We start from the raw sequence: 72,089 nt of genomic DNA on the forward strand, positions 1-72,089 counted from the left end.
GAATTTAATTGATATGTTCAAAATCAGTTAAATGCCAATAAATTCAATATGTGCATACAGACAGCTTACACGAATATAAAGCAAACCGTATTACAGTAGCAGCATTAGTATCAGCATACAAATAGTATATGCATAGAAGTAGGTTACATGTGCAAAAGGCAGGGCATATTTCAATAACAAGGTCAACAAAATTCCTATGTAGGTAAAGATGTAAAGTGCTTGTGCCTAACAATAGTACTAAATAGCAATGAAAAAATTCCTATGTAGGTAGAGATGTAAAGTGCTTGTGCCTAATAGTACTAAATATCAATTAAAAAAATAATCACATGTACATAATCACATGTGATTAATGTTTTCATTGATATTTAGTACTATTGTTAGGCACAAGCACTTTACATCTCTACCTACATAGGAATTTTGTTGACCTTGTTATTGAAATATGCCCTGCCTTTTGCACATGTAACCTACTTCTAAGCAGCAGTTGTTGCCCAATCCTTCTACTGTCCAGAGCCTTTTCTTGGAGATGTTTGAAGACCATATTTACTTATAACCATCAGAATATGACTTTTGAACTTTTGGTTACTCTTGAGACAATACTGTCAATTACAGGCACCGGCACTTTAAAAAACATAGGAAATTTGTTGCTAGCACAGATGTATGCTTTGCCTTATGTACATGTGATTAATTTTTTCATTGCTATTTAGTACTATTGTTAGGCACATGCACTTTACATCTCTACCTACATAGGAATTTTGTTGACCTTGTTATTGAAATATGCCCTGCCTTTTGCACATGTAACCTACTTCTAAGCAGCAGTTGTTGCCCAATCCTTCTACTGTCCAGAGCCTTTTCTTGGAGATGTTTGAAGACCATATTTACTTATAACCATCAGAATATGACTTTTGAACTTTTGGTTACTCTTGAGACAATACTGTCAATTACAGGCACTGGCACTTTAAAAAACATAGGAAATTTGTTGCTAGCACTGATGTATGCTTTGCCTTATGTACATGTGATTAATTTTTTCGTTGCTATTTAGTACTATTGTTAGGCACAAGCGCTTTACATCTTTACCTACATAGGAATTTTGTTGACCTTGTTATTCAAATATGCCCTGCCTTTTGCACATGTAACCTACTTCTATGCATATACTATTTGTATGCTGATACTAATGCTGCTACTGTAATACGGTTTGCTTTATATTCATGTAAGCTGTCTGTATGCACATATTGAATTTATTGGCATCTAACTGATTTTGAACATATCAAGTAAATTCGATTTGACTCCTTTGGTGCTAGTTAGTTTATCGCGGCGTGTTTGTTAGTTTTCCTGCATTTTACTGTGGTACTCTCTTGTTTTCCAGTCCATGAAAGAAGCAGCTGTGTATACTACCCTTTATGCATAGTTAGTTATCTTTCTGCACAAGTGAATAAGGAAGCCAACCATGGGCCATTTTCAGGCATTACATTTCTAGCATTCCTTCCTTGTGTACCAGACCTGTGTATTATGCACAATCCTCTTGGAACACATGATTGCCTTGTTGTGTGATACACATTGGTGTCTTCCTAAGCTGCTTGGTATTTTCTTTGCCCTTTTCACATAAAATAGCTATCACACACTCTGCTGGAACATGAAATGAAAATGAAATCCTGCCCTTAAGTCATAGTTGACTTATGGCAACCCCTGTTGGGGTTTTCATGGCAAGAGATTAACAGAGGTGGTTTGCCATTGCCTACCTCTGCAACCTGGGTCTTCATCAGAGGTCTCCCATCCAATTACTAACCAAGGCCAACCCTGCTTTGCTTTTGAGCTCTGATGAGATCAGGGTCTCCTGAGCTATCCTAGGAGCCTAGAAACATAACATCTGAAAAGGGCGAAAGAAGTTTAGGTATATAGAGGAGAGTCAAGCTTCTGCATAACTACAAAAAATCCAATAAAACACATTATCTGACTATTTCCCCCCCTCATTCAAGAATTAGTATGGGCTAATATGGACTACAATTCAGCGGTTTTGATTTATGGTATAGACAGTGCAATTCTGCTGGTATCCAGATCTAATTTTCTGTTTGATTCCTTCTGATGCATTACCTTTTAGGAAAAATTATTGACATCTGGACTCACAAACTCCTGTGCAAGCTAACAGCGGTGGGAGTAAGAGTGGAGATGTGCATTGCAATGAAAACAAAGGACAGTGTCCACATTCTGATGCACATTCAATTCAACACAGTTTCAAAAGGCAAGGTGTCAGAGATTGTGGGATTTCTGTAGACTGCTAAATCCATGAGACAGAAGAGAAGAAAACTGCATGGAAATAAAGGGGGATATTTCTCTAATCTCTCACATCCATAGCTTAATTCCATTATTGTGGCATGCAAACAGTTAACTATAATGTAAACAATATACATATGTGAAATTTACAGATTCACAAACAAATGCCATGCCTGTGTGATCTTTGATAAAAAAAAATACTAAGGGCAGGGCTTTTTTTCAGGGGGAACGCGGGGGAACGGAGTTCCGGGACCTCTTGAAAATGGTCACATGGCTGGTGGCCCTGCCCCCTGATCTCCAGACAGAGGGGAGTGTAGATTGACCTCCGCACCACCGAGTGGCGCAGAGGGCAATCTAAACTCCCCTCTGTCTGGAGATCAGGGGGCGGGGCCACCAGCCATGTGACCATTTTCTCTGAGGGCAACCCACTGAGTTCCACCACCTCTTTTCCCAGAAAAAAGCCCTGACTAAGGGTCAATTTATTCTACCTACAGCAACCCTGTTGTGTATAGAATGTGAGAAGTCTGTACCTATATGCCATGACTGGAATAAATCTGCTATAGAAATGGGTGACTTGGTCAGATGGGAACACACATAAGGCTGTACAGGCATGTGCCTCAATCAAATATTGAAGATAAACAAACTTCCCCCATTTTGTTATTTTATTTTTTTTCAGAAAGACCCATTCGATAGATGGTTTCACTTCTCCTTCAACCTGGTTTTACGAAAATGTGTAAAATTTAATCCAAAGCTGTTGCTTGTGAACTTTGCCTCAGCTTTCAGTTCACTTACACCTTTTACCCCTCTAACGCATATGTGTGCATTGATATAACACTGGGGAGGGGGGGGACCTTGATGAGGTGCTTCTTATGCCAAGATTTATTTATTTATTTATTGGACTTTTAGTCTACTCTCCCCACAAAGCAGGCTCAGAGCAGAGTACAACATGGTTATGTACATAAAGATAAAACACTGGTAGCAGTTAAATTATATTAAAACATCATCATAATGCAGGACATATCTTGCATCCCCATTCTCCAAATATCAGGGCCTGGGGGGCAAGGTGGCCTGTTGGCAACCTAAAACAGGAGAGCACATATCCCACCCTCCACTGACGGGAGGTTGGTTGGAGATCCCGCCCACCTCAACCCCCATAAGCTTGGCAGAAGATCTCTGTCTTACAAGCCCAATGGAATGGTACTAGGTACTGCTGGGTTCAGATCTCCAAAGACAGAGAGTTCCACCAGATGGATACCAGGCCGAAATGCCCTGGCTCTGGTCGAGGTGAGACAAATCGCCTAGGGGCCAGGGATCACCAGCCACTGTTTTTCTGCTGACTAGATTATTCTCCAGGGAACATAGGGTGAGAGAAGGTCCCAGTTGTTGGTCCTAGTCCACTTTGTATGTGCTAACACCAAAACCAGGCAGGAGCTTTGTGTAATTTGCAATCTAATACATTTTTCTTCTAGCATAAACTTCCATGGACCTACTTCCTCGTATGAAATTATGTGATGTTTTACGGATGCACACAGAATTTGCTAAATCATCACACACCATTTTGAGCCTATGGACACCCTAGCAAATCTGATACAGGGTTGTGGTAAAACCACAAAATGGTTGCTGCAGGAGGCAGATCCAACCACAAAGTGTTAGAGAGTGAGGTCATGAATAAATCTAATAGTTACTCTTCCTTTTAAAAGGCATCCTGTTAAAGACAGCTTCTGCCTGGTTGTTGAATATATTGTTTTAAAATATTTTCTTGTGCACATACCGGTTAACTTCAATAATATAGTGAAGCTTCTTGTGCTGTTGCCGAAGCAAGTTTTTAAAAATCCGCACAGGCGATCAGATCTCCAATGGCCAATCATAAACTCTGCTGGGCAAAAGCCCCACCCGATCACACCCACTTTCTAAAAACACTCGGTGGACACCAGAGAAGATGTTGATGAGTCCCATGTCACTCAAGGATGCCATGTTGGGGACCTTTCACACATACAAACGAATACACTCAGGATTGCTTTTTTGACAGTGTTTTCTCAATGCACCTATGCACATGTTTTCTCAATGCACATGTACATTGATGGGGGGAAGAATGCAAAGATACTGAAAGTTGCAGTGAAACATACTCATAGACTCAGTACCAAGTTTGGAAATTTTAAAAAAATGAAAAAAGAAGGCAGGGAATAGGGCATTCAGAAACAGGACAAATAAAGTGAAATTCCAAAATTGGATGGGAGGGGATTCAGATGAGAACTATGGAAACATCCCAAATGGTTATTCTCAGAGGAATATCAAAAAGGATATCAAAACGCCAAAGGAAATGCTGAAAAGGGCAACCCACTACTCTATCAGGCAGGTCTAAAGCATCTAGAGCCATTTAGTTTAGGAAAAAAGGTGACACAATAGATAACTACAAAATTATGAAGAGCGTAAAGAAAGTGGGTAGAGTTAAAATTTTCATCCACCTGTGCCACAGTAGAACTTGGGTCACCTTATGAAACCAAATAGCAGTAGGTTCAGGACAGACAGAAGGAAGTAGTACTTTACCCACCGGATAGTTAACATACTGCTTCAAGATATGGTGACAGGCACTGGCTTAGATGAATTTAAAGGGGGGTTGGGCAAATTCATGGAGATTAATTCTATCATTGGTTATTATCCATGATGGACAAATGAGGCTTCTAGATTCTGAGGTTGAACACTTAGATTGTCATATCCTGGGGAACAGTCAGCAGATCAGGTCTGCTGTCTCCAGGCCCTGTGTATGGCCTTTCCCGTGGCATCTGCCACTGCTGGAAATAGGTTGTAAGACTTGATGGGCCAATGTTCTGAAGCAAGACTGCTACTTTTATGTTTGTACATAACCATACTGAAGCACTGGGGAGGGTCTTTACAGGCAGATAGTCTTAGGTTAGATAACAGGCGATGTGAGTGTCACGGGCTAGGCCAGCCCAAGCATGGTGGTGCAAGTCCAAGCACCAACACAAAGCCCAAGGGGAGTTCAAGGGACGAAAACCAAGTCCAGGCTGTGGTCAATGCAAGAAGTAAATGCCAGGAGTGAGACCAGAGTCCAAGAGCCAGATCAGGTAGAGTCCAAGGTCAGTTGCCAATAGTTTCAGATCCAAAAAGCAGGCACGAGCAAGATGCACAGCACACGAAGTGATTGAGGGTAGTTTGACACTTTGCTTCCATGCCTGACAGTTCCCTCAGCTCAGCTTTTATAGCAAGGCATGGATTGCAGCCAGCTGCTGGGGCTCCATCCTACTGCTACTCATCATCACTCTCCAGCAGCTGGCGTCAGTTCAGGAGACAAGCACTGCACCGTCTCTCCTGCAGCTCCAGCCTCAGCATTTGTCTGCGGCATTCTTTAGGCATGGGCGAACCTGGGGGGGGGGTAGAAGCCCCTGGCTGGGCTTCCCCTGTGGTGTTGGCAGTCCCTGACTGAGTGTCCCCTGTGGAAGTCCCTGGCTGAGCTTCCCCTGTGGTGCTGGGGTTGGAGAGTCCTGGCGGCTCTGCCTCAGCTGCTGGCTGTAAACTCCAATTAGCCAGCAGCTGTGGCACCTGATTACCGGCCTTTACTGAGTCGGGGACAGCTACACAAAGCCCCTCTCCTCCTTAGGAGTCCTTGTTCTCACTGAGCCCAGACTGGGCCATGACAGTGAGAGACCTCTACCTGAGACTATGCCAATCAGATTAGACAACACGGGCCTTGATGTAATAATAATATTTGATTTATATACTACCGTTCAGGACAACTTAACAGCCACTCAGAGTGGTTTACAAAGTATGTTATTATTATTCCCACAACAATCACCCTGAGAGGTGGATGGGGCTGAGGGAGCTCTAAGAACCAAGCTACACATGACGAATGACACTTGAACAGCAAGTGTATTTCTCCCTGTTCACTTGCCCTCCACTCAATCCACTTGCTGTTCAAGTGTCATTCGTCATGTGTAGCTTGGCCCTAAGAGAGCTGTGCCTGACCCAAGGTCACCCAGATGGCTTCAAGTGGAGGAGTGAAGAATCAAACCTGATTCTCCAGATTAGAGTCCTGCTGCTCTTAACCTCTACAGTCTACACCAACAGTCTGATTTAGGAGAAGGCAGCTTCACATGCTTACTACAGCCAAAGAGCAACATTATTATTTTGCTTGATTGTAATGTAGACACTTTTCTGCACTCCTTTGCATGTAGAGTTTATATACTGGAAACATTATGTGAACCAGCCTTGAGGTAACAAAGTATGTCAAAAATGCTTTCCTTCACCTGTTGCTAACTCAGCTCTTTAAACCCTTCTGTATGTTTCTTATCTCCCATCACTGTCATTTCTTTTGCTTTTTCATAACCTTCCTCTGAATTTTCTCCAATATCCTCCTTGAACCCTCAAGGCCACAGCAGCTTGTAAAATGAGATGCGCTCAAGTAAGGGCAATGCAGAATAACACTATCAGCGCCATCATATTAAATGAAGCTCCACCCTACAAACCTGAAGGAAGAGCATTAGTTTCATTCTCAACAGGGCAGCTAAGCAATTTCATACTGAACCTTTTTTCTAATGTTACTTCAAACAAGAGCTTTTCTGTTTAGAGAGTTTCCCCATCAAATTGCATCTGGTGGCTTCTTATTCTCAAAATGAAAGGCTTTTGTAAACATGGGGTAGGTAAAGGTAAAGGTAGTCCCCTGTGCAAGCACCGAGTCATTACTGACCCATGGGGGGACGTCACATCACAACGTTTTCTTGGCAGACTTTTTACGGGGTGGTTTGCCATTACCTTCTCCAGTCATCTACACTTTACCCCCAGGAAACTGAGTACTCATTTTACCAACCTCGGAACGATGGAAGGCTGAGTCAGTCTTGAGCCAGCTACCTGGTACAGTACCATAAATCATAGAATCATAGAATCATAGAGCTGGAAGGGGCCATACAGACCATCTAGTCCAACCCCCAATAAGACAGAGGGAATGGAGGCATTCACTCACTCTGAGAGTCATTTTCATAGAGCCTATGGTGACCCCAAGACCATCTTCATGTCATCTGTTATTGCCAGGCAGAAAGGAGAATTCTACTAACAGGAATACAGTGCCATGTTAAACAAAATTGATTCCACCATAAGTTTTAATGGGTCCAAACTCACTTCATTAGATATATAAAGTGGGCAGATATATCGATATTCAAAACATAGTATAAATGCAATTGCGTAATGGTTGAACACTTGATGCATCTAACAATGTGAACTCTGATAGATGAAAACTTATACATGCTGTTAGTCTGTAAGGTCCCATTGGACTCTTATTTTATTTTGCTGTGCAGACTAACATGGCAACCTAACTGGAATCAATGTCAGTGATCAAAAAGCCAAGATAGGTTGTTTTAGAGATTTGGGAAATCAGGAAGCTCACCGAGGCAAGATATTTTCAAATACAAATCTTGTTTTAATAAAAGCAGCAAAAGACAGTGTAACTATATAGTGGTGTCATATGGCTCTTCTGTTGCTGGGAGCTCCTGTCCTGACACCAATAAATGCACCACAGGGCCTTATCCTACATCACTCTGTGACCTGTCCTATGAAAAAGCTCTCTGAGCCTTCTTCCACCCACCTTTTATGCTAACTTTCCCTTCTTAGTCTTGCTTGTCAGCACTGGTACTCATACTTCACTCCATTAGCAGCAGCTCATGCTCATACACCTGCCCCTTAGGAGGCTTATAACAACTAAAAGACAACCCTGCTAACAGCTGCCAGCAGTAGGCTGAATCAAACAAAGACAATCCCAAGGGTTAGAACAAGCCACCTGACAATACCATTTCTAGGCCTCCTCAAGATTCTTGTACATTTGCACTGCATGCCACCATTTTTAAAAAGGTAAAAGGGAGAAAAATCTATTTGATATTTTTGAGTTGAGACCTACGACTTACATTTTCTGCATGCCTTCAGTGTCTGTTCATAAAGCTAGCTAATCATAACTATAAACTATGATTGTGCAGTTTTTAAAAAGTAGGCAACACCATTGCCAGGGCTTTTTTTTAGCTGGAACGTGGTGGAAAGGAGTTCCAGCACCTCTTGAAAATGGTTACATGGCTGGTGGGCCCGCCCCTGATCACCAGACAGAGGGGAGTTTAGATCACCCTCCATGACGTGCCACGGAGGGCAATCTAAAATCCCCTCTGTCGAGATCAGGAGGCGGGGTCACCGACCATGTGACCATTTTCACCAAGGGCGATTTAAACTTTTAAAAACTCCCCCCTTGTTCCAGCTGACCCAAAGTGATGTCATTGTGCAGTCCTGAGTTCCAGCACTGAGGGCCAAGCTACACATGACGAATGACACTTGAACAGCAAGTGGATTGAGTGGAGGGCAAGTGAACAGGGAGAAATACACTTGCTGTTCAAGTGTCATTCGTCATGTGTAGCTTGGCCCTGAGTTCCATCACCTCTTTTCCCAGAAAAAAGCCCTGGCCATTGCTATAGTGTTATTTAAAGGGTGCATCCAACTGGACAGGTTCAAAGAGGGCACAAACTACAAGTGATCCTATGCTTGACAAGTAGCTCACTTTCATGGCCTGACCACCAAACACGGGAAGTGCCTCTTCTCTGGCAGCCAAGAAGATTTAGTTTGTGACTGTGAAGCAGAAAAGCGGATTCAAGCTGCATCTTATTTACATTTTACCAAAGTATGATCTGCCCTATAATGTAATTTGCTTTGTGCAGCTACAAAGCTGCTGGGCAAAGTGATTAAGATTAATTTTGTCAGAAAACATCAAGGGAATTTGACCAGAAACTCACTTCACATGTAAGCAAGGAAGCTGGGTTAAAGTAAGTTCACCTGGGAATTGCATTCATGTTGAACTTCTCAGCATCCCTGCCAATGAGTCAATCATGGTAGATTTGATTGATGGACAACTCCAATAAAAACACAATTTCATTTGGAGTATTGGTGGGAAAATCCCTGGGACATAATCGTATGGGGTGGTGGGGACAGGGGGGAGGTCATGGCAGGGATGCTGTTGCTCTCTACCTGAAAGACAAATTAAAATGCCTAGAAGGAGCAAACAACATGGAATTTGTGTGGATTTACAGCGAAATCCTAAACTGAGTTACTCCAGTCTAAGCCCATTGATTTCAATGGACGTACACTGGAGTAACTCTGCTTAGGATTTCACTGTTAGTGATTGAGATGCACTTTGATAGTGCTCCTCCTCTCTAAGGAGGATCTAACTTCTTTAATGTGTCAGGTTGAAATATGTATATGCTTGGTTTTGAGCTCTGTTTTGAGACAACTTCCTGTCATCAAATTTCTGCTATCTAAACTCTACTGCATTGTTCAATGGATATCCCAGCTGCTGATCATAATTGTCTTATGCTGCATAATCCACCTTGAGTCTCAGTGAGAAATACAAGCTATAAATAACATTATTAATAATAAATAATAATAAGAGCAGAAGAAGAAATTAGAGAGGTTGCTACATGAGATAATATTATAATAATGAGGGACTGCAATTATCCTAATTTTTTCTGGGCAACTGCCTAGTCAAATCACAAAAAAGAAAGGCAGTTTTGAGACATGGCTGTGTTCTTGAAGCATGAGAAAAGCAAAAGAGAAAAGAGCAGGTCCTCAATACCTAAAAATGGCTAAGAATTGTCAAATCCACAGGAAGAGTTGACCAAGGGCTATCAAATTCAATATACTTGTGAGCAGTAAATTGCCTGCAAAGTCCAAAACAGCCATGTTTAGCTTCAAAAGAGGCAACTTCTCAAAGATGAAAAGATTATTTAAAAGGAAATCAAAAGAAAGAGTCCAGAGGCTTAAATCTCTTTAGGATTATTTAAAACCACAATAACAGAAGCACAGCTAGACTGTATACTACAGACTAGAAAGGGTAGAAACAAAAGGTCAGTTTGGTTAACGAGTATAGTTAAGGATCTTACAAAATGGCAACACAACCTTCTTTAGAAGGGGAAGTCTAGCCCAAACTGGGAAAATTTGAGAAAGCATAAACAGTGGAAAAATAAATGCAAGATACAAGTCCAATCTCGCCAGATTTCAGGAGATAAGCAGGGTCAGCCTTGGTTAGTAATTGGATGGGAGACCTCCAAGGAAGACCAGGATTGCAGAGGCAGGCAATGGCAAACCACCTCTGTTAGTCTCTTGCCATGAAAACCCCACCAGGGGCCTCCATAAGTCAGCTATGACTTGAAGGCACTCTCCACCACCACACTGGTAAGATAAACAAAAAAGGGAATTTGAGAAAAACTTTGCTAACAGCATCAAGACAAACCACCATAAAACATTTGCAAGCGAGTGCTAAGTGGGGGAACGAGCGGGGAAGGAGCACGGTGACAAAAACACACAGAAACAGTGCTGAAGGTAAAGAAGGCCATCACTTTATTAAGATTACAGCTCAGGGAGCAAAGGCGCACATAGGGCACGGATCCACGCATCGGCTGATCCGCCTGGCAAGCTGATGACCCCACATGCCTCCTACGACCATTGCAGTGTGGGGAAACAATGGGATGACAGTCAGTGGGATGCCACATGGGTATACACCCCTGTGTGAAACATCCCCTGCCACCTGGGAGTGAGGCAGACTGACAGCCCCCAACTGGGCATGCACTGGCCATTCCTCACTCCCCAGACCCCTTATGGGGATCCCCATAATAGGGAATCTGAGCCTGAGGGCCCTGTTTTCACCCAAATGGATCGGTGCCCAATGCCAACAGGCTTGCTAACTCAAAGTTGTGATGAAAAGGAGGGCTGGACAGGATGCCACCATGAGCCAAGTGCTATGGGCCAGGGGCAAGCCTACAGACCAGGAGCCCTTGCTGGATGTGCCTGGGCGTGCACTCCTGGTAATTTCCTACCCTCCACAACATGGCAACCATCATGAATTGGGCGGGCAGACCAGATCAATGGCAAGGACAAGCACTCTAAGGAGGGGGGCTCCCCGGTGACCCCTACTCCATGCCCAGAGGAAGGTGAAAACCTCCAGGACCCCAGTGCCAATGGGGCCTGTAGGGAAAATTCCTTCCTGATCCCAAATTGGTGATCGGTGTTACCCTGGGAACTTGAGAAAGGGCCACCTGACCTAACCCAACATGGCTTGCCCACCAGCTGGTGAAAAAGGCCATGGAGGCCGGTCATTCCTGCCCAGGAATTGCCTCATCTGCACAATGTGATGGCCGGGGGGTGAATACGAACTCTGCCCCTCCCGGGACATGCACACAGGAGTGATTCATGGTTCTGCCCAACAAGAGGGGGCAGAACTTCCTGCCATTCCATGCCCAGGGCCCCCAAGGGGGAACCACCCAAGTGATACCTCTGGCATTAGTGGGGGGGGGGCAAGACCTTTTGTACCCTTGGACCTGAATACACCTGGCAGCGGCCGCTTATGCCTGCAGGCCTGCTGGCCAAGGTTCAGAACCAGAACTCTTTGAGCTCTTGCCTAAGGAATCCCATTGTGACCCTGGGGGTGAGGGGGCCTCCCCCATATCTGATACATACTCCCTCCCAACCAGCCCAAAGGGTGCTCCCTGGCCAGCCAAACCGGGAGGGGATGAGTCCCCCCAATCCCCCTCCCCAGATATGCCCATGAGAGAGGTCTGATCTGGATGGGGATCCCCGGCCATTGGGCCTGGTCCCTCACCCTTCCTGCTGTGCATGGGAGGCCACACCCCCAGAAGACTCTAATATGAACACTTGGCCATGGACGTCGGCCAGTAGGCTGGCCCGCTGCGGTTAACCAACAAGGCCCTGAGCCAGGCCAAGGCCAGGAGAGCCCAATGGGGAGGGGGAAAACAGCCCACCAAGAACCCCCTGATCCCACATAGAATCATGTCTCCCCCGGTCACTGGCAACAGTCCAATCTGAAACTCCATCCGTGGTGGGGAGACTCCTAGAGAACTCCTCTGGGCATGCCACAGGTTCCACATCCAGCTGCATACGGACTAAGAAAACCACGAGTTAATAGACATAATAATATGGACGCGTATACGATGCCTGAACCAAACCCACCAGGCCAAGAAATGGTTCCCCATCCTGTCACATCCTGGCCTGTAACAAAGCCAGTATGGGCTTTGTTAGACCTTGATCCCACCGCAGTGGGGCACTGGGTGCCCTCGAAGAGACTACAAGACTGAAGAGGGCCCTAGGACCCCGGATGTTCCGAACCCAAGATATGCATCTCAAAAAACAATCCTGAAGAGATGGCAAAAGTGCAGAAAAAGTTCACAAAGTTGGCATCTCTGCCCTATGAGGCAAGGCTAATTCATCTGGGGCTTTTAAATTTAGAAAGAGATGGTTTGGAGGGGGTTGAATCTGACATTAAAAAGATCTACAAAATTATGTGTTTTGTAGAGAAAGTGGAGAGAGAAATTTTCTACCTCTCCCATAATGCTAGAAGTCAGGGTCATCCTTTGAAACTGTTATGATTATTTAATTGATCAGCAGCAGATTCAAGACAGATAAAAGGAAGTACTCCTTCACAAGCAGTTTTCTTGTGGACCTGTCTGCCATACGATGTGATGATGACTACCTGGTCTGATGGAGCTTAAAAGAAATTGGACAGATGTATGGAGGACAAGTCCATCGCTGGCCATTAGTCATAATAGCTGGATGGGACTCTTCCAAGTTCAGAGGCATTCTGTTTGTCAGATGATGTGGAGCTCTCAGAAGGAGAGGGCTGTTGGAAGTGTAAGCAGTCAGCCCGGCCTCCGCCAGTTGTACAGCAGATTTCATATAGTTGCATGTAATATTAAAAGTGTACAAGCCTCTGGAGTTTAAAATGGCTACGGTTTAGCCAGCCAGAGAGCCCCTGCCATTGCTACATCCCTTCCGGGAGAACCAGGCATGCAAGGAATGCTGCCCTGGAATGCGGAGTGATTGTGGCTTGATTGGATTTACTGCCATCGCCAGCCCCACCGGTGCCCAGAGCAATAAAGGACTCGCAGCATCACCCCCAATTAGCACATTCCACTCCCTCCTTCCATGATGAGATCTCCTGTCCATGATTGAGGAGCTAATCAAATGACATTCATAAGCATGTACAGTCATTCCTGGCACAATGTATCCCCTCCCTAAAAACACTTAACCTAGCTCCGGTGTACTTCATCAGGAAAACTGTCCTTTTTTGTGCAGCGCTAGAACTAGTTTTGCATCTGCAATCACACACCCTGGCAGCTATCAATCAAAGTACACAAGCCTTTTGTTTAACCCAGGAACTACCCATTGGAGTCTTTGTCCTAACTGCTAGGAGGACTCTCCTCCACCTCAGGGCCCATTTTACCTATAAAGGTAGAGCTCTGGCCCCATTCAAATTGTATATATTAAAGAGTATTTATTATAGATGTGCACCAATATAGATTAAAAACAAGTTTAAAACATAGGGCCTGAATGGCAGGCTACATATATATACTAAAACTTGCTAAAACATCTCAAAATACAGATGATGGTACAGTGCAATGACCAACACAAATAGACCAAGGTACAGTAAAAACTGACCAGACGCGATTCTGCCCTAAGGCCTTACTCAGTGGTCAATTGTAAACAATTTATTATCAAGCACACCCACACATATAGAAACCAATCATGCAATGCTTCTGGCATTTTATCTATTTTTAGGTTGTTACTTAACCCCTCTTTTTTGCTCCCCTACTTGTTTGGGTTGAGTTTGTGGGGATTTCCCCCCTCCACACCCCTTTCCCCCCTCCTTCCCATTCAAACCGTGCAAGCTTTCTGGCTTCTCCCTCAGGCTCACTTCCCTAAGCCTCTTGCTCTCTTGGCTGAGGATGCTGACGTTCGAAGCTACTCTCTTCCGCCATTGACTGGACCCCTTCTCCAGGATAGGTAGATATAATTACTCCCTCTCTCTATCCCCAATTTCTGGCTACATTTCCTAGGACTCTCTATGTGCGTGTAATTATTTTCCCCAGTAATTGGTGTGTATGTGCATGAAGTTCTTGTGTTCATTAAAAGTTATTGTTTGATATTAAGCACCAGACTCGCTTGTTCTATTGGGGAGGGGACTCGGTTAAAGCTGGTGATACGGTCCATGCGGTTACCGCCTCTTGTATAGCTGTCTTCCTTGCTTGCTAATTCCCCCCACAAATTATATTTATTGCAAGGAGACCACTTCAGGTAACAGAAGTGGGTCTTACTTGTGGGCTTTCCTGTGGCATCTGATGGCCACTGTTAGATTTTGGGCCCTTGTTTTGATCCACCACGGCTATTCTTTTGCCATGATGTGGAAAACTTATGGCCTGACTACAATCTCTAAGATCCCAGAAGTACATATAAAAGTTCAAAATGAAGTTTTTGAGGTGACCCACAGAAAATAAAGCTATATAAATGCTTGGCGCGATCTATTTTCCTATTGCATTTCGATCATTCCTAACAATATGAAATTTCATATTTAATCCACATTCTTTTCTCTTTTTCTCTCTGTAATGGGACTTTATTAATGGTAAGTTGTAATATAGAATACTGACAGCAAATACATACTTCTAACCTTTTAAGAGCACTTTAAATTCCATGCCATAAAGACTGGAATCGGTATGTTAATTGCCAAGTCATATGGAAACTGGGTTACCTTCTGGCCTCTGGCATATTCCAAGTTCATTAATCTCCTTTCCATGTCTTCCTCTTCTGCCTTCTTTTTTATTGAGAATCTCTAAATATATCAAAGATTATAAAAATCCTGGCAGAGGAGGTAGCTATTGTGACAAATTAAAGACTGCCTTAAAAAAAATGGACTGCTCATTTTATAAGCTATCCCAATTATATGAAATGAAAGTCATAAATAAGGCAGCCAAGAAATAGATGCTATTTCTTTTGGGGAGCAAACCTAAGCAGGTCAGCATAGAAGTAAGGCGTCTTCTTTTTTGGTTCAATGGAGCTTAATCCCAGGAAAGTATTATTAGAATTGCAGACTTTTAGTGATTCCACATACATTGGATAATGCACTTCCAATCCTCTTTATAGATCATTTGGAACGATTTTTTTTGTGTGCGGTACAAAAAATCCACCACAAACAATTGATAAAGTGCATTGAAAGTGCATTATCTAATGTGTGCAGAATCAGCCTTTGTCTCCCAAAAGTGGGCAACAACAGAACATTCATTTTTCCAAGCGTCATAAAAGTTACCTTGGATCAATTAGCCTCAACTCTGCAGGAGGTGTCACAGAAACAACCAGTAGATCCGGATACAGAGAAGCAGCAGAATTATTTCCATTCAGAGGAGGATGCTTGCTGTGTCTTTGCATGAGTAACTGCTCTGGAATCCTCTCCTTCCACTGAAGAGATACTCCCAGAACAGTGACATGTATATTAACATTCAGCTCAGCAAAGTTTGGACCCTTTCTTCTGCTTAAGGAGATTTCCTCCAATTTAAGTAACAGTCTCGAACTTAACATCAAAAACCTATTTTCAATGTCGTGGATCAGTCCTGGAAATCTGATTCACCTCAGGCCACATACAGAGTGACTCTTACCACTGTACAATCATAACTAGCCTCAAATGTCTAAGTTTGAAGAACGTATCTTCTAAGTTTTGGGGAAAGAGAGTATCAGGTACAAAGGCTAGTGCCTTTGTTTCATACCGCTTATGTCTGCTTTCCACAAAAGGGGAAGACTTCGCAGGACTAGCCATGCTGATCCATGCTACCATAATTCCAGATTAGACTACTGTAATGTACTGTATATGGGGTTGCCTTTGAAGATGTCCCAGAAGCTTCCATTGGTACAAAATCGTACAAAATGCAGCACACGATTCCTGTCTGGGATCAGCTGCTCTGAAGACCCAACTCCAGTGCTACATCAATTGCACCATTTGCTTTCACATCCAGTTCAGAGTGCTGGTTATTACCTTCAGAGCCCTTCAATTGCCTAGGGCTCTTATACTTTTCAAGCCACAACTCCCGGGTGCACAGGGTATCTGTGAACCAGATAGATGCATGTTGATTCCAATTGCTCACTGCTCTTTGGAATGCAACCAGGCAAAATGTCAAGCTGTAAAATTAGTTTCAGTGATGCAGGGATAACCTCTCAGAGGTTCTGGTTTCACTCAGCCACACTGAGAGCATTTGGCTCTGTTCACTAGTTAGATTGAATACATTTGTGAAGTGAATGCATGTTGGCTCTTTCTTACAAACAGGAGTATGTGTGTTCACTGTAACATACGAACAGGGCTTCCATCATTAAGTCAAGAAGGCGGAGAAACTGCAGAGAAGAAGCCAAGATTATAGCTGGGTGCAAGGTTGGGGGAAGCCAAGACAGATGAACAAGACGATATAGCTGATCTAAATTACATTCCTCCATGACCCATTTTGGTTACAGCAGATTCTGCCTTTCACCCATAAAGGTAAAGCTGCCAGGCTAGCAAAGCTGCCTTTTTCCATGACTGCTAGGTGTATATGCAGCAGTCAACCTCATTGGAAGAAGAAAGATCTCCTTCATTGGAAGATTGGATGGGAAAGATGATGGACTTAACTGAGATGGCTAAACTCACTGCGTTAATTAGAGACAGAACATTCCCTACATTCAGGGCAAATTGGAAATCTTTTATGGACTATCTGCAAGATATGAAGAAAAATGAATTAATGATTTGTATGTTTGATTTTGATTTTTAAAAGTAAGGATCTGGGATATCAAGAAGATGAGACACAGAAAAAAGATATTAATTAGACCACAAGTTGATTGATAATAAAGGAGGAAGAGTTGTAGGTGAAAACTGTAATGGATTAATAATATGCTTATTCTTCTTTTTACTGTTTTTTTTTTTTTTGCTTTGTGGATTGATACGTAGGCCACTATTGGCTCTTTGTAGTTGTGTTTTTGTTATGTTTTACTTTCCTTCTTTTGCTCTATCTTTGAACTTTTTCACAATAAAAATAAAAAAGGAAGAAGAAAGATCTCATCACTGGTTGTCTTTGGCAGGGAGGATGCAGGAGAACATATTGCTAGTTCAGTGACATCATAAGAGGAGATAAACTAGTCCAAGGCCTTGCAGTAGAGGTAACATTACCACAGTTAGCCAACCGGAAGCAGACCACATAGTTGTTCACATTACACATACATCTCCCTTTCCTCCCCTTTCCAGAGTAGCCACGGTGCAGCATTATCTCTCTCCTAATATTCACTCTACCCATGGTTAGCTTAACCAGGATTCTTCTTCTTCTGGAATGGAAGCTAACTGTGCTGTAAGTATTAATATCTAAGTTTTTCACCTCCTCCTGTCTGCTGCCACTACAGTGGTTCTTTTGGAGATGTATTTCACTTGATCTATCTTCACTTGGCAGAAGTTAATAGTATAAAGCTAGACTATCGCTATAAAGCTGGCTGATTATTCCATGCAGTCACCACTTTTGGGGTGTGATTTATTTCCCTAATAAAGCACAGCTAGTATATTCTATTCAGTTTGTGCAAGGCATAAATAATGGCAGGAGTGCAAAGGGGGACAAAATATATTAAGAAGGGGACTAGAAAATGACTTTGGCCCTATAGGTTATAAGGGCCATAGGGTGTACGTTTCAATCAGCAGGAAGATGAATTGGTTCAGCACCCCACAGGGAAAGCAACCAAATACTTTACCATTGCTTGAAAATGGGAATGGCTTGCTCAGTTTCATTTTAGCTAAATAGTTCGTTCTGATCACTAACCTTGCACTTTTGTTTATTTTGGTCCCATACCCCCCACCCCCATCTAGTTACTCCCACCGATTTCCCCCAGTTTTGATAGTTCTCAGACTATCAGATTTATTCCAGTGATGCAACATATTTTTTCTGTTTCAGCCACTTCCAGCCTAACATATAAATATCAGCAATTGTTCTGTGCAAGACAGGTTTTATTTTCCAGGCCAGGTGATATATAAAACTGGTGCTAGTTGACATAATTCTCTCTCTTTAATTATGAATACAGGGATTTTTTGCAGCTCTCCCTTCTGATTCCTTGTATACCATAACAATTCAGCTTTATACAGTGTAACAATTAGAGATGGGCACGATCCACATTACGATTGAAAAAACCCACGATAATGGTGACCGCGCGATTGGGACCCAGCAGATCGTGCTCAGGCACAGCCAATGATCCAGCGGTCGGGAGGGGGGCTGGATCAGGGCTTGATCGGGGCGATCGTGCTCGGATCGGGAAGCCAGACACTCAGGCACCAGCAATCTATTCCCCTGACAATGGAGCCAGGGGGATGCCTGAGCTGTGTTTGCCCTCCTTCTGTCGCCCTGGAAACCCGAATGGAAGCCCAGCTTGCCTTGATCAGCAGGGCTTCCTTCCAACCACGGAGCAGCAAAGCAGTCACCAGCTGGGAGAAGACACCCAAGGGAGGGAGAGGGAAGGGGGTGTTCTGTAGCCATGGGCACTCCAATCTCATCCCTGCAAACCCTGATAGGCAGCTCTGACGGCCAAACACAGACATCCAAACACAAACACAGATGCTGCCGGCATCAGCCACCATTCCTGTATCGCTGGGAACCACGGGGCGCCGCTCCGCTTTTGCCTCCATGATCCACGATCCACGATCCATGATCCATGGATCGGGAATGGGAGATGCTCGGTGCGGGTCATTAAATCAGGATTGGCGCCGGTGCCGATCCACGATCAGCTTGATCGGTATTTTGGGGGGGATCGTGCCCACCTCTAGTAACAATCTCAAAGAACCTTAACTTGCCAAAGCATTGGTAACTCTATAAGCTCTCTCAGGTGTTCAACGCAACTAAGGACTGTCAGCTTTTCTATGGTCTCTGCTTCTGTGCATATATAGCATTTTCTCCCACCTTTCTATTGTAGTACCCAGCAGCAAACAGAATATAAAAATATCCAAACACAATATAAAAAAAATGAAATTTATCAGTAAGAGTCTATGGCAGTGATCCCCAATCATATGAGCAGTGTTCTCGCTAATGTGAGCACGTGAGCAATCGCTCACAGATTCTGACTCCTCCGCTAACAGCTTCTCAGATGTAGCTCACAGATACTAACCCTCAGGAGGCCCCACCCTCCCAGTCAGCCAGCATCTGCAGGTGGGCCCTATAGGGAAGGAGCAGGGATGGAGCCTCATCCCACTTCTCTCCTCCCTTCCTGGCTGTGGCTGGTTTGGCCCCCAGGGTGGTGCCAGAGAGTGCCTCCAGCCACTGCTGGCTCTCTAGCTGGGGAACAGAGCAGAGCTGAGTGATCGGGTCTGGCTTGACCCATGCAGCCTGAAGTTGCTAGGATCCCCTCAGCCCCAGAGAGCTGAGGAGAGGAGGTAGCGTCTCAGCCACCACCATGGTGAAGGCATCATTTAATTTGGCCTTGGTGCAGGAGGAGGCTGAAGAAGTAAGCATTGACTCACAAAAGCTCATCTTGAAATAAATGTGCTAGTCTTTAAGGTGCCATTGCATGTCTGCTTTATTTTGTAGCAACAGACTAATACAACTACCCCTTTGTAATCAGCGTGGACATATCCATTTTCATACAGTATACTCTGATTTTTGTGGCCCTTTTACCTAATGGCTTTTATTGTTAAATTTTTTTGATTGTAATCAAAACAATTTGATTGTAATTTTTTTTTAAAAAAGGAGGTGCACTCAAAACTTTAATGAAAGTTGTTGTTTCGGCTCACAAAGTAGATTTTTAGCTCACAACACTGCAAAGCTTAGAGGGAACATTGCATATGAGTACCATGGCAACTGCCAAGTGGTTTCCTGGCATCCATTTGCTTATTGCCCAAAATATCTCTTCTTCAAAGCAAAAAGCCAGTCTTGACTTTCCTCCACTTCATTGTGGCAGGACAACCGCCCCCCCCCCCATCCAATGACTTCATACTAGAAGGATGTTTGACTTGTCAGCATTTTTGAGATTGGCTGTAGTACCCTATGGCACCCATATTTTTTTGGGCCTTAGCCCCCCCTCCCCATCCAGGGGTGAGTACCCCAAGCACCCTGCACTTGCTACAGACCCCTTACCTGCAAACTGAGGGCACCCCAGCAGCAGGCACAGAGAGCCCAGAGGAGTTGATGCAGCTCCAGCCAGTGAAGAAGGAGGGGGGAATGGAGCCAGCTGGAGAAGCCAGGAACGTGCTGCCCAGCCAGTCCTTAAAGGACAAGAGGCACACATGCCTACGTGGGCTGCTGATGCCAGGACAAACAGGCTAGATGTCCCTACCCAAGTCCTAGGGGGAACCAGCAGCAAAGTTTACTTTGGGGAACTGGCCAGAACCCAGGAGGTCAGGGTGGCTCCTCATGAGCAGAGGCAGAGACAGCCAATCTGCATTGCTGAGAAAGGCCCTGCCAGCCCCATCCTGCAGGAAAGGAGAACCCAGGAGGCCACGCTGGCTCCTTTGTGAGCAGAGGCAGCAAAGCTGCATTGCCTAGAAAGGCCCTGCCAGTGCCATCCTGCAGGAAAGGGCAAGGGGGCAGAGAGGAATGAGGGTGCCACCAGCTGGGTTACATCTAGCCCCACCCTGCAAGAAAGGAGAGCAGAGAGAAACTGGGATGAGAGAGGAAACACTTGAGGGCATACCCAGCTGGAGTGCATCAGGGATAGGGCAGAGCCTGGAAGGAAGGGGGGAGTTGGGAGAAGCTTTATAATGCTTTATAAAGGCAGGGTCAGTAGGGAGTAGTGAGAGTGTTGGAGGGTTTAGGAGAGTAGACGAGGACGAGGACTGGAGGCAAGAAGCAGAGGCAGAAGGGAGCTCAACAGGTTGAGCAGGCCTGCGAGTGGTAGAGAGGGAGCAAGGGTGATGTATACCTCCCCTCCTTCTGCAGAGCTGGAACCTGTGCTGTCCCTGTCCGTGCCTGGGAGCTGTAGTTCAGGCCTACTGGCACTCTGTGCAGCCGCACCCATGCCAAAGCCTGACACCCCCATAGCAGCCATTTTGTGTTCACACTCATTCCCCGTTCTCAAAATTTCAAAAGTGCCCATGGGATCAAGAATATTGAGGACTCCAGTCTTTGGCATTAAAAAGAACATCAAAGCACAAGACTGAGTAAGCAGTAGAAAACCCAAATCTAATATCAAATGCATTCTGGAAAGTGAAAGTCTAAGCAAAGTGTCAGAAATGGGGGTGTTGAGAATGTTGAAGATAACTGAATTCTTCATTTACCTGTGAGTGGAGCCTCTGACTGGATAGCCTTGACATCTTTTGAATTTCTCCAGTGCTATGCTCAATGGCTTTGCACCAGCTCAGCAATCACTTGTGCCAAATAGAAGCCAGTGAAGATGATACTATGTTGGATGCCCCATAGGACTCTAACCACCACATTTTGAATCAATTGCAGTTGCTGAATATTTCCAAAAGCAGACTCGCGCAGAAAACGTTACATACCCTGATATTGATGTTCAATGCTAACCTGATGTGCCAAAAATTAGCAGGTAAAGTTTTCCCCATCACATTACCAAGAGAACCTTCCATCTACTCAATTTCTTTATGCTAAGCAATCATTAAGGAATGGCAATAGGGTGAGTAAAAGAGCTGGCAACCTTAGTATGAAAACATAAGATGTTAGCAATGAGCATTCACTCCCTTCTGATTTTATAGCCAAAAATAGTATGGATTTTCTTGTTGGTTTGACTTAAAAATCCTCCTACAAAATACTTGTATTTGCCAAAAGGTTTGTAAAGCACATATGGCAGATAGATGGTCACAAGATTGACAAAGTTAAAGTGTTCAATTACCTAGACATCGCCTTTCAGTCATCTGGTCCATGGGCTGCTCGACTCTCTCGGGCAACAGAATTTGCCCAAAGATCAGCCTTAGTAACATTAAGATTTTTCCATATGAAACTCTTATACTCTTGATTTTACCAGAACATCTAGAATCAAATCAATTGTATATCAGTTTTATATTTCACTCCTTCTTGGTGATTGTTTTAATAACATTTCTTTTAAAATAGCTAGATTTTTTGCTCTGGCATGTTTAATTAGGCAAAAGAACATGGCTTGTGTCTACCTCTGCCATTAGGGTTGCTAGGTGTCTGGTTTTCACCTGGAGAGTCTGGTATTTTGGGGGGCTGTTCAGGAGAGGAAGGCAGAAGCTAGTCCTATTCCTTTGTTTGTTTGTTTGTTGGTTGGTTGGTTGGTTGGTTGGTTGGTTGGTTGGTTGACTTTATCTTTTTTCTGTTCTCTCCCTTGGGGACCTGAAGTGACTTACAACATTCTCCCCCTCTCTACTTTATCCTCACAACAATCCTGTGAGGTAGATTAGGCTGAAATTGTGTGACTGGCTCATCCAAAAGCTTCCATGGCAGAGTGAGGACTTGAAAGTGAGTCTTCTAGATCGTTCTCTGACACTTTAACCACTGTGCCATGCTGGCTCTCTAATGGAATATTATCATCATATTTTTTCATACAAAATATTCTTCTAGTTATCTATATCTATACTAGAAACAAAGCCCATTGTGGGAAAGAATACAACGGGCTCTAGAAAGGGGAGAGTGGGCAGGCAGGCATTCCTTTCTCCTCTGTCACTGATCCCAGATAGTGAAGGAGTGGGGTGGGCATTGCCACCTGCTCCATACCTGATCTCAGCAACAGGAAGGGGTGGTGGGTTTTGCTACCTGCTGCACGTCTGATACAGGCTGGGGGCAGGCATTACCACCCGCTCCACTCCTGATCTCAGGTGGGTGAAGGGGAAATGGGCATTACCTTCTGCTCTGCAGCTGATTATGGCTAGGGGAAGGGGGGAGGCATTGCTGCCTGCTCCAAGCCTGATCCCAGCTGGGTGAAGGGGGGTGGTCATTGCCACCTGTTCCTTGCTGGGTGAAGGGAGGAGCGAGCACTACCTTCTGCTCCTTGCCTGATCCCGACAGGTGAAGGTAGGCAGTGGGCTTTGCTACATGCTCTGCTCCTGATCCCGACTGGGTGAAGGAAATGCGGGCATTGCCACCATCTCTCGTCCTGATTCCAGTAGGTTGAAGGGGGGGCAGAGATTGCTGCCTGCTTGGCTCCTGATTCTGACAGGGTGAAGATTGGGCAGGCATTGCCACCTGCTTAGTGCCTTATTCCAGTAGGTTGAGGGGGGGGGGCATTTCCACCTGCTCCACTTCTTGTCCCAGCTGGGTGAATGGAAGAAGAATGTTCCAATCAGTTCTCATGCAAGAACTGATTGATCTGCGTCAACCTCCGAGCATGTTATGGAATGAAAATGGGAAGAAACAGGTCCTAATTCGGGGATCCTTCGTTTGCCCCTGAGGAAGTCGGGAGATGAAATCTGGCATTGCAGCCAGCCTCCAGCTTGGGCTACCTTGTCTGCAGGGTCTTCGTTTGGAATTACCTGTTGATATAAAAAGAACAAAAGGACATGAGGACTGTTGCATGGTAGAAAGGGTTGAACATTGGACTTACCTGACTGGTTATCCTGTTTCCTTTGAATACATGGGATGGGAGAGTGTTGTCCTTTGTGATTGGAATATTGTTAAGATGTATTAATCGGAATATTTAGCATTTGCTTTATGATAGATGTGTAAGATTTTTGAATATTGACATGGTAAGAGTTTGAAGTATTATTGCCTTTTCATTCCCGAGTGGTGCTCCACTTCTGTCCAGTTGTGTGAAACCAGGAATTGCCTTATATTTGTACCATTCCTAATACCAGCTGTGTTAGGGAGGGCAGGCATTGCTACCTGCTCTGCTCCTAATACCAGATGAGTTAAGGCGGGAGGTGAGCACTGTCACCTGCTCCACTCCTTATACCAGCTACCTGAAGGGGGCGGGCATTGCTACCTTCTCCAGTACTAATAACAGCTGGGTTAAGGTGGTGGTGGACATTGCCACCTGTTTCACTTCTAATACAAGCTGGCTGAAGGGGGGCAGGCATTGCCACCTGCTCTGCTGCCAATATTAGCTGGGTGAAGAGTGGTGGGCATTGCCACCTGCTCTGCTCTTAATACCAGCTGGGTTACAGCAGGGGGTGGGCATTGACAACTGCTCTGCTCATAATGCTAGTTATGATAAGGAGAGGGTGGGCATTGCCACCTGCTCTGCTCCTAATACCAGCTGGGTTAAGGCAGGAGGTGGGCATTGTCACCTTCTCCACTCCTTATACCCGCTGCCTGAAGGAGTCTGGCATTGCTACCTTCTCTAGTACTAATAAGAGATGGGTTAAGGTGGTGGTGGACATTGCCACCTAATGTTCCACTTCTAACACCAGCTGGCTGAAGGGGGGGTGGGCATTGCCACCTGCTCCTCTCCTAATATCAGCTGGGTGAAGGGTGGTGGGCATTGCCACCTGCTCTGCTCTTAATACCATCTGGGTTAAGGCAGAGATTGGGCATTGCCACCTGCACTGCTCCTAATACTAGCTGGCTTACAGCAGGGGATGGGCATTGCCACTTGCTCTGCTCCTAATGCTAGTTATGATAAGGAGAGGGTGGGCATTGCCACCTTCTTTGTGCCTAATACCAGCTGGGTTAAGGTGGGGGTGGGCATTGTCACCTGCTCTGCAACTAATACCAGCTGGGTTAAGGCAGGGGCGGACATTGCCACCTGCTCTGCTCCTAATACCAGATGGGTTAAGGCAGGAGGCGGGCATTGTCACCTGTTCTACTCCTTATACCAGATGACTGAAGGGGGCAGCCATTGCTATCTTCTCCATTACTAATACCAACTGGGTTAAGGTGGTGGTGGACATTCCCACCTGTTCCACTTTTAATACCAGCCGGCTGAATGGGGGCAGGCATTGCCACCTGCTCCACTCCTGTTCCCTGCCTGGGCCTCCCACCACGGCTAGTTTTCTGAAGCAATATGTTGAGTTACCTGGGCTTTCTTCTGTGGCAGCGGCCTCTGGTGGTGCACCAGGGTATAAAGTGAGTTGTCTGAAACACACTTACTCAATTATATAGTAAGATATATAAAAAGACAAGTGCCCTGGTTGACTCGTCAACGCCCAGCCCAAACCCCTGGACCTAGAAACGTGAAATTTGGGCAGGATGTTCCTTTTGTGATGTAGGGGCTCACTAAGAAGGGATTTTAAGTAGTGACAACCCTAGCAGACATAACAGCCACGATATACCCTGATATCATCACTATCATGAAGAAGTCCATGGGCAGGCTGTGCAAGCGTGCCACTCTGACCCCCAAGAAAGACGAGGCTGCCATCATTAATGAAACACAACTCCCTTGAAAGGGCAGAAATGGAGTACAGATCTGTGGACTCGGTGGTGCAAATGGATGATGCGGTCCACTACCCTGTAGAGTTCCTCAACATGCTCAACCCTCCTGGCTTCCAAGCTCACAAGCTTCTCCTCAAAGTGGGGGCCCCGAAGTGGGGGAAAACCACCAATGAGATACTTCAGTAGAAAAAAAATGGTTGTACGTATTTTTTCACTTTATTTCTTGCACTACAATATTTTCCTTTTAAAAATCTCTTCAATAAATGTTACATTTCGAAATTCACTTCATCAGTTTTAGGTATCAACACACTTTGCTTTATTCAAATACTCTTCTGAAGCTTGGGTAATATGCTATTACACTACAAAACCAACTCAACCCCTCCCCCCTCACAAACCAAAAAATGTTACATACCCATAAGTATTATAATTGGATTTAAAGTGATTAAATACTGTAGCTATGCATGGGCATCAAGCTAGTATATATATAAAGACAAGTGTCTTGACTGACTCATCAATGCCTAGCCCAAACCTCTGGACCTAGAAACATGAAATTTGGGGAGAACATTCTTTTTATGATGTAAACACCCACTAAGAAGGGATTTTAAGAAATTCTCCTGCTGGGGGTTAAAAGGGGGTAAAATATGTTTCCCCAAAGGGATACAGCTTCCCTGCTTGGACCCCTGCCCACTGCCAGGTTGGCCACTCTTCTCTGATTGGGCCAGCCAATCAAGGTCATTTGCATCTGCAGGCTGACTGGGGCTCACAACAATCCACACCTCATCCCCCCACCGAGAAAGTTGGAACACAGTGGTCATTTGCGTATGTGGCCTGATTGGTCCTTACCCCCCACAGTCTAAACAGTAGGCAGTTGCTATTGGGAGTCATTGAATGTGTCCTGAGGTAAAATGCACCTCCCAGTCTTCCCCTAAAAGTTCACTAGGGTTGCCAATCTCCCTGTGTGGCTGGCAATCTCCTGCCTGCTTGCACCTCCCTCTCTCTGATTGGTCAGCTGTAGAACTCTGTGTTCTGAAGTAAAAATCAGGTAACGGAAACTGCAGACAGTTGAAGAAAGATGGTACAAGACTCCTGAATAGGGATTTTATATAAAAGTCAGTATGGCAACTGAGTTTTTAAATGTTCATGGGGAGATGGTATATGACCTTCTAGGGGACATTTCTATGCAAACCTCTCACATGAACCTGCTGAAGTGCCCACCATACCACCCCTCCCTCAATCCAACTCCACCTCACATCTCCTGCAGCCATCACCTCTTACTGCCCCCAAGAAACCTCCTGACAGATGTCATACAAGTTACACCAATACTAAAAGGAGGAAGCAACTTAGAGATGTGGCAAAGAAATATGCACTTTGTACTCCTGCATTGCACTGAGCAGCGGTGGCCGAGTAGCAGCAAGATCACCCCAAGGTGCACCGAGCAGCAGAGCAAATTATAACCGGATTTAAAGTAGTAAAAATTGTAGTGAAGCACAGGCATCAAGCTAGTCCTCATATAAAGGCTGAAAACAACAGGGGACAGAAACAAGCATGCAGGGCAATGCACATGAGAGAAGCGGGGAGGTCACTGTGAGGGATCTGAATTATGTAGTCCATGCACATACATGGATCCAAGCTGTACTGGGCTCTGGATTTGCAATCAGGATGGGGATATAAACTGGAATTCCCATTTGGGCCCTGAAAAGTAAATCAGTTTAATGATGGAACAAGACATATCAAGTGAAGAGTCTGTTTTCCTGCTCATACAATAGTAGCAAGTGTTAAAGAATAATAGCAGTGATACCAAAAACCCTGCTTAGAAAGATTGCTGGAGTTACACAATACAATTTGCTGCATGAAATTGTATTAAAGTGACGCTTCTATTCTCAGCGACCAGGTAGAGTTCTTACTCTGGTCTCAGCGATGAGAAAAGCTGAATTTATTCACTGTGATTGCCAGTTCATGTGTGAACAAAGAGGACACATTATCCCAAACACCACTGGCTTTGGCACTGGTTTTGTCATGGGGCTCTTTCCCCATTGTTCATATCTCTAGTTCCTTTATTTTCTCAGTGAACATCAAAAGGTAACATCAGATTTTACTAGGAGCCAATTACTTGCAAAGCGTTCGATGCAGTCTTTGCCTAAAGCTGCACACTTTCTTAAGTCCAACTGAGGTCAGTGGGACTTACTTCTGAGGAAAAATCACTGAGTATTAGGCTACAAGAGTTACAGACTAAAGCATCTAAAAATTTCTTCTGAATTAATACTTCTGGGTCTATAATGAGGCTAAGCCTACCACCCAGCCTGCCACCTTCAAAACCACCTCAGACCTTAGGGTTGCCAGACGTCTGGTTTTCACCTAGACAGTCCTGTATTTTGGGGGACAGTCCAGGGGAAACTTTTCCCAGATACTGGAAACCTGTCCCAGCCCCTCCCTCGTCACTCCAACCAAATATAACACATGCAACACTTTTAGTCACTATTGTTCACATACAACATATTTTTGATTTCTTTATTCAAGGCCATCTTCTGGGTCCGTATTAGACCATTTCAGGCTGCTCTCCCAGGACGATGTTGACAGGATCCTGCAGGGGATGAGGCCAACCACCTGTCCTCTGGACCCCTGCCCATCCTGGCTGGTGAAGGCCAGCTCGGAGAGGCTACGGGACCATCTGGAGGCCATTGTTAACATCTCCCTGAGCTCTGGGGTTTTTCCAGGAGTGTTAAAGGAGGCGGTAGTGCGGCCCCTCCTGAAAAAACCATCTTTGGACCCCACCGACCCGTCCAGTTACTGCCCAGTGTCGAACCTCCCATTCCTGGGCAAGGTGATTGAGCGGGCGGTGGCGGTACAACTGCAGGAATTCCTGAATGATGCTCTAGTCCTGGACCCATTCCAGTCTGGCTTCCGTCCTGGCCATGGGACGGAGACAGCCTTGGTTGCCCTCACAGACGACCTTCGCAGGCATCTGGATTGAGGCGGGTCAGCGCTGCTTGTGTTACTTGATCTCACAGCAGCGTTTGACACGGTTGACTATGATTTGTTGGCCAGCCGCCTTGCCGACGTGGGGATTAGGGGGACAGTCTTACAGTGGCTGGTCTCCTTTCTCCAGGGTCGGGGACAGAGGGTGGCGCTCGGGGGAGATCTATCGGCCCGTCACCCTTTGGTGTGCGGGGTTCCCCAAGGGGCGATACTCTCCCCAATGTTATTTAACATCTATATGCACCCCCTCGCCCAGTTGGTGCGGAGGTTTGGGCTGGGTTGTCATCAATACGCGGATGACACCCAACTTTTTCTGTTGATGGACGGCCGGCCAGACACGGCCCCAGACAATCTGGCCAGAGCTTTGGAGGCTGTGACGGCATGGTTGAAACAGAGCAGGCTGAAATTGAACCCAGTGAAGACGGAGGTCCTGCAGCTGGGACGGGGGCTGCCAGATGTTGGGATCCAGCTCCCTGCCCTGGATGGGACACCACTGGCAACTTTGCCAGTGGTAAAGAGTCTGGGTGTGTTCTTGGATGCCTCCCTATCGATGGAGGCCCAGGTCACGGCGGTTGCCAAGTCTGCATTTTTCCATCTTCGTCAGATCAGGCAACTTGCCCCCTACCTGACGCCCCAGGACCTGGCTACAGTGATCCATGCAACGGTCACCTCCAGGCTAGATTACTGTAACTCACTCTACGCTGGGCTACCCCTGGGCCTGATCCGGAAACTACAACTGGTCCAGAATGCGGCGGCACGGGTCCTGACTGGTATACCTTACCAGTCACACATCACACCTGTCCTGCGCCAGCTGCACTGGCTTCCAGTTGAATTCCGAATCAGGTTCAAAGTGTTGGTTCTTACCTTTAAAGCCCTGAGTGGGTTGGGACCGGCATATCTTCAGGACCGCCTCTCCCTGTACGTTCCCCGGAGATCGCTCCGATCAGCGAATAAATGTTTACTTGTGGTCCCCGGCCCTAAGGAAGCCCGCCTCGCTTCAACCAGGGCCAGGGCTTTTTCAGTCTTGGCCCCAGCCTGGTGGAACGCTCTGTCAATGGAAACCCGGGCCCAGCGGGACATATTATCGTTCCGCCGGGCCTGTAAGACAGAGCTGTTCCACCAGGCGTTTGGTGATTGAAGGGGGCGGTGCCATGTCGGCCTCCCACCTTTGGGGTGGGGAAGGTTCTCCCCACCACTGCACCTTGTTAATTTGTTTTATTATTTGTATATTGATTTTAGTTTTTGTTTTTATCAATTTTAACTGTTCACCGCCCAGAGCCCCTGGGATGGGCGGTATATAAATTGAATAAATAAATAAATGAATAAATAAGGTAATAAAAGCACATTAATTGTTGTCAAGCTTCCCAGTAACCAACTTCTTCCTTAGTTGCCTAGCTCTAGCTACTGACTCCACCCTACTGGGCTTAAACTAAGCACCATGCACAAGCATGATTGTTCAAACAAAGGTTAATCTGCCTCCCCTCCCCAGGGTCTAGTATTATTCTGGTCTCCATCTGGCAACCCTATCTACAATCGACAATCCCCTTCCTTCTCTCCTCGCTTCCCCAGGTTTCTTCTAAAACAGTGCAACAACTGATACGTGCCCTAGGATGCACCAATCTCTCCTGATATTCCTTCCTCTTATGAGTGCATGTCTACCATTTTGTTTGCCCTGGCAACAGGCAAAAACAAATGTTGACCAAACTCTTGTGAGAAGTAGGGATCTCACAAGAGTTAATGGAGCACTAGAGGGCACTTAAGCCACTGTTGTTAAAGAGGCTTGGGTGGTGGTGGTGCAAGAAGTATTGGCTGGTTTGGTTCCAGAACTGAAAGGCAGCTGTCCTCAGACAGCATTATTCATAGAGCTGGCACTGTATGGTCTTACGTCAAGGATGTGGATTTTGATAAAATAAAATGCTGACAGAAAACAACTCATTATTTTGTTGAATTAATTTGAAGGACAACACAACTTCCCCCATAATGACAACTCCAACTACAACAGACATATATTAATTATATATTCTAAACAATGGAAATATTTTAAAGGCCAGTTGTCTTTTTGTTTAAGAAACATTAAAATTAAGAGTCGATGACTACATGACAAAATTACTTTGGTTGTGTTCCTATGCACATTTTAAAATAATGATGCCCCTTATTTTGATGTTATTTTAGCAAGCTGCACAAGAGCGTAGTTTTTAAATGATATAAATAAAAATAAATAAATAAACACAGCTGGTATTACAAAACCATATTACTAAGAACAATATTGCAATCTTTATTGTAAATCTTTTCTGTCCTTTCTGTGCAGTGTTGCAACCCTGTCAGTATAGTTTGTAGGAGGCCAATGCACATCTATTGGATGGGATCCAGACTAAATTTCCCTGATTTGCCCACTCTCACTACAGATCAGCAATTTGCTCCTCATGCTGTTTCAAGAGGGGAGTTCTCTGTCCTCCAGGAGCAGCCACATGTATGCACACTCAGAGTGGCAGCTTAATCATTGGCAGGGCTTTTTTTCTGGGAAAAGAGGTGGTGGAACTCTCTATTGTCATATGTGTGAAATGCATAATGACATCACTCCTGGAAGTGATGTCACTTTCCAGATCCCAGCACAATGCATTATGACGAGATAAATGTTAGTAAGTTTGGAAAATTACACTATTATAAGAAAGGGTTTGTTTCCTTCCTGTATCCTCTACAAAAGGGAAATCTTACATTCCCTTTCCCAAGCATTTTATTTCTTTGAAATCATATTTTAAAATATGCAAGGAAGTGGCCTCTACAAATCCAAAACCTATCTCACAAATCTAAATTCTAACAGATTCCCTCTGTCAGTGTAGAAAAAAAATCCAATTTTTTTTCTCAAAATTCCTAATCTAATGAATATTGAATTTTCAAATTTTCAGGGAGGGTTTTGCTTTACTGGAGCAATTCAAAATTAGATACTCACCTTTAGCTGCATTAGATTTATACTTACTTTAAAATGGCTTTTTTGTTGTGGCCTGCCAACTCTACCTTACCAATGGCTAAGCTGTTGTGACATTGTGAAATGCTCATAAATATTCCAATGTCCCAGACAAACAATATTCATAAAAACTTCCTTAACACCCATATGTCCACTGCAATTTCAGTGATGTTAATCAGCTGAGAGTGTGAAAGAACCATTTGAATTACAGCTATTAAGACATAAGAACACATATATGCTGATGAATATATTGATGAAAGCCTTATGGGAACCATAACAATGTCAAATGAAAGCAACACACACACACACACACACACACACACACACACACACACACACACACACAGAGCCCCACCCACCCCCATGAAAAGAAAGCTGAATGAACTCAAAGCAGCACACACACAGTCCCCCACCCCCATGAAAAGAAAGCTGAATGAACTCAAAGCAGCACACACACAGACAGCTCCCACCCCCCATGAAAATGAAATCAAAGCAGCACACACACACACACACAGCCCCTTACAGCCCCTATGAAAATAAAGCAGAATGAACTCAAAGCAGCACACACACACACAGAGCTCCCACCCCCCCATGAAAAGAAAGCAGAATGAACTCAAAGCAGCACACATACACACACAGCCCCACTCACCCACTCCCCCAATGAAAAAAACAGAATGAACTCAAAGCAGCACACTCATACACAGAAACTCCTGAATTAAATGAAAGCAGAATGAACTCAAAGCAGCTGAACCTCCTCTGGAGAGCCGGCCCCAGCAACTCTGCTTGCACTCTCTCTCTCTCTCTCTCTCTCTCTCTCTCTCTCTCTCTCACACACACACACACACACACACACACTCACAAATGAAAAAAAAACAGAATGAACTCAAACAGCTAAACCTCCTTTGCAGAGCCCGTACCAGGCCCAAGCAGCATCTGCTTGCATTCTCTCTCACTCACTCACTCACTCAAGAAAGCAGAATGAACTCAAACCAGCTTAGCCTCCTCTGCAGAGCCCTCAGGGCCGAAGGAGGAAGGAATCACATGGGCAGATTCTAGAGCTGCCGGAATGGCATTCTGGAGCATTCCCCCTCAAAAAAGGCCCTGATTTCATTGGTGTTGCTTGATGTCTGCCAAGGAACTGTAGCAGATGTGTACTCAAACGCTTCTAGTTCCCTGACTAGCCTGTTCCAGAGACATGGGTACCAGAGATCAATTAAGCCGTCAACCCATAATACTGACAGAGAATTGGCATTATTAGACAATGGCGCAGATCTCAGATTCTGTGAATAAAAAATTTAGTCTTTTAATGACACCATCCAACTTCAGGATTTAAAAACAATTAAACAGATAAACAAATCTTGACTAATTAATCTAGTAATTCAATACTTTTAACAGTTTACTGATATAAATATGTACATACCCTCCTCCACTCACTCCCCTCTCACACACACAAATTGAAACATCGATCACACTGCTCAATGTCTGCTATCTTTTATTTCATCAGCTACTCCTACACTGTGAGTCATTTCGGTCCAAATGGCTTCCTTCTGATCTCTGTCTCTCAGCTTCCCCACTGCTTTACATTCACTGCCAGCTACTCAGCTCACAGGGCTGAAATTCTTGCCTGTCTAGTCCACCATCTGGGGTGTGGTACTTTGCTTGATAACTTTTCAGTCTCTTCACAGCTCTTCAGTCCTTCCCTCTCCCCTGCAGCATACTTCCCTCTCCACCAGCTCCTGAAATTTCATTCGTCCTCACTTGTCACTCATTACCCAGCATTCTCTTGCCTCTTTGGCAACCACAGCCTACCAGGAGCTTGTCTCATCCTCATCTGGCCATCCCCAATGCTAAGTTCACATTAATATGTGTTGTTCACCAAGTGGATGATGCCATTTCATGGGCATCCAACTTGTTTTACATTCTGTTTCCTTGTAATGATAGATGGCCTAAGACAGCAGCCTTTATATTATCTGTTTCTTTTCCGAAGTAGCAGCACAAACCACTAAACTGCCACCAGTTTGCCAAAGAGTAAAAATTGCAGCACCGATTTTAGTTGACTCCAATGACGACTCTACCTCTTTTCAGTTTGGTATCGTGGTTAAGAGCGTGGTACTCTTATCTGGAGAACTGGGTTTGATTCCCCACTTCTCCATTTGAAGCCAGATGGGTCACCTTGGATAATCACAGCTCTCTCAGAGCTCTCTCAGCTCCACCCACCTTACAAGGTGACTGTTGTGGGGATAATAATGGCATACTTTGTAAACTGCTCTGAGTGGGCATTAAGTTATCCTGAAGGGCGGAATACAAATTGAATGTTGTTATTGTTGGTTATTGTTATATGTTCACTGAAGAAATAGACAAGGACTAAAGGGGACATTACCCTGAACGTCTTTCCACACCTTCACCAAGTCAGGGGGGAAAGCTGTATATCTTTATTCAAAGAGTTTATAGGGCACATTTCAGCCCAACAATACCTTCCGTCCATGTTGTGCCAATTAGAAGAAATAATTAAGATAGCAGGTATGATCATATCCTACCAGGAAACTATGTTTCCTTCTGGGAAAAACTGAAAGTAGCAACGTTGACATATAAAGATTATAAAGGGGTAGCAGAGCAAGATTCGAGTCCAGTAACACCTTCAACAAGATTTCCAAAGTATACGCTTTTGTGAGCCAAGGCTCCCTTCATTAGACACAAGGGGTAGCCATATTAGTCTGTTGTAGCAAGACACAACAAATGTCCAGGTGGCACCTTAAAGACTAATGACATTTATTTCAACATGAGCATTTGTGAGCTATTTTGACCTTAGAACCTTCAGACTTGAAGGACTATATTCCCCCATATGAGTCATCCCTTAAGCTGAGGTCATCCTCAGAGGGTGTGCGCCTCCATTTCTAACTGGATGTTCTTTTCTCCTTGAGGAAGTACTAGTTGAACCTACTGTCATGATGCACAAAACTGCCTTATACAAATTCACATCACATCTAGCTCAGCATTGCCTTGTGCACAGTGGGCTCCTCAGGGTCTCAGGCATAGGATCTCAACCTTTGCTACCCTTGGTGATGTCAGAGTTTGAACCTGGAATCTTCTTCATGCAAGTCATGCTCTCTACATAGCTGTGGACCATCTCCTAAAGGAAAATGCAAGAGTAGGTATGCAATGTTACCCCAAGTTGCCTGTTTTCTGAAAGCTTTGGAGGAAGGCGGGGGGGGGGGTCATTCAACCAGAAAATACAGCAGCTACTCATCTTTTCCTAATACATGCATTAGCATCTGCTAATACCTACAGATCAATCCTGGAAAATGTTGGCAACCTGGAGGTATGTACAAACAAGTTTTCAATCCAAATAGACTTTGATTGGTACCTAGACAGCACATAATGAATGAATTATTTAGCACAAAGACCAACTCCAAAGTAAATATTTTAGAGGCAATGGTACAATACACAGCACATATGCAACACAGTCTCAGACAAAAAAAATTAATGTTCCTTACGAGCTCTGGCTGAACAGAGGGAGTGTGGCCAGCTGGAAAATTCAAATTCAGTTCAAGTTACAAAACCCAATATTGTCTGGCTTATATTGCAAACTATCTCTGTCTTAATCAATCCCATTTCATATCCTCCAGAAACACTAAAGCAATCCTAAAAATGGATTTTAAAAGCATGACAAATTTTAAGATAAATCTAGCCTTTGCGTAAAATAAGGGAAAATTAAATATCATCCTACAAATGTGGCTTAGTGTATATTTTAATACTTATCGGAAAGCACGGAGGAGGAAATTGATCCTTATTCAGTCCATTCTATGATTCAACGTGCCTGTCTTTGAGATAAGCAGTTTTAAACTCAGGAAATTAAGTTTCAAAGCTATAGCAGTGCAAACTGGACCTCCAAAGTTTCAGAAAACAAACTGACTTTGTAATTTATTTGGTACCTTGTTTGGCACAGAACTAATATTATTTGCATATATATATATATACATTACATATAGGGTTGCCAGCCTCCAGCTGGTGGCTGGAGATCTCCCGGAATTACAACTGATCTTCAGGTGACAGAGATCAGTTCCCCTGGAGAAAATGGCTGCTTTGGAGGGCAGACTCTATGGCATTATACCATTCTGAGGCCCCTCCCCTCCCCAAATTCAACCCTTTCCAGCCCCCCCCCCCCCCGCCCCAAATCTCCTGGAAGATCCAAGTCATATTCTGGGCTATCAAAAATGATAACATCCTTATTAAAAATGCTATATGAGACTAAAAATATAAAATTTCAGATATTCTCGAAAGATAACACGATACAACAACTCAAACATTTGTAATTCCTTCTGGAATGATGCACACTTCTAAAAACATGCCCTTAACAATTAGACACATTGTCTTGAAGCCAGTTGATATCTTTCAAACCCAAAATAATCTGGGAGTGGGTTAAGAATTGGTTTTGAACTGTGTCTGCCTAGAAACAGATTGTTTATTTAAAACCTTGATATTCTGCTTTATTGCCTCAGACTCAAGGCAGATAATAACACAACGCCAACTTGCAAACGCAAATGTAACAGTCTAATTAACAAAATTAAAAAGAAGTAGAATTAAAAATGCAGCCAAATCTACCCTCTACCAAATGCCTTCTGTCTTAACAACAAATAAAGGTGCCCTCCACACCCATTCTGGTAGGCTGTTCTAAAGGACTAATAGCTCATGGCGTTGGCCAATTTGTCAAACCTATAGGGTTGCCAGCCCTTCACTGGCAAATGCTGGGAAATCAGGGGAGCTGTGCCAAAGGAGGGCGGCATTTCAGGGGAACATAAGTAGGTAAAGCTAGTCCCCTGTGCAAGCACCGAGTAATTACTGACCCATGGGGGATGTCGCATCACGACATTTTCTTGGCAGACTTTTTACGGGGTGGTTTGCCATTGCCTTCCCCAGTCATCTACACTTTACCCCCAGGAAACTGGGTACTCATTTTACCGACCTCGGAAGGATGGAAGGCTGAGTCAACCTTGAGCTGGCTACCTGAACCTGGCTTCCACCGGGATCGAACTCAGGTTGTGAGCAGAGCTTGGACTGCAGTACTGCAGCTTACCACTCTGCACCACACAGCTCTTCAGGGGAACATACTCTGTGGCAATCTAAAAATTTCCTGAATCTCTACTGGAAAGTCCATCGAGACTGAGGAAATTCCTAAAGCATCATGGAAGATGTGACATCACTTCCAAGTGGAAGTTTGAAGAATGAGATGGCACATCACTTTTGGGTAATGCTCTAGCAATCTCTACAATTTCTATGTCATTTACCATAGAAATCAGGGAAATACCTAGAGGTTAATTGTCAATGTTATCCTGCCCCCATTTTTACCACTCCCCAAATCATGGAGAATAGGTGATTGAGGTTGAGGATGGGGGATGATTGCTTGCTGTAGGCTGGCAAATGGCAAGCCTATCTACCTATCATGAGCAATCCACATTTTTCCTGCCAAACTAGGTATGGCCTAATCAGTCCATAAACTAGGCGTATTTATCTCTGCATCTCTGACAAGAAGCAGGGGGGGGGGGAAGTCTCATAAGAAGCCAATCCTAGAGAAGCCCTCAAAAATTCCTGCTCAGCCACAAAGCAACCAATTAGCCCAGGTTGTCATAGGGAGGGAGGGTAGGTCCCTTATATTGCTTGCCTCTTGGCCCTTCCCATAGGATAGGCAATTAGCTGCCAAACCAATAAAGTCCTGTGCCTCATTTGCTGTTTAGAGGGTTCTTGGACAGCAATATATTTGGCTGAGTTGGCTGTTAATGACTCGAGTTATTCTTATTTCTCATGAGATATTCTTTACCTTGCAGCTGCATTCTGAACCAACTATGGTTTCTACCATCTTCACAGGCAGCTCTTATGGCAAACACATTTGTGGTGGTGGAAAATGCCATCAGGTCGCCACCTACTTATGGTGACCCGGTAGGGTTGTTAAGGCAAGAGATTTTCAGAGATGGTTTGCCGTTGCCTGCCTCTATATAGCAACCTTGGCCTTCCCTGGAGGTCTCTCATCTACTTACTAACCAGGTCTAACCCTACTTTGCTTCTGAGAGCTGATGAAATCGGGCTAGCCAGGATCACCCAGATCAGGGCAGCAATAACATTAAAGTAACCTAATTTGGATATAACCAGAATATGGATTACTGTGGCTGTCACGTACTCCAGAAAAAGCCACAACTGCCAAACCATCAGCAGCTGGTGAACACCTGTTCAGTCACTGCCCTATCAGATATTATCGGACATTTCTGATGAGCTTCCCTGTCACTAGCTGGTTTGAGTAAAAATGGTCAGGTATCTTTTGTTCCACTACTGCTATACATTTTCCCTTTTCTGTCACTGTGATTTTGGCATTCCTACATTTTATACTAGGGAGAGCACACTGTGTGATCATTTCATGTTTGCCATTTTGTATGAATAGGACAATGCACATATTTCTTGGCTTTGGTACTTGTGAACACATACTGTGATGGACAGGAACCATTCCACCTCTTCCAACAAACAGTCAGTGGAAGTTGACAAGAATGTTGGGGCTGTTGACAGTTGGGACCCCTTAGAACAGTTAGAGAGAGGAGGAGATTTTTCGGCTGCTGAAAGGAACTGCAGGAATAGCTGGCTGCTGACACCTGTTATAGTATAACCATCTACTGTTATAATAGAGTGGGATGAAAAATTCTCCTGTCAAGAATAATGTATCCCTGTGTTTGACTTATTCACTCTGATGCTGCTAATTTTGTAAATAAAAGTTAACTCTTCCAGCTGCCACCATGTCTAACCCTGGCTGGGTGGAAATATGTGGGAACAGGGAAAACAATACAAACAGAAAAGATATTCCGGTCACGATCAGTATATATAAGGGACTGAGAGCAGAACCACAAGTGACAAAAGGCACAGATTGGACACTTGTCTGCTTCCCTCAAGTTTTGATGGGAAATGTAGGCAGCTTGGCGGAATGTTGGACAAGTGACAGTTGAAAAGGCCATTGGACAGCAGTCAGAGAGCGAAGCTGCGAGACCAGGATGCCTACATTTCCCATCAAAACTTGAGGGAAGCAGACAAGTGTCCAATCTGTGCCTTTTGTCACTTGTGGTTCTGCTCTTATATTTAGGGAACTGGCTGCCCTGTCTGGTGATGGTTCTGAGAGAAGGCGAAAGGGGATCCTGTGTGAGAGAAAGGGCCAGGGCTCTCTGCCTAGTAGAGAGAGACAAGATAGGTAGCAAATTGTGATTGCCTTACCTGCCTGAAACCCTGAACCTGAGAAAGAGAGGCTTTGTATGGCAGGCAGTTACATATATCCTCAATAAGCCAGATTTCTGCTTGTGTATCGTAAGGTCAGAATATAGCATATGGCTGTATTTGCGCAAAATGTTCATGATCAAGTGGATCACACATAGTGCACTCTCCTAGTATGTGAGCTAGGAATGCCAACATAGTAAAGACAGAAAATGACTACTGATGGAAAAGAATAACATCTGGTAACATCTACCTTTCTGTGTCACTTTTAAAGAAGTACCAGCCCACATGAGGGCCTGAAGATGACAATACTGATCATTCTGACCCAGGAGTGCAAGTAACTTTTATTTCTTACTGGCACTGTATCTACCAAGAGGCTGAAAGCAAAAGATAGAAGGTGTTCCCATCTGGCCGTTGTCTTATTCATCATGGCTTATCCCCCCCCACTTCTGACCTTTTACTTGTGGATACTAAAACCATGAGTGACAACTATTGACTGAAAAAGCCTTCAGTTATCTGTACAGTAGGCATAAATCTAACCCATGCAACTTTTCCTTGAATGTCAATGCAAATATTACTCTATATTTTGAAAGTCTGCCTCCCACAAAGCCAGTAATAGCACAGAGCTTCTTTCGAGACATGTTTCATCAGGAACTTCCAAGACAGCATTCTAGATCTGGTTGCTTCAAGCCTTCATTTAAATGATATTTTCCATGTCCATTTCACAGAGTCTCTCTATACATTACTAATTACCTAGGGACGCTCAAGTGCAGAATTGTATGTGTAGTCCTCAATTCACATGCAAGCTATTCTTGCTCGGCACATATGAATGCTGCTTTCATGGGAGCTCCCTTTGTGTGATCGCATTTGCGAGTGAATCCAGAGAGCAAAGCACCAATTCAGCACTGTTTTTGCTGCAAGAACAAGTACTGTAGGCTCCTTTGAATTGCTAATTTGCGTGTGAGAAAGTGTCAAGATCTGCATTTCCATGAATGGATATAGAGGAAACTAGGTTACTTTAAGCAATTGAGGAGGAACTGATACGAAATGCATGAATGTACTTATGGGGAGCAAACTGAAGTGTCTGTGTGAGCGAGTGCATGGAAAGTTGGAGGGGGGGCACATTAAATGAGGTTCACTTGAGCATCCCTTGGTACTTAGTAACATGTAGAGAGAATTATAGATGCAGACAAATATATATATATATATATATATTTAAAAGACAAGAAAATATAAGAAAATAAGAAGGGCTTAATAAAAGATTATACAGGTACTAGATTAGAAATTAAGTTGAGACTTATACAATCATATATAAACAATATATATAAAATAATTTTGGGAGTTAAACAAACAGTACGTTTAATCTTACATTGACCAAATAAACAAGAGCATTGTAAATTCAACATCCCTAAGCCTAAATACATCATAATTCTCCTTCCCTCTCCTTCCCCCATTCCCTCCTCTTAGCAAATTTTAGTTATGCAAACTTGTATATCAATTAATTTCTGCCTAAATAATCAAAGAAGTCCTTCCATTTCCCCCCAAATTTGGCTATCAGTCTATTATGTACAACAGTAGTCAGTTTAGCCATTGATGTGTATTCATAAATCTTATCTCTTCATTCTAGCACATCAGGACAGGTATCTGTATTCCTTGCTGTATACTCTTGCTGCCGTCACCATGTAACAGAAAAGATCTCCCTGTTCTTTTTTAACATTAATTGGTAGGAGCATACTTTTTGGGTTAAATTCAAATCTGAGTTTAAGAATCTTTTCCAAGAGACACAGATTTATTGGATACAAGAATCCATTTTGTCCAGTTTTGCCTACACAGAAAACACTATGCACACTTAAAGTATTGTTATGAAACTCTAGAATTAAAGTCAGGGAGATATCTCTTGCTGCTAATCCACCTGCCTCATTTCTCTCTGATACTATTTTTTCCCCTGATATCAGTACACATTAACACAACTAAAGTTGCCAAGAGGATGTAGCAATTAGCCAATTTTCCTCAGAGCAGATGTTCTAAGAACTCAACCTCCTGCTGTAGAGGTTAGATTTTGGAAAGGGCATCTGTTGTAGTGCAATTGTTGTGAGGAGAAAAATAACTTGTTTCAAAGTTTGGCAGTTTATGTTTTCCGGGCAGGAAGAAATTACCGTAGCAAGGTTTGTGTTGGCAGTGTCCAAAGCATTATGCAAAAAAATCTGCAGACAAAATGCTCAGTTCTAGGTGTTGATCAGCTCTTTAACATCCCACATCAGCTCTTTAACATCCCATACTAAACAGATAGGAAGGTCAGATACTCAAAATACAACATGCAAAGCAAGTCCACCAGGACAAAGTACAAAGCATTAATGGAGAAAGTTTCCTATGATAACTGCATTTGTTCACACAAAGAAACCTCAAGTACAAAAAAATATTTAAAAATATAGAAAATGATAAAAAATAATACCAATTTTCTGTCTATTTCACAGATCAGCAAGAAATTCCAAGAGCAGCATAACATGGGTTATCTCCCAGGGCAATTTGTAAAATCTATTGTATTTACAAATATACAAGTAAAGCAGAAGTTAAAATAAATAGGCACAGCACTCTAAAAGGGCAACAGATCTGCTAACCCATGTCAGATCCCCAGAGAGATATTCTGTACCCCAACATGCTTCAGCCAATACACCACTATGAATATCTGATTCTTTTCCCTTCTCGATCAGAATCTAAACTGCTGTTTCTTTAAACCCAGAGGAGCTAGCCATGGTAGTCTGTAGTAGCAAAATAGAAAAGAGTCCAGTAGCACCTTTAAGACTAACCAGCTTCCCTGTAGCATAAGCTTTTGAGAACCACAGTTCATCCGTTGCATCTGACAAAGAGAACTGTGGTTCTCGAAAGCTTATGCTACAGTAAAGTTGGTTAGTCTTAAAGGTGCTACTGGACTCTTTTCTATTTTGTTTCTTTAGAGAAACAGTTGACATTCTTCCTTCAGCTGGGGAAGCGGTCACTTATTCCAAGTTCTGATTGGTGCATCAACAGAGCCATCAGAGGAATATCTCCTAGAAACTGGTCACCAATGAGAAAACATCCACAGTAAGAAATATTATTATTGCCCCCCCATTCGTAATGAAGAGACAGACACAAGGCTTGGGTATGAATGTGGGCCATTTATTGACCAACATTAAACTTAATAATGGCAAGGGTATAACTAGCGGTACAGGTCGAGACAAGGGGTCAATTGGACCAACTCCTCGACCTGCTTGGGTGAGCACCCCCTGCCCCAGGTGCGAGCCATCTGTGCGAATGGCTGTAACCCGGCCGGCCAGGCAAATGGTTCCCCCCTTAAAGCTCCATACACCCCAGCTGTGAAGCCCGAGGGAAGGACTTGTACAGGGGGTCCCACAGGCAGTCTGCCTTCTCAGCTGGCAACTGTACAGCCTGCTAGCCAATCCCTGACAGACCCCTATTCCTCACCAATGGGGAGGTGCCACTGGGTGCTCACCAGCCCGCTCTGTCTACCCAAATCTAACCTGCCAGGGACCTAGGTTACAGTTCCACCACTCCAAATACCACTCCTACAAGACAGTACAAGGTAGGTGAAAAACACCTCTTCCCTGTGCCAATTTGGGAAAAGGAGAAAAAATTCCTACCTGGCCCTGGTAACCAGCAACCAGCTAATCCTGTACTGCCATAGGGTGTGGTGGGTGGGCTGAGCTTTCAAAGCTGACTGAGCCCTACAGAGGCGGAGCCTCCCTTTATAGGGCCAGGCCCCACCTCCCAAAGCCTCGATGCCCAGGAATGTAAGGCTGTCTCTCCGTCCGTGCAGTGAGGCAAAAAGTGGCACCCAGCCTAAGCATGTTTCACATGCAACCGGGTGTGCCATCTTCTTTCTGTCGTGGGTAGGGATGTGCGTTTCGGCATTCAGAATGCCGAAAGAATGCCGAAACAAAAGTGTTTCGGCTTCTTTCGGGGAATGCCGAAACGTTTCGGGGAATGCCGAAACGTTTCGGGTAGCCGAAAGAAAAAAGCCGAAACGTTTCGGGATTCTTTCGGCTTTCTTTCGGCTTTTCAATGGGAAAATGCCTCCGTCTTCCCGGACGTCTGGGGGAGGCATTTTCCCACCGAATAAGCCCAAAATTGGTGGGGACCTTCCTCTAACCCTTCTCTAACAACCACCCATGTTTCAGACAGATTGGACTTTGGGGGGCCATGTTATGGCCCCCCAAAGCAGGTCCCCCCATCCTCCCATAAGAAAGCGAAGGAGCAGCATATTGTTAGCATGCTGCTGCTCATCTTCTTCATTATTTCCTATGGGGAAAAATGAAGAAGCAGGCTTCCTTTGCCAGGGGTGGCATTTTGCATGCAAAATGCCCCCTCACCCTCAGGGGCCCTTCTCCCACCCCTCCTCCCACCCCCCACCAAGGCTCAGCCTGCTCCCACTTGGGGGGGCCATTTCATGGCCTCCCCAAGTAGGTGCTCTAATCTCTACCACTGACAGCTGGGGGAGGCTTGTGTTGCCAGGGGTGGCATTTTGCATGCAAAATGCCCCCAAGCCCTCAGGGGCCCTTCTCCCACCCTTCCCCCCACCCCCCACCAAGGCTCAGACTGCTCCCACTTGGGGGGGCCATTTCATGGCCTCCCCAAGTAGGTGCTCTTTTCTCTACCACTGACAGCTGGGGAAGGCTTGTCTTGCCAGGGGTGGCATTTTGCATGCAAAATGCCCCCCAGCCCTCTGGGGCCCTTCTCCCACCCTTCCTCCCACCCCCCACCAAGGCTCAGACTGCTCCCACTTGGGGGGGCATTTCATGGCCTCCCCAAGTAGGTCCTCTCAGCCCCTAAAGTCCACCCCTTACAGCCCCACACAAACCCAATTCCCCCCCAGCTGCCACACACAGACCCAAATCCCCACATTAGCCCCTCACAGACCCAAATCCACCCCCACCTGCCCCACACCCATAACCCCAGGAACAGGCTGGCAAAGGCCAGCCCTCTCCCTTTGTTCCCTATGCTGGGAACTTCTAAACTCTCTTTCCCTGGGCAATTCTGCACAGCCCAGGGGTGCCACAATGGTGGGCACACTTCTGAGTGCCAGCTGGTCCCTGTGAAAGAGCACCTGAACCACAGACACCCTCCCTCAAATTCCCCCACCACCTACAGAGATGGCTGGCCAGCCAGCCCCATTGTTCCCTATGATGGGAACCAACTGCACAACAAAGAATAAAACAAGAACAACACAAAATAAAGTTTTAAAAAAATTATTTTCTCCCTTCCAAAGTACAAGTAGGCAAAGCATTATGACACATTACACCAGCAGTCCCCCACACAGAAAAATTAAAACAAAACTCACTTAACATCAGAGAATCACAAAACACGATTCCTGTCAAAAACACTTTATTTCTTGAACAGCTTTAGGTTACACAGCAGGGGGGAACACCAAAGGGCATGGCAGCACTATCTTACACAAAAATAACACAACTCACTTAACATCAGAGGATCACAAAGCACAATTCCTGTCAAAAACACTTTATTTCTTGAACAGCTTTAGGTTACACAGCAGGGGGGAACACCAAAGGGCATGGCAGCACTATCTTACACAAAAATAACACAACTCACTTAACATCAGAGAATCACAAAAACACAATTCCTGGCAAAAACACTTTATTTCTTGAACAGCTTTAGGTTACACAGTAGGAGGGCACAACAGGGCATGATAGCAATGTACTACAAAAAATAATACAACCCACTTCACCGTTTTTGACAGCAATTGTGTTTGTGTGATTCTCTGATGTGAAGTGAGTTGTGTTATTTTTGTGTAGTACACTGCTTTCCTGCTCTGTGGTGCCTTCCTACTGTGTAACCTAAAGCAGTTACAGAAATAAAGTGCTTTTGACAGCAATTTTTTGGGGTGATTCTTTAATGTGAAGTGAGTTGTGTTATTTTTGTGTAAGATACTGCTTCCATGCCCTTTGGTGTCCCCCCCCCCGCTGTGTAGCCTAAAGCTGTTCAAGAAATAAAGTGTTTTTGACAGGAATTGTGCTTTGTGATTCTCTGATGTTAAGTGAGTTGTGTTATTTTTGTGTAAGATAGTGCTGCCATGCCCTTTGGTGTTCCCCCCTGCTGTGTAACCTAAAGCTGTTCAAGAAATAAAGTGTTTTTGACAGGAATCGTGTTTTGTGATTCTCTGATGTTAAGTGAGTTTTGTTTTAATTTTTCTGTGTGGGGGACTGCTGGTGTAATGTGTCATAATGCTTTGCCTACTTGTACTTTGGAAGGGAGAAAATAATTTTTTTAAAACTTTATTTTGTGTTGTTCTTGTTTTATTCTTTGTTGTGCAGTTGGTTCCCATCATAGGGAACAATGGGGCTGGCTGGCCAGCCATCTCTGTAGGTGGTGGGGGAATTTGAGGGAGGGTGTCTGTGGTTCAGGTGCTCTTTCACAGGGACCAGCTGGCACTCAGAAGTGTGCCCACCATTGTGGCACCCCTGGGCTGTGCAGAATTGCCCAGGGAAAGAGAGTTTAGAAGTTCCCAGCATAGGGAACAAAGGGAGAGGGCTGGCCTTTGCCAGCCTGTTCCTGGGGTTATGGGTGTGGGGCAGGTGGGGGTGGATTTGGGTCTGTGAGGGGCTAATGTGGGGATTTGGGTCTGTGTGTGGCAGCTGGGGGGGAATTGGGTTTGTGTGGGGCTGTAAGGGGTGGACTTTAGGGGCTGAGAGGACCTACTTGGGGAGGCCATGAAATGCCCCCCCCCAAGTGGGAGCAGGCTGAGCCTTGGTGGGGGGTGGGAGGAGGGGTGGGAGAAGGGCCCCAGAGGGTTGGGGGGCATTTTGCATGCAAAATGCCACCCCTGGCAACACAAGCCTCCCCCAGCTGTCAGTGGTAGAGATTAGAGCACCTACTTGGGGAGGCCATGAAATGGCCCCCCCAAGTGGGAGCAGGCTGAGCCTTGGTGGGGGGTGGGAGGAGGGGTGGGAGAAGGGCCCCTGAGGGCTGGGGGGCATTTTGCATGCAAAATGCCACCCCTGGCAAAGGAAGCCTGCCTCTTCATTTTTTCCCCATAGGAAATAATGAAGAAAGATGAGCAGCAGCATGCTAACAATATGCTGCTCCTTCGCTTTCTTATGGGAGGATGGGGGGACCTGCTTTGGGGGGCCATAACATGGCCCCCCAAAGTCCAATCTGTCTGAAACTTGGGTGGTTGTTAGAGAAGGGTTAGAGGAAGGTCCCCACCAATTTTGGGCTGATTCGGTGGGAAAATGCCTCCCCCAGACGTCCGGGAAGACGCCGGAGGCATTTTCCCATTGAAAAAGCCGAAAGCCGAAAGCCGAAAGTAAGCCGAAAGCCGAAAGCCGAAAGAGATTCTTGTTTCGGCTATCGGCTTTAACGATAGAGAATCTTCTTTCGGCTTTCTACTTTCGGCTATAGCCGAAAATTTTTGGCTTGCACACCCCTAGTCGTGGGCTCTGGCTTCCACTTGTCAGCCAACTTACGCCAAGTCTATAGGCTAGACCTATTCACAATAACCAGACTCCAAACACACATCACAATATAGCTAAAAGCACAGAAGCAAGACTTTGCCATTTACAAATACAATCCACACAGGATGCTAACACTACATCACTGACTTCTCAAGGAGGCGATGCTCATTTCACCTGTTTTACATATGAAGGATGTTGACTTTCTGATAATATAGGTCCATATCTATGAACATTAATCTTCAAGATGTGTCCTGCTGAACTGCTGTGAATCAGAGAGTTCTTCAGCCTTGATATAAACTTTCAATCTTCTGTCTAGGTGACACAAAGCTCTTGAAATATCCCACTAGGCTTATAACGGATAAGTCATCAGCTATCTCTCCCTGAGCTCAGTTCAGGATATGCAGATGAGCAATTCCCACCCCAGCACACTTTAAAATTGGCTGTTTCTTTCCAAGCTTTCTTGACGAATCCTCGAGAAGCCTGGAGAGTTTTCTTTTGGCTTGTAACGCAAATGTGTCAGCACTCTTTAACCACTGATTTCTCCCCTTCAGTAAACCAAGCCTTGGTGGGTAAATAAACTGGGGAGAGACTAGCTGTGGCAACAGCAGCAGACACTCTCACTGCAACCTCATCTTTAAGGCAATGTATGCCCCTGAATGTGACAAATGTGAATGCTATCCTGGAGGCAAAGGATGCTGCCAAGTATTTGTGGGGGATTTATTACCAAAGGGGAAAATGAATGTAATCTCAATCCCAACATCCAGGCAAACACCAATCCCTAAAACAACCCTGTCAAGTAGATTAGAGATTAATTGGTCAAAGGTCATCCAGTGTATTTCATGGTGAAGTGGGGATTTGAATCAACTCTAAGAAACACCTTACAAAAATGCACAATGATTAAAAAAAAATCATATTTGTATCCTGATTAAACATGGGTATGAACCACAAAAAAACCCAAACCATGGGGTTCATGGTTCGTGGCCTTTTCATGAACCAGGAACCATGAACCCCCATGAACTGGGGCAAGTTCACGAACCAGTTCGTGGTTCGTGGGGTTTAAATGCCCCCTTTCCGGCTGCTTAGCAGTGGCAGGGAAAAGCACATTTGATAGTTTAAAGGGCCCTTTCCTGCTGCTTGCAAGTGGCAGGTCCCTTTAAATGGCCCAAAGCCCACAAACCCCATCCCCCCCATCCCCAGCTCCACTTACCTTGGCTCTGCTGCTGGGGTGGTGGAGGCCGCGGCCCAGCAGCAACAGTGGTCTTTTGAGGGGTGGAAAGGCCCTTTTCAGCCTCCTCTGCCACCCTGTGGGCCCGCACAGCAGCGGAGGAGGCCAAAAATGCCCTTCTCACCCCTCGCTGGAGGAGGGGAAGGAGGCCGCAGGGTGGCAGAGAAGGCGGGAACTGCTGCTGCTGGGCCGCAGCCTCCACCACGCCAGCAGCAGAGCCAAGGTAAGTGGGGGGCTGGGGCTGGGGGCTGGGGGCTGGGGCTGGGTGTGTGTGGTCTGGGTTGGGGGTGTGGGGCTGGGGCTGAGGTTTGTGAGTTTGAGGCTGTTTAAAGGGCCCTGCCACCTGCCAGTTGATAGTTTAAAGGGACCTGCCACTTGCAAGTGGCAGGAAAAGTTTAAATGACCATTTCCCCGCCACTCCAAGCAGCAGGGAAATGGCCATGCAGCGGCATGGAAAGGGATATTGCCCTTTAAAATGAACCAAACGAACCAGTAGACCAGTTCATGGAAGTTCATGGAAACGAGCTTCCACAAACCACTGGTTCGCAAACCATGAACCGGGCTGGTTCGTGAGTTTTTTTGGTTCGTATTCAGGTTCGTGCCCATCTCTAATCCTGATTCTCAGTTGGGAGGAGGAAATCAGCTAAGGAGAGAAGAATGGCGTAAGCCCCTTTGGATACCCGTTATGGAGAAAGGCAGGGGAGAACCAGTTTGGTACAGTGGTTAAGAGCGATGGGACTCTAATCTGGAGAACTGGGTCTGATTCCGCACTCCTCATCTTGAAGCCAGCTGGGTGATCTTGGGTCAGTCACAACTCTTCCAGAGCTCTCTCAGCCCAACCTATCTCACAGGGTGATTGTTGTGGGTATAATAATAACATACTTTATAAACCACTCTGAGTAGGTGTTAAGTTGTCCTGAAGGGCGGTATATAAATCAAACATTGTTGTTGTTATTGTTGTTGTTGTTGTTGTTGTTGTTGTTGTTGTTGTTGTTGTTGTTGTTATAATAAGTGAAGTAAATAAAATAAATGACTGAGATAACAAAGTGGAAAAGGGCAGCTGGACAACAGTGCTTCATTTCTCTCATGGCATAATGTCAAGAGAAATACCTCCAAATTACCTAGTGTTGACTGTCTGGAAGGCACTTTCAGAATTCTCAGCCCTCAGAGCTAGTCTACTTACTGTGTTGTGTGTAGGCACTATGTTCCCAGGGACAAGAGAAACAAGCTGCACAAAGTACGACTCAGGGGATCCTTCTAAAGCGAACCTCACAAACGGACTGCAATATATAATCGGGACACAGGATACCTGCAATATACCAGCCCTCTCTCTGTTATGATAGGCATTTTGCTAGCTTCAATGAAGACAGCAACACCCAGGACCACGCCTTTAATTACAAGCTCTTCCTCTTTCCTGTTTTAAATCCCAATAACTCTTTTTGGCAAGTTGACATGGTGGGGGAGGACATCTCCTTTGTTATCACATGAATGATCGCACACCTCTTGCATCTTGCATGCACTTACCAGTGGGGTTCCATCTCAACAAAGCCAAAGCCCTTTCAGAATTCCCCAGATGTGAATTCCTAGACTTCAGAGGTAGAGCAGCTGTCAGCAGCCTTGGCTTTTTCCCTTTGTTGAGTGGGTGGTTGTCTAAAATGATAATGAGACCTCTGTCATGAAAAGGCAACCAGCTGACTGGTGAATTAAACAGGAGACCCCCTGCTTTCTGTTGCCGTTTGTACTATGTTGTCAAAAGAGTAGACACGTGAGGAAGAACTGCAGTTGAGCTAGTTCTCGTATTTAATTAAGCCCAATGAACATGTTCTAGGGAACTCTATTGACTCTCTGATATTTTTTGCCGCAGGGCTAAGGTTCCCTTTTTCACAAAAGGTTCCAACACTTTTAATGATAAGTAACACCTCAGTTCAATTCAGACTTGGCTTAGTATATATGAGCTCGTGTGTGTGTGTGTGTGTGTGTGTGCATGTGTGAGCATTCAAAATAATCTTGATTATAAATTTTTCTCCAGGTTCATAATGTTGGTGCATGCACACAGATCATGCTGTGTTCATTACACTATCCTATTGCTCCTGGGCCATTGCAGTTTGTCTTCACCTACTCTATTGCGTAAGCTAGGTATGTATGCAGGGCTTTTTTTCAGCTGGAACGCAGTGGAACAGAGTTCTGGAACCTCTTGAAAATGGTCACATGGCTGGTGGCCCCACCCCCTGATCTCCAGACAGAGGGTGGGGCTACCAGCCATGTGACCATTTTCCCTGAGGGCAACCCACTGAGTTCCACCACCTCTTTTCCCAGAAAAAAAGCCCTGTATGTATGTATTCATTTATTTACATTATTTATAGTCTGTCTTTCTCATTGAGACTCAAGCCAGATGTCACAGTGTGTGAATTTCAAAGACATTGCAATAAACAATGTAATAGGAAATATAAATGCAAATTTGCAAAGGTTTAAAAGTAGCAAAATCCAATAACAGAGTTGAAGAAATGCTAAAACAGTGCAAAAGCAATTCTGTGATTGACATCATAAACAACATAGAAACTATCCATTAGGATCATGCAGCTACAGACAGTGTATAGTAGTAAAGTCTATAGTCCCTAGCTCTTTACTTATGCAACTCTTTTACACCACTCCCTTATAGTACAGCTGTCTTATCTGAAGAAAAAGCCCTCTTGAATAATTCAATTTTCATAGTTCATGGAAAGCCAGGAGAGTGGGAGCTTTCCTGAACCCTTCAAGTAGGCTGTTCCATAAGGTGGGAACCACCACAGAGAATGGATATGTACAGGCAGCTGTAGATTTTGCCCATGTACAAGGTGGCACCTGCAGAAGGTCCTGTTCAGAAGAGTGAAGCTGCTGTGGTGAAATATAGGGAGAGAGGCAGTCCCATGGATTAAATGGACCAAGCTCATGAAGAGCTTTCCATGCTAGTACCTTAAATTGCCAATGGACCAAGCCCATGAAAGGCTTTGCATGCCAATACCTTGAACTGAGCCCAGTAGCTGATAAGGAGAAGATGGGGGTGGCTGCAGAATTGGAGTGATATCCATGCTGTTTCTAGCTCCCAATAAGCAAAAGCTACTTGGAATTCAATTATCTCCTCCCAAAAAGCACTCCTGGAATGACCTAGGGATTTAGAACTGTGTAAGGGATCCAAACCACGTATAATATTTGCAATAAAAAAATCAAAAACTGGTTGTCCCAAACAGGAAGATACTCCCTGAATGACAGACTGTTTAATCAGGGAATCTGGTCACAATGTTCACAATAACCAACAAGGAATTAATCTAGGGGAAGTGGGCATCATTAAAAGACTTCTTCTTGTGTGCCTACAGGCAGTTGGCTTTGGGTACTTTTTCTGTTGCCTGGTGACTAGGTATGCTCATTCACAGCTAGAGAAGAACTTGAGGAAATGTCAGTTGAACATGATGAGCTGAATGGTTTCTTAGACCAAACCAAGTCATCAGGAATATCTTTACAGTTAAGGCCTGCTAGCCTCCAGGTGGAGACTGGAGTTCTCCTAGAATTACAATTGATCTAGAATTGATTTCCGGGCTACAGAGATCAGTTCCTCTAGAAAAAAATGACAGGTTTACAGGGTGGACTCTATGGCATCTCATCCTTACTGAGTTCTCTCCCCTTCCCAAACTCCAACCTCCCCAAGTTTCACTCACAAATCTCCAGGAATTTCTTTACCCAGAGTTGGCAACCCTAATGCTGTATCTCATTGGTGATATTATCTGTATGACAGAGAGAAAAATAATAGGTGGTGTAGTTTGAACCATGAAGATGTATTGACTGGAATTTTGTTTAGTGAATTTCTGCCCTTCTAGGAAAAGAAAAATGGCACCCCTAGGCTCAGGTAGGAATGAAAGCATTGTGCCTTGCATCATTTGTTTTGATAAAAAAGCTTATGGTAGTCAACTAATTTATCTGTACGAGGAACTTTATAGCATTATTTTCAGATTTTTGGTTCAAGGGCAAAACTGGATTTGTTTTATTGTTACTACCAAAAACATTTTCAAAATGGCCACAGCCAGTTAGCAAGCTAATTGCAGCAGAATAACCCTTTAAGAATGTTTAATCTCACAACTAGAGATGGGCATGAACAGCAATACGAACTTTAAAAAGCTACAAACAGCCCAATCAGCTGTTCGCAAACAAGCTGTTCCTGAGCCCCCATTCTAAACGAACAGGTGGTCGTTGCAAGCTTAGTTCATTGCAGTTCGTTGCTGTTTGTCAAGCCAGACAATCTGGCACCTGCAATCAATTCCCTTGGCAACCGGAGGCAGGGACTGCCTGAACAATGTCTGAACTCCTGCTGTTGCCCTGGAAACCCCAATCTAAGCCCAATTTAGCTTGATAGGCAGGTCTTCCTTTCAAGTGTGGAGCTCCAAATTTGTTACAAGGAAGCAAAGAGCAGGGGGGCTCCCAGCTCTGGTTTTGCAGACAGTGAGGGAGAGACAGTTGCTGTTGGCATTTTGAGAGAGAGACAGGGAGAGTGCATTAGAGCTTGAATTTTCTTTGTGTGTGGTGGGATAGGGATCTACCTTTTCAAGTTCCAGGGCTGCTGCCAGGCTCTGGGCCAAGCTATTATTTATTACTGGTATCTTTCCTGCTGCCTGCTCAGGTAAGATTTCCGGGAGTGGTGCGGTAGGAATCTACCCCTTCAGGTTCCAGGGCTGCTGCCAGGCTCTGGGGCCAAGATATTATTTCTTATTGGTACATTTCCTGCTACCTGCTCAAGTAGGGTTTCTGGAAGTGGTGTGGTAGGGATCTTGATGGCTGGAGGAGGGCCTGCTGGCCCCCACAAACAAGGAACATGTTCGTGAACAGGTCATGTTCATCAATGTTCGTTGTTCGTTGTTCGTGGATGGCAATGAACAATGAATACCGTGTTCGGGTTTTTTTTCCTGTTCATGCCCATGTCTACTCACAACTGATCTGACTGTACTTACAGAATAGATAAAACTCAAATTTTGAACAACTGCTGCCTACCTAGATGTACAATTGTGTGTGCATGCATGTGTGTGTGTGTGGGGGGGTAATGCTCCGTAACACAAATACTAACCATTTTTAAAGATGTCTTTCCCCAAAAGCTAGAGTAGGGACATTGGTTTATAAGGGACTGGGAACAGAAAATAGGATTCAACTTTAATAATTAGGAGTATATGCTGGCCTTAAACATGGAGCTTCTAGACAAGAGCTGGTGTAACCTGTGTTACAATGAAATTATATACTGTATATAATATATTAGAGTGTATAATATTATAGGGTTATGCAGAGATTATATTAAAAGGAAGAGAGAGGCAGGTTAAAGTGCTGGTTGGACACATTTGAACAGAGCACCTGCATATTCCATGAATAGTGACTGAAGCCGCTGTTGGAATTTGACAGTTTTTTTTTTAAGTCAGTTGAGAACTGACAGTTGAAGGAGGCTGACAGAAGAAAGAGCTGAAGAGAAGCAGAAAGTTGAGACTGGCCAGACAGAAAGACAATTGGTAACAGTTTGAACTGAGCGGTGACAACACCAATATAGTTCTAGTACAGATTAGTATTATGATTAGATTTTATTTTCACTGTGTGTCTTCTGTGTGTAACTGTTAATTTTAAAGGCATGGGCCTTACTCTTCAAGGACATTTTTTAAAATTCATTTATGGTGCAATTCTCCACAGTTATACTCTTTTAAAAGCATTGACTTCAATGGATTTAGGCCTGCACTGTTAATTCCTTCATACCTAAAATGAGGTGTTTATTGGGTATCTCCCAATACCACACCGACACAGCTATAACTATGGGATTTAGAGGCCCAGTGTGGTGTGACTAGAGTGTCAGACTCAGATCTGGGAGACCCATGGGCCAATTACTCTCTCTCTCAGCTTCACCTATCAAATGGGGTTGTTGAAAAGTGGAAGAGAGAACTACCCTCAGCTCCCTGGATGAAGGATAGGATTAAAATGTTCTACATAGATATAACAATAAAGGCTAGCAAAAATTGAACCTAGGAAGCAAACCCAGCTAGTAGCTGCAGAAAGGTAATGTAACCAATGTGATATGTTGGGTTACATTAAATCAGCTAAAAGAGTAGGCCTTAATCAAGGAGCTCCCTTGATTCAACTGCCATCTTAGCCACAGTCTCAGGGGATGATTCTAGTCCAGCCATTATCTCCTGGCTTTTCTTCACACCATCTGCTACATGGGCATAATAATAACAGACTACCTTGCAGGTCTGTTGGAAGTATTACTGAGATAATGTGTGTATGAAAACTGAAAGAGATATGTAAATACTAAGAGGGATTGTTCTGCGGTGGCGATCACTTTGTTTCTGCTCCGTTATCTTTTATTTATTTAGAGCATTTCCTACTGCTCAAAAGTGACTCGAAATCAATTAAAAAGCAATACTATAATAAGTTTAAGAGTCAATCCTTCCAATTTCAGTCCATTCACAGAAAAACAGCCAAACAAAGCATAAGGTCTGATAGACCTCCAAGCTCAGTGCAAGACAACGTCCAGCCTCTCACAGCCATTGAAATGACTGTTTTTTTTTTTTTTAAAAAAAATGAACTAGCAATGATCAACTCAACCAGGAAAAGGCCATGGAAAGAAAACCACCATACCAAGTCTGTACAATCTCCACAAAAGATGCCTTACAGACTTCTGTAGGTAACCCTTTCCATAGGATGGGAGCCTTTCCAGAGAATGCTGTAAATCTGGTTGAGCTAGAGTGTGTGATACTCAACAGAATAGGCTTCTTCAGTTAATTATATTACAATTAGTAGCATATACCTTACAGAAGTTTTGGAGGGAGGTTTTGTTGGCCTCAACTTAGGGTTGCCTAAGGAAAAAAGGCCTGTCCCTTTAAAAGAGCCTTAATGTGTAGAAATGGGTAGGTAACGTTTTCTATGGCATGGAGGTAAATAATATCACCTGCTAAATGACATCCCATTAGGCCTCTATAAAAGGGGCAGGATCCCCCCCCCCAGGCTTGTGGAAACTGTACCCATGTGTCATGGGCTCCGATTCCTCTGAGGATGAAGACTTCGTGGAGGACGACAGGGGACAGAGTATTCCAAGCTCCTCGGGAGTCCGGCACGTGGAGGACCAGCAGGGAGTGGAACAGCAGGAACCCTTGCCAGAGCAGGCTGAGGAATCCTTGGCAGAATCAGAGACAGAAGCTGTTCCCTTACCTGCACCAGCAGTTGAGACCAGGGCAACATCCCCACCCAGCTCCCCTGAACCTGATAAGCAGCATAGGGTGCGGCAGCATCTCGTTATACAGGAAAGGAGATGAAGTGCGAGGCTTCAGGCACTGAAACAGCGGCGTAGTGACCTTGAGTCCTAGCAGGATGCAGCACTGCCTTGAAGGTGATTGCTTTTAAGGCAGGACACCCTTTCCTTTATTGCAGAAGCACCTGCTCAAAGATCTGCTTGGTTCTACTGCAACTCAGCTTTCTGCTATACCTGCTCTCTCGCCTTTGACCTTTGGACTCAGTTTTCTGGACTATGTTTTCTTCCTTGTTCCCTGGATGGCTTTGGTACACTTCAGACTCAAGTTAGGTCTGTGTCTGTTTCCCTGCCTGCATTCAGCACACTATGATGAAAATATAGGATCACCCTATGGGATACTTATGTGGGCAAAATTTAACTGCCTCCCCATTTGACTCTGGGACACAATAGGGGACTATAAAATGACCCCATCTTGGGGTCCACCTCGTATTCAAGCTCCTCCTCCATATCTTTCCTGGGCATCATGATTGGTATTTTGTTGTTCCTCGTGCCACTCCTACAAACTATGGACATTTTCCTATTTGTCTATGAAAGGTCAGTTAATATGAGATGTGCTAAACCTGTTAGAACTGCATTTATTCAAACTGATTTGTTGCTATGGCTGGCTAAGTTGTGAGCAGTTTTTATAAGGTCAATGACCAAGCCATAAGCAAGATTCAGCTTAGAAATCAAACATTTTGGAAAACTCCCTGTGCATTCAAAAGTCATGTATTAATGACAAGGTTTGGTTAGAACATTCTCGTAGTCTTTCGGTAGAGGTGGTTTTTTTTCCCTGAGTGGAGCACTCGGACACTTCTCAATCCACTGTTTAACAAATTTTTGGCCTCAGAAATTACAGCATTAAAGGGGAAGTATCGGAATGAATCAGAACAAGTTTGATTTGAGAAGAAGTAGATTGTTTTCTCATGATAACTGGAAGTGCGACATAAAGAGAAAGTGAAAATGTACTGAGATATTTGCTTTAAGGATTCCTAATCTCTCAGACACACTCGCCCTGCCAACCTCTGCTATTTCTTTTTTAATGTAGGTAGGATGTTAACTGTTTTCCTTCCAGCCAAACAAAAAGAATAGAAATCTTTCTAACCCTCATTCAACATTTGAGAGGAATTGAGAAAAGAACTGAGAAAATTGAGTCTGAGAAAAGAATAAAACTGTAGCAGTATTCTTGCTAAAATCTTCCTAAACTGCTTATTTTGAGTGAAAACTCAGTGTGTTAAGTGATTTACAATAATAAGAAAAATACTACCCCCCCATCCCCTGCCATGTGTATGTAGCTTCAAGTTGCTTCTGACTTACAGAGACCCTATCAATTAATGACCTCTAAAATGTCTTATTGCTCATGTCTTGCAAACTGAAAGCCATGGCTTCCTTTATTGAGTAAATCCATCTCCTTTTGTATCTTTCTATTTTCTTGTTTCCTTCAGTTTTTCCTAGCACTGTAGTCTTGTCCAATGAGTCTTCTCTTCTCATGATATGACCAAAGTATGATAGACTCAGTCATTTTAGCTTCTAGGGAGAAATCAGGCTTGATTTGATATAGGACCCAGTTATTTGTCTTTTCGCCATCCATGATATCCGTAAAACCCTCCTCCAGCACCACATTCCAAATGAATCAATTCTCTTCCTGTCCACTTTCTTCATTGTGTAAGTTTCATATCCATATCCATATCCCCAGTGATACTATCTTATTCCTTAAGGTCCTTTTCTAGTTCCTTCATGGCTGTCCTTCTTAGTCTCAATCTCCTTCTGATTTTTTGGTAAGCGGTCTTCCTTTTGGTTAATGATTGAGACAAGGAATAGAAAATCTTTAACAATTTCATTTCATCCTTTTCAACCTTAAAATTGTGTAATTCTGCAATAGTCATTACTTTTATCTGGCGAGGTGGGGGCTGGGGGCTGGGCCGTTTAAAGGGCCCTGCCGGTCTCAAGTGGCAGGTCCCTATAAACTATCAGCTGGCAGTTGGTGAGGGGGGAATCCCCCTTGCCACCTGCCAGCTGATAGTTTAAAGGGACTTGCCACTTGCAAGTGGCAGGAAAAGTTTAAATGGCCATTTCCCCCAGGGAAATGGCCATTTAAACTAGCCCTTTAATACGAACCAAACGGACCAGTAGTCCAGTTCGTGGAAGTTCATGGAAATGAGCTTCTACGAACCCTGGTTCGTGAACCGTGAACCGGGCTGGTTCATGGGGTTTTTTTTGGTTCATATTTAGGTCCGTGCCCATCTCTAGCCTTTACCCAGAGCTTCCATGTAGCATATTACATTCTAAGCATAAAATTTGGTTGTTGGGAATAATTTGATTGGGAGGCATCACAGAGGATATCGACTATGTATAACTGCTTTAAGTGATCTTCAGTGTACACCTGCAATAGGATGGAGAGACATGGCTATAGATAGAGACTGGATTCCTATAGCCTTTTTTAGAGCTAAGAAAGGTGTTTTATAAACAAAATGGATATTGCAACAGTGATAAATTGCCTGAGATGTATGGAGATTACTACTTATATTCATTTGAGCTGCATGCTACTACTAAATATTACTTTTTACTAGGAATTTGTCATCCCATTGCAGATATAGATTATCAGTGTGATTATTCATATAATGAGCTCTCATCTCAACATAACAAGAAAAACAAGAAACAATAAATAACAAGACCCAAATCCTATTCCCAGCAGCCAGAACATGCATAAGCATCATTATTTTTTAATAAAAAAACCCTCCAAATTCTTGGTTCAATGAACTTGTAAGATATTATACATGGAGTAATTAAGTGGAAAAGTAGCTTCTCTCACTCTTATTCTTTCCATGACCAATGGATATCTTTTATTATTTGGGGCTAATACCAACTCTCTCATTTTGTTTCACCAGAAATGACTACTTGCAGCATTTGGGGCTTTGTTGTGTAGGAATGTGGTATAAACATAGAAATGCATTTACTGTCCAACAATAGCTGTTGCTCATATGGTACAGTGTTGAACAAATTAGCGATCTGCAAAGTGAAATGCAGCTTCCATGTGCTTGACAAAGCACCTCTTTGGAAATCCAAGCAGTAAACAAAGCAAATATTTACTGAGCTCTTGGTGAAGTCATGGCTTATGAAATGTATTTAGCTTGGGGGCCACAAGTTATGCACACCTAGAAGAGATTTCTACTTAGACAGGATCTACTGGCGCCCAGATGGAAATGACTTTCTATTCCTTTGAAAAAAATAGATGCAATTGAATACAAAAGCCAAATAGTTGCTTAATGGGGAAAATAGTCACCTGAATGCACCCTAAATGTAAATGACTTTGTACACATTGAGCTAAAACTCAAAAGCAAAACTGATAATTAAATTATATGTTTAATTAAATAAAATGAATTGCACATACCTGATAGTCACACATGTTATTTCGGGCATTTCTACATTGGAAATTTTTTCCTGTTGTTTCAACCTCTTTGGGACTGTATTGTTAGCACTCAGACCTGCCTTCATGTTAATAGAAGGCTTATGAATATTTTATTATTTATTTATTTATGTATTTCAAATTTCTATTCTGCCCTCTCCGCGAGTGGGCTCAGGGTGGATAACAACGTATTAAAATACAAAATACAATAACAACAACATATTAAAATACAATAAAATCCATACACATTTACAACATTTACAACCCTTCACAGGGAGGGTTAAGATTTTATACACCCCTTTTTTCAGGCCGGCAGAGTCCCAGCCTCAGCCATATGCCTGGTGGAACAACTCTATCTTGCAGGCCCAGCAGAAGGATAGTAGGTCCTGCCGGGCCCTGATTTCAGCAGACAGAGCATTCCACCAGGTGGGAGCCAGGATCAAAAAGGCCCTGGCTCTAGTCGAAGCTAGGCAGGCCTCCTTGGGGCCAAGGACCACCAACGGCTGTTTCTCCCCTGATTGGAGTGTCCTCTGGGGAATATACGGGGAGAGACGGTCCCGTAGATATGCTAGTCCCAGTCCGCACAGAGCCTTATAGGTCAATATCAGAATCTTGAATCTAATCCAGTACTCCACTGGCAACCAATGCAGCTCACGGAAGAACGGTGTTATATGTGCCTTACTTGACACTCTTGTAATAACATGCACCACTGCATTTTGTACCAGCTGTAATCTCCGGGTTAGGTTCAAGGGCAGCCCCACGTAGAGTGAGTTGAAGGAATCTAGCCCAGAGATGACCGTTGCTTGGATCACTGTAGTTAAGTCATGGGTTGACAGGTAAGGGACAAGTTGCCTGGTCTCCTGTAGATGGAAAAAAGAGGACCTAACAACCGCTCTGACCTGTGCCTCCATCCAAGATTACCTCCAGGCTCTTAACCCTCGGAACTGTCACTAACTGTGCCCCATCAAGGGCCGGGAGCCAGAGTCCCAAACCTAATCCCCCATGGCTCAAGTCCTCCATTTTCATCGGGTTCAGTTTCAGCCGACTGTGCTTCAATCAACCAGTCACAGTTGGAAAAGCATGTTCCAGGACATTTGGGGCTGAGCCGGGCCAGCCGTCCATCATCAGATACAACTGGGTGTCATCTGCATATTGATGACACCCAAGTCCAAAACTTTGTACCAACTGGGCAAGAGGGCACATATAGATGTTAAACAATAATGGGGATAGTATTGCTCCCTGTGGGACCCCTCACACCAACGGGTGGCGGGATGACAATTTCTCCCCAAGCACCACCCTCTGTCCCCGACCATGGAGAAAAGAGACAAGCCACTGTAAGGCAGTCCCTCGTATCCCCACATCAGCGAGGCAGTGAGTCAGAAGATCGTAATTGACTGTATAGAATGCTGCCGACAGATCCAATAATATCAGCAGCACCGAGCTGCCTCCATCCAGATGTCTATGAAGATTGTCTGTGAGGGCAACCAGCAACGTTTCTGTCTCATGTCCTGGATGGAACCCAGACTGGAAGGGGTCTAGGGCCAAGACATCCTTCAGGAAGCCCTGCAGCTGTTCCACCACCACCTGCTCAATCACCTTTCCCAGAAATGGGAGGTTTAAAACCGGGCAGTAATTGACCAGGTCGGCGGGGTCCAGCGATGGTTTCTTTAAAAGAGGCTTCCTCTTTTAAAGCTTCCTTTAATGGCTGAGGAAAAACCCTGGAGCCTAAGGATAGGTTAACAATGGCCTCCAGTGAGGACCGTAGCCCCTCGGTACTGGCCTTTAACAGCCATGATGGGCATGGGTCCAAGGGACATGTGGTGGGACAGTATCATAAGTCCCTCTCCTTATGTGTTTTAAACACAGAGATGCTGCCTAGTGAGGCAGGAAATGGCTGCCAGCTCCCAGGCAGGAGCTAGAAAATTACTGGCATGTGAGTCACCAGGTGAGACTTGCTTTTGGCTCCACGCCTCTGGAGATGTACAAAGATCCTAAAACAATAGGGTCTTCCAGAAGTTCCTGAATCAATCACCTCCACACTCTTCCGATCTTCTCCTTATCCACTCTCCCATTCTGGGCTATTCAGGGTTCTGAAAGCTGCTCCCATCCAGTCATCATGGGTCATCAATTCATCATTGATAATTTTAGTTTCACCCAGGAAAGATTAATCAAAGCTTTCCCAGTTCTTTGTCTCACCATAGAGACAGCCATTAAGTTATTGTTTTAGGCAGAAGACACAATCTTGCTTCAGGATACATTCCAGGGTATAACTGGAGTACCCCTCCACCAGAGTTGCATGCATCTTCAGATCCAGCATCCACCCTCAGACCTCTATTTGAGCCATGAAGTGCTGGTCACTCAATGCTATACTCTCACAGATGCCCCCTTATTTTCTGGATTGGTAACTATCACCCAACCCTTCAACTCTCTCCACCTTTTCTTCCTGTTTTTCTAGTTAGCTCTGAGTGTCTGCCGTGTGATTTGTGTGCAATTGGTCTTTGTTATTTTTAAAATAAAACCTTTTTTTGGTTGAACATCTGCTTGTTTATTAAAAGAGGTTTCTAGAGGGACAATGCTCATATACACAGGTAGAGATCTCACTCATTACTCTCTCTCACTGCCTCTCCTTGCATACTAATTCCCCCGCCTCTCAAGGAGACTCCAATTGGGTAACAGTATTTTGAGAAAGAGAGGAGAGATTCACTGAAATATAAATAAGAGTCCAACAGCAACACTGGTACACTGGAAACTCTCAGTATGCTCCAATTTTCCTGGGAGGAAACAGTTGTGGCATTTTGTATGGGGTTTTCTATACAATTGTTTATGATGCTCAGCTGCTACTACTTTGTTAATTGTATAATCTGTTTCATAATTAGATTTTGTTTCATTTTGCAAAAAAAAAAAGTTATTTTGAAAATCAAACCTCTGAGGCTAAAAAGGCAAAATCCCAACAACCCTGGAACAGATCCCAATGGTTTACAATATTCATCTGCAATGCAGAGCTCATGTTAAACAGAATAGGCTTGGGGAGCCAAGCAAACACAGTGATACAAAGCATAATAGTATTATTTTAGAAAATTTAATTTCAAGTGACCTCAAATGAAATCTATTTTTTAACTTTATTATTATTGAACTTCAAGAAAGTTACATTCCACAGAAGTTAAAATGAGCATTGCTGATTTTCAGATTTTCTACCTTCATAGAAACTTTTTATGTTGAAGAAAGGTGTGTTGTGAGGCATAGAATTCTTGAAAACTGCAAGCCAGTCCTGCTGGACCTCTCCATGTGAACTGTCCCCAAGAACAACTCCAGGAGTCTTCTGTAGGACTGCCAAGCCCCTGGCAGAGGCAGATAATCCCATATCCCCAGGTCTCATTGCCCACCACAAGTCAGAACAGTGGTGGAAGAAAAAAAAATGGTTAAGAGTGGCAGGACTCTAATCTGGAGAGCCGAGTTTGATTCCTCTCTCCTCTGCTTGAAGCCAGCTGGGTCACCTTGGGTCAGTCACAACTCTCAGAGCTCTCTCAGCCTCACCCACCTCACAGGGTGATCGTTGTGAGGATAATAACAAACTTTGTAAACCGCTCTGAAAGTGGCATTAAGTTGTCCTGAAGGGTGGTATATATTCATTCATTCAAGAATACTTTTATTGGCATAACAAAGTGAACATGCACTGTCAGCAGGAAGACAAGACCACCGTCACCTGAATATTTAAACCAATCTTCTCCTCTTGGATGCACAACAGAGGAATTTAGCCACGCACTCAATGGCCTCATGGTTTTGAGTGAATAATAGGTGGAAAGTCATACTAACATCAGATTGTCCTTCATGATTTTGCAGAAGAGGTTCTAAATACACGGCACGGATATCACAATAAAATAAACAATACAGAAGAACGTGTTCAGTACTTTCTACCTCCCTCAGACCACAGGCACAAAGCCTAGTGAAGTATGGGATTTGGGGTAGTATATAAATTGAATGTTGTTGTTGTTGTTGTACTTACTGGAAGTTCTTTCTGGAAGTGATATGGTTGCCATGTCTAGGTTGGGAAATTCCTGGAGATTTGGGGAGTAGAGCCTGGAGAGCATAGAGTTTAGGGAGGGTAGGGGCCTCAGTGGGGTATAATGCCATAGAGTTCACCCCTCAGAGCAGTCATTTTCTCCAGGGGAATTGGTCTCTGTTGCCTGGAGAATGGTTGTAGTTCTGGGAGATCTCCAGCTACCTCCTGGAGGCTGGCAACCCTAGGAAGTGACAAATCGTAGGTCTAGGAGTCACTGGAGCAGTTCCTAGAGCTACCCATCATGTCTGGTAAGAACATGAGGCTGCATTTTTGAAAGAAAGGTTTCCCCCCAGTTGCCGGTCCTCTGCAGCTGGACATCTGAGGGGAAGATGGTTAATGGTGGACTAGCTGTTTTTCAGGGGAATCTTTCTGCTGTCTTCTCATTGTTTGTTCATGTCTTCTCATTGAGGAACTCCTGACAGGCTTCTGAGTATCCTCATTATTTGCGAGAGCACAGTCTGATAATGACTGACATACAGCAATTGCTGCTTCATACACTGATGTTACTGTATTTACACAAATGCATTACTAGATTTTCTCCAGGTATTAAACAAAGGTATGCCATCCCCCCCAAAAGGGAATGGGGACCATCTTAACATTGCATACAAATTTCAACTATGTCCAATAATAAAGAACTTCTTGCATATAACTTTGTTATGGGAGTCATCTTCCTTCCTGTAAATACACAAGTAGAGACTGGCAAGGTCTTGTGGAGGGCATCTCATTTCTTATGGGGGCACCCCCACCATGATTTCTTTCCCTTCCCTGTCTCTCCACAGCCTCTTCCCCTACCCCTGCTTCCTTTTCTCCTTCCCACCCACCTTTGTCTGCCCCCCCATATTTAGCATCCTCATCCCCATTGTCCAGTTGAGAGGTGCTGGCTGAGCTCAGCCCAGTTGCGTGGTGGGGAACCTGCAAGGACTTGTAGGGGGTACTTTTCTTTCTCCCGTGTCCCCTACCCTATATTATTTCCTCTTTCCCTCTTCCTGGCAGCCTCCATATGCTTACCTTTCCCTTCATTCTTCTCTTCTACAAACCCACTAAACAATTTATCTTTTATCTACCCTCATGTTCATCTATATGTATTAGTTTATTTCATTTATCTACTGCTACATGGGGACCCAAAGTAGCTTACATCAGTCTCCTTGCCTCAGTATTATTCTTACAACAACACTTAGAGGTTTTTAAGAAGAGGCTTGATGGGCATCTGACAGCAGTGCTGATTCTTTGACTCAGTATGAATTTAGGCAGAATGTGAGAGTGAGAGCAGGAAGGGATGAGCCAGTGGTCATAGAACAGTGATCACTGGGGGTACTGGGTGGGAGATAGCTGTGAATTTCCTGCATCGGGCAGGTGTTGGTCTAGATGATCCTTGAGGTCCCTTCCAGCTCTATGTTCTTTTATGTTTCTAAGTTAGGCTGAGTGTGTGTGACTGGATCAAAGTCACTCAGTGAGCTTCCATAGCTGAGAGGTGATTCGAACCTTAAACTTCCACACCCTACTCTGAAACTCTAACCACTACAGTACACTGGGGTTTTTTTGTGGATGCTGTTGAACAGTAGCAAGCAGCCAGGTTTGGGTGAGTCATGCAAGTCAGATGTTATCAAGTTGCCCAGTGGTTTCTTCTGGGCCTGGCCCTAATGAGTCTTTCCTCAAAGCCCAAAAAAACCTAGAAAGGGCCCTTCCTCTGCCTTTTACTGACAGAAACCAAGCCTGGAATACAGGTTCAACTGTTATGGTTGCCTAGCAACAGCCACTGAGGTCATTTGATTAAATTTACAGGTGCTCCTTTTATAATTTGGGTTTTTCTTAATACTTCAAAGTATTTTTTTTTATATCAGATTTTTCTGCCAACATGGGGTATTTTTCAGGTGAGTAAAAAGATCTGTCTTGATTAATGTATGATCACTTATGCTAGAAATAGTGCCCTTCAGTTCAAATTATTATTTTATAAGTTGCTGCCAAATGGACAGGCTCAGTTGTTTTTTGTGCACAGTCCATTTTCAATACATTGTGAGCAGTTGCTGAATCATCGTCAGTATAGCTATAGAGCTAACAGGATTAAATTTAGCATCTTGTTGGCTGATAAAGAAATTCCTTTCGAACCTGATGCCATGAAATGAATGGAGAGACCCACAGGTAGTGTCTGACCCATAATTTATTTGGAGAAAAGAAGGTATCTAAACATGACAAATAAATAGACGTATTGAAGAAAGACACAGATATATGGTATCAAAAGATATTGCAGGTTGCCACAGAAAGGCCCTGTCTAAAGTTAGGGTGCCTGGGACAGGGAAGGACATTTTCAGTAACTGGTCTCAAGTTGTAGAATGCCCTTCCTGAGGAGGTAAGACTTATGTCATCTCAGCAGATATGATTGCCAGGATTGTATCAGCAAATGAGATTTTGAGGGCCGTGCCTAGGGACAGTGGAGCGTGAGGATGTGACATCACTTTTGGGGGATGATCTAGGAATTATCCCTAATTTCTATGGTAAAGACTATAGAGACATGGGGAAATTCTTAGAGTGTTACTATGGAGGCCACCACAGCCCAAAGACCTTCACTACATTTCTGAGGATAAGCTGTATGTATGTATGAAAATACTTTAAAATAATACATTCATTATAAAAGGCATCCTATTAAACAGAGCTTCTGCCTGAATGTTGAAGGGTTACCACTGGAGTTATGTATGACTGCACTCTCTGAGATTTTGTGGTTGGCTCCACCAAAATGGCAGCCATTTTGTAGTTGTGCTTACTATCCAGTGATATAATTCCAAAGGTACCTATAGGTTCAAAAGTTTGAGGACCCCTGCTGTAGCCCGCGAGTTGTTATTCTGCAGTTACTATAAAAGAGTTAGAGATGAAGCCACTACTTCACTCCTGGCTATAGCACCTTGGCTGTTCAGCAGAAGAAGTTACCTTTTTTCTTACTGGGGAAAATGACCATATTACTGAAATATTAGCTGTCTTTTAAAATGTATCCATTGAGGTTTGAACCTGGACGTTAAAGGAATTCTGTTATCTAAATATACACAGATAGTGTAATTTATTTTAATGACTATATTAACGAAAGCGATCTGTTGACTGCATAAGAAAGGAGATGACTATTTCAAGATTTAATGCATTTTATTCTGGGAGACTTCTGAAAGATGTTCTATGCCTGTTTTCATTCCTGTTGCTTTTAATTTACTACTCTTATAGCTATGACTTGGCTACTGCTTTTAGAACTGGACTATTTTTATTAATTTCTACCTGTTTTTAAACTTTTTTTTTTAAAAAAAATTGGTTATTACCCATCCTTGGTGACCCTAGTGGGGTGGTTATTAGAAGTATGCATAATGAAAATCTCTAGCTGTAACAATCATGAAAATAACAGTTTTCTGGCCTTACTTGTGTCTTTCCAGAATGGAAACATTGGTCTGGGCTGCTTGGTAGTCACGGAAACTCCTCCCCAAACTTTCCATTATATTTTTCAATTTCAAGTGCTTTTGAATGACATTTCATCACAGCAGCACACAGGCGCTTCTCAGGCATCAAGCATTTTTTCTCCAGGCAATTGACTGCATTTATTCCTTCCAATGTGATAACAGAGCAAGAGCTGTCCCAGCGAATCACCAAAGCTGCAGGGATAGCACATGGAAGGCAACTGGATTTTCCATTATTTTTTTTTTCCTGGGCAACTAGCCACATTTATTCCTTCCAATCAGAAAAATCAGCACAGAGCTCTGCCAGCCAATCATCACAGCTCTAGGGTGATAACATGGAGGGCAGGCAGGCACCTTGTTTTCTGTTCTGATTTCCCAGGCAACAGGTCACATTTCTCTCCTTAAGGGACCTACAGGTGAACACGGGCAAGGGGGCATTGAACGCACATGCCAGTCTGTTCTTTCTGCTGGTCTCCCTGCCTGCTCCACTATGAGAAACAAATTTACAGTTGTTTAAGTGATCATGGGAGCAGCAATTCACTGGAAAGCTCAGAAAGACGTAATACATTTTTCTTTCTGTTCTTTCACTCTTTCTGATAGTTCAAATGGTAATGCTAAAAGAGCAGCAGATCTACTAATGCCAGTCCACGTGCTCTGTTGCTTCTGCATTTGTTGGTTCCTTCCTTCTCCCTCACTCATGGTTAGCCAAGAAAGACCAGGAAGATCCCTGTCTTCCATCCACAGCATTCATTAGCAGCTTCATGCTGTCTGCCCCATTCCCAGCAATAATTTCTCAGGTTCAATGACCTCTCATAGAACCATGGACAGCAGCTGACAAATTATCTTGCTCCAGTCCCATGCCTATCTCTTTCTCTATAGAGCACCACAATCCTGCTTGTTTGGATGGGTGTGACTCCAGGCCAAGTACAAAGGAACATTTATGCATATGAAGTGGGAAATTGCCATGAAAACATCATAGAATACTGTAGTCTCCAGGAAAGAAAACATGGGGGAGGACAATAAGCTAAGCATCGGGTCTCCCTCCTTCAGTGCACTTGGATGGTCATGGAGCATGGTCACTGCAAAGAAAATTAATGCTGATGTAAACTCATGGTCCATCAGTTTTCTACCAAAGACCAGAAAGACTTCATAATCATAGTTCTGGGCTCTTTCTCTATCTGAGTAAAACGGCAAACCTGTACCCCCAATGAAACTTTCACCCTTCTCCATCATATTGCAAGGGCCCTGCCTGCCATCTAACATGCACAAACAGAATAAGGGGGGGGGGAGTCATGGTACAGTCCCCTGTCAATCCTAGCATCTCTCACTATTTCTTCCACCCCTCTAAAGAAGATCATAATCATACCCTGCCATGCAACTACATGAATTTCATGTATACAAAAAATCTTTGATGGGAAAATCATGCAAGTGTGTTGGGGGAGTTGTTTTGAGGGGGAGACCCAGACATGATGGTGAATCTGCTACTGAGTGAAGAATGGCGAGATTGAGAGAACAAATGCCACATATTGGTGCAGAACAAAAACAAGAGAGGAACCCACTCAAATGTAGCAAAGAAAGGTGAAAGCACAAGAGTAGGGTGTACTAGTAAATCAATGAATGCAATATAGTCAAAACAATATATTGGAGTATAGAACTCTCAGCATAATCAAGGAATCACAAAAGTAACTGTAACAAGAAATCATACATCAAGGTCAAAACAGAACACCCATGAGAATCACACTTCAAATCAAAGTCCTACATAATACAATAAGGAAGATATCCAACAGGTAAGTATCCCATATAAAGTCAGTAATCTCTGTTCTCTTTCTTTCCAGGTGGGGTGCAGTTGACACTGCGCCTGCTTGTGTGGTGGCACTCCACTAATGGTTTGCTAGCAGTTTCCTGACATATGAGTCAGTAAAATGATGAGCATGCACTCCTGATACTCGCCTACTTTGACACTGGCCCCCTGTTTGTGTGTGCTGGAAACAGTGCGGAAATGGTCCAGAGGGAGGACTGTATTTTGTGCAATTTTGGTGCAATTGAGTGCAAAAACAGCTGCCCCAGTGCCTCCAATTGGTCCCTCTCCCATTCCCCATTGAAAAGAACAGCCACAAAAATCATGAGAACAAAATACTGAACATATTTCTACCCCAACCTGGCAATGCCTCACCGGAAAACTACCCAATCATGATAAACATTTCAATCAACAGCTCTGAATATGAAAACACAATGAAAAGTTTCTACAAGCACGCACGTCCCTAGTGGTTGTACCAGTGAGAAACAAATCTTTATTTACTGCCCCCCTTCCTCTTTTCTTTATTATTTTATTTTCCCATCCTTCTCATCTCCTCCTAGCAAAAGGAGCAGTTTGTCAGTGAACCTCCATGCTCCATTTAATTTTACTAAAATACATACATTTCATATACTTGACCTTTTCCCCAATCAAATATCGTGTAAAGTATCACAATAAATGTTCTACTACTTTTTTCCATAACAGCTGTTTCTCTCTTTAAAAGAAAATATATTTGAATTAAGTTGGGCTGGGGACTTCACTGTATTATCTTGTTGAAAATTTGTTGCAAGAATGCTTTTGGATATGTTAAGCGATCTTCTCTTGAGGCTTTAATATTGAAGGTGACTTGAAGGTGAATGTGTACTAGTCAGTAGCTACTAGGATTTGAGGGAAATCTTGCACCTTGGGTTAGGGAGTGGAAATATGGTTGGATCCCTGTTTTTAATCAATGTCACCTAAGTCTCCTCCTTATTACAGACTCCATCCATCTCATAAGGTTTTTGCCCATGCAGATCCCATAATCTGAAGTCAAGTGTAGCCTTTTTGCATAGCTGCCTTCTCTTTTCACCAGTAGAAAAACTAGCGGGCTCCAATTGTAGGTTTCTTAATGTAGTTGATCTGAGTTTTTGAAACTAGTTGACAAGAAACAGCCTTTAAGTTCTTGCTTTTCTGAGAATCAACAAAACTTTAAAGACCCATTTTTATATATGTAGTCCTCTTTTGGGTTCAGTCCCACAGATCTGTTCTGCTAGGGGAGATGCTTTCCTCCCGGGGATGGAACCTTCTGCTAGAGGGCAGCAGCTTCACTTGTGGAATGGATGCATCCCTAAAACTGATATTCCTGAAGTAATTCCCGACATTGATTAAGCATAACAATTGCATTTAAAAAACCTTTGTTTTAAAAAATTAAACCATAAAAATGGACCCATCGATGCACATCTGTGCAGGAGGAGAAAACGAGAACAAAAAAAGTCTGTAGTTTGGGTGTAAAATTATCACAAATGGACAAGAGTTTGTGTAAGAAATCTTTGCCAATCCTCCCTTGCAGTTCTCTACTCATGTTGTAGAGGTCAGGAGACATTCAGAATGTCATGGGATGTGGTGTGAAGGACTGCAGTGCAGAAGGGGAAATTCATTGGAAATCCCTCCGGTTTTGCACAGTCTGTTGTGCAGATACAGTAATCATATAAGAGTAGAGATTGTAACTAGACATGGGCAAAAACCAAAAAAAAAAACTCGAACCACGTGATTCGTGGTTCATCACTGTTCCACGAACTACAAACCACAAACTTCCACGAACTTGTACCAGTTCACGAACTGGTTCGTGGTTTGTAGTTCATGGAATTCAAACACCCAGCACCAGCTCCTGGTGGCAGGAGAATGGGGCTGTAAATTTCACACACCTCTCAGTGGCGCCAGCCTCTCTGGGGCTAATGAACGCTCATGACCCGCACGAACCAGGCCTGAAAAAGTCGTGGGGGTTCGTTAACACATGGCTCCACCAACTGCGTGTTAACGAACCATGTAACGGCCCAGTTCATGCATTTTTTTGGGTCATAATTCAATTCGTGCCCACCTCTAATTGTAACTTCCCTCTTTACTTTGCAGCCTATGCACGGCATTCCATTTATTATTTTCATCATTTATAATAATATAGTTTCCAAGGATCTTATGACTTCTGGTAGTAGCTTTCAGACTAAGTGCAGTCTGTAAGAAGGGACAGAGATTGGCAAAGATAATTTTGGGGAGTTCCATTCCATTTGTAGTAAGTCTATTACAGCTATTACAACAGCACAAAAACTCACCAATGTTATGGCATCTTGAAGAAATAGGCACCTCTAAAAGGCCGCTCCTGAAATTGTGTGTTGTTTAGGAAAGGGGCAGAAGGAATGCAGAGCACAATATAATGAAATCTTACACAATGCTTGATAAAGCAGCATCTATGAAACCTTACAATTGCAAAGAATGTCATCATGCTTTTGAAGTACTTGAAAGATAAGGAATATTTTCAATAGTATGTCAAGGAAATGACGTACAAGTACTTTTAGGCATCTTGCATTAACCTCCACAGCAAGCTCTCTGGAAACACAACTTATCTTCACATAGCAGAGAGGACATATTGTTAGATCCACTTATTTCTAATATTCACTAAAGCTATAGCAGTTCAGGAACCTTATACATAATATTTTAGGACCTGGTAGGCAAAGTAAAAAATATTGAAGAGTGAAATAGCAGTTTCTGTCAATCAAATAGCTTTTCTTTCTGTCCGCACTTGATTCCCATAGCCATCACCTCTGGAATATCTACCTGATTTGGTTTCGTTTTCTCGGCCATGTCGGATGCTCCTCTCCGCAGGTCCGGGAGGAAGCGCCTGAGCAGCCTGACCGGGCGGCTGATCTGAGAAGATTAGCCCCCAGGACTCCCAGTGAGGGAGGCAGGGTCCAGGACGCGGCGGGAAGAGCCCCCTGAAATCGATGCGGGGGTAAATTGCCCGTTTGTCCCTATGGAGGCTGGCAGACGTGTGCGGCACCTTGAGTGCTGCCAGGCCATGGAAAACGGCAAAGAGCAGAACTAGGCAGAAGCCTGTAAGTAAGCGAATCCCTTCTGTTATTTCAAGCGCATGCGAAGGAGTGGTGGGATCTGAAGCTAAGAAGGCTCGTTCTTCCCCCTCACTGAGTTTCAGAATTTGGTTGGCGGTCCCCCCCCCCCTAAAATGGCAGCGAAAAAGCAGAGTCCCGCTTTGGGCAAGTCAATTTTGGCTGCCCTGCAGGGGAAAGGAGAGTCGCTCGAGGACTTGGTGAAGAGGTCGGTTATCGAAGCCATAAAGCCCTTTGTTGACAAGCTGAATGAAACAGATCAAAGGGTGGGCTTAATTGAGAGCGAAGTGAAAACCATTAAGGAAGCAGCGGGGGGGGGGCAGAGAAGTCTGCCCGGGAAAATGTGTCACTCGTGAGGGCAACGAATAAAGAGTTAAAGCTGGTGGAGAACCAGCTGATCGGGCTACAAGTGGAACGAACACAGATAATTTTGCGCCTCCAGAACGTGAAAGAGGAGGAAAATGAGGATTTATGGGGTCTGGCCTCGGAGCTATTGGCGACACCTGCGAAGGCAACTAAAGAAGAGCGCCATTTTGGAAGTCTGTCGGGCTTCTTCAAAATATGCAACGAAGCGTCAGCTGCCTCACGAGATCATCATCGATTTTTCATCTAAAAGGATCCGAGACACTATCCTATACAACTCATACAATGCGGATCGGGACTTTCTGGGTAATAAAGTCAAGATACTGAAGGACGTCCCATTTTTAGTTCGGAAAAGAAGATTTAAGTATAAAAAGCTCGCAGCTCTTCTGAGGAAACGTGGAATAAAGTACAAATGGCTATTTCCGGAAGGTCTTTGGTTCAGTTATAAAGATCAAGCTTACAAGATAACATCAGAAGATCAACTAAGGGATTTTGAGGACAAAAATCAAGAATTTCAGCAAGACACCAAGCAAGAAGAAAAGGCGAAGTCTGAAGGGGGGGAGGGGGAGGGAACGAGCACTGCGGCTGCAGTTGCTCAGAGAGAATTGCATCCGAGGCCCGGGGGGCGGGGAGGAGGAAGACTTAATTTAAATTGTAATTTGTATTTTGCAAGGTCAACCACTCCATCAATATCATACAAAGTTTTAATTTAATGGCAGTATGAAGGGAAAGCATAATGTGTAGTGTAGTGTTGTTATATGTTGCTGTTTTTTTCTTCTTTCCTTCCCCTGGCCCCTTTCTTTCCCTCTGTATTGTTAGTCAATGTAGCTGATAAAAAAAAATAAAAAACCTTAAAAAAAACCCTCTGGAATATCTACCTGAAGTCCACGTACAAGCAGTTCTTTGGCCTTAATTAGTCTGAACTTCAGACAGGTGATCTACGGAGGGAAGCAACAATAAAACTAGTGACATTTTTCAGGGTGAAGAGGGATTCCATACACCTAGGGCATTTCCACATAGGTTATCTACCCTGGGTTCAACGCTATTAGAAAGCAAATTATTTTTTCTTCTTTCTCACACCATCGTGGTGCATTTCTGCACCTCCCAAGATCTCCCAGCTTTCCTCCAGTCTGGAGTTTGGGGAAAGATTGCAGTAAAGCCTAAATGGCTTCTGCGTGGGTTGGAAAATTTGGATTTCCCCTCCCACATAGCAACCATTTTCTCTGACCTTGTCCCTGTGGCAGCCATTTTCTTCCTCCATCACCACCAGGAGTCTGAACCGTGGAGCCAAGCTTGCTCTGGTAACAAAAAAGTGAGAGGTGATTTTTTTTTTAAATGCAGCCCTCTTATCCTACAACGCATCTCTTTTAAGAACAGAATTTTGGAGGCATGCTGGTGGCTATTGGCGAGAGGGGGAAATACTTTTGC

This window comes from Eublepharis macularius, chromosome 7 (assembly GCF_028583425.1).
Source record: "Eublepharis macularius isolate TG4126 chromosome 7, MPM_Emac_v1.0, whole genome shotgun sequence".
Classification (NCBI taxonomy): Eukaryota; Metazoa; Chordata; class Lepidosauria; order Squamata; family Eublepharidae; genus Eublepharis; species Eublepharis macularius.